This window comes from Triticum aestivum, chromosome 1A (assembly GCF_018294505.1).
Source record: "Triticum aestivum cultivar Chinese Spring chromosome 1A, IWGSC CS RefSeq v2.1, whole genome shotgun sequence".
NCBI classification, from domain to species: domain Eukaryota; kingdom Viridiplantae; phylum Streptophyta; class Magnoliopsida; order Poales; family Poaceae; genus Triticum; species Triticum aestivum.
Window position 1 is genome coordinate 317,664,456 of NC_057794.1, and position 72,089 is coordinate 317,736,544.

A 72,089-nucleotide genomic window follows, 5' to 3' on the forward strand; every position below is an offset into this window, starting at 1 on the left:
CATCTGCTCGCAATCATAGGATTTTTCTGCCTGATGTGGATATCTCTACTGAAGCCATCTATCCTGAGCCTGCAAAGGAACCTCTAAGTCTTCAGAATGCAGAGCATCAGAGTTTCTCACAGAACATTGAAGGAGTTGAAGCAGTCACTCGGGTGTATCCTTTGGCTAGCACTACACGTACACCACACCCTGCGTCTACTGAAGCCACTGACAGTAAAAATGCTCCAAGACCCAAGAAGCGCACTCGTGTTCTCAACGACCGAGAGCTTCTTGTGGCTCTTCATCAGAAACAGGATAGGCATCATGACTGGCTGAAGCGTCAGATGAAAAGCCTCTTGGTGGAAGTTAATCGCATTCGCAATCTTGCCACCAAGAATGCTTTCGTTGCCCATGAAACCTGTCGCCGTACATGGAAAGGGCTAACGATGATGTGTTCTGAAGATGATCTCCAAGAGGATGGCTTCACTGAGCGATTCAAGTTTGACTCCACACCTCCTCGAAGAGCTGTGCTGCTAGGAACTCCAGCCCTTGAAGACTCTGAGTTCTCTTCATCTGCTGCAATAGTGACTACCAGAGTTATCGAGGATGAAGATGATGCTACTTCACCACCACCTCCTTCAGCACGCGTCAACTCTGCTCCAAGCTCTTCAGCACCGCCAAACACCACCAACGACCCTGCTACTTCACCTACTCCGCATGGGAACGAGTAGATGCTCTATGTCTCCAAACCTTTTTGGTCCTTACTGACAAAAGGGGGAGAAGCATATGAGGTTGATAGTCTTCAAGCGGGTCCATATGGGCGGGTGCTTTATATTTTGCTTCGTGCTTACAACTCTCGTTTTGCTACATTTGGTTCTTTGAGTTGTAACACTTAAACTCGATGGTCGTCTGCTACTTATCTGCCACTTTGTTTTGCGATGATAAATTCCGCATGTGCGACGATAAATTCCTCACTTAGATCATTCTGCAGACGTCCATTTTCCATTATACATGTCATTATCTTCATATACTTTCACATGCATAGTGGATTGTCATCATAAGTTGAAGTGGATCTCCACAAGTACAACCTGCCATGTGCATTTGCATTCCAAAAGAAAATTACCTATATGCACATCTTCAGGGGGAGCCCTTGCAACTTATGAAGACAATTCCTTATCCTTTACAATTTCACAGATTATATTCCCCTTTGAAAACTTCAACTAGTTTGTCATCAATCACCAAAAAGGGGGAGATTGTAAGTGCATCTAGTGCCACCCCTAGTTGGTTTTGGAGCATTGACGACAAACCTAGTTGAGGGACTAATGTGTTTGTGAGAATTGCAGGATAACACCGGTAGAAGTCCCTCATTGATTCGGTTTTCCTACAAGAGATGGCCCCTAAAAATGTATGAAGACATTGAAGTCAAAGGTGGTATATGAAGATATTCACATTGAAGACTATGACAAGAGAAGACACCACATGAAGCCTATGGAGCTCGTAGACTTAGATCTTTCGTAGTTCTTTTTCTTTTGTGTTGAGTCATAGGAACCACCGTACTGTTAAGTGGGGTCCAAGAGAACCAGTCAGACTGACTGAAGTGATGCCTAACCAAAAACCTATGTCTTCGAGTGAAGACTATGAGAGCGAATCTTGTCCAGAGTCGGACAAGTCAGCTTTGCTTGTAGCCCAAGTAAAGTTGCCGTGTGAGTTTGAAATCTGACCGTTGGAACACGTGTCAGTACCTTAGTGACCCAGGGTCATTTCGGACAAATAAGGTCGGGTTGCCAAGTGGCTATAAATAGCCCACCCCCCACAACCATAAACAGTTGGCTGCTCAGATTGAGAGAACGGCTTTTGTCGTTTGAGAGCAACCCACCTCGAAGCCTTTGAGAGAGAATTCCTTGCGAGGATAAAGCCCTAACCACCCAGAGCCAGAGAGAATTGGGTATCACTTAAGTCTTCTTGTCTGTGTGATCTGAAGACTTATTACACTTGAGGACTGTGCATCCTCCAGCCGGTTAGGCATCGCGTTCTGAGCATCCAAGAGACATTGTGGATTGCCGGTGAACAAAGTCTGTGAAGGTTTGGGAGTCTACCTTGAAGACTTACCAGAGTGATTGGGCGAGGTTTGTGTAACCTTAGCTCAAGGGGAATACGGTGAGGACTGGGTGTCCTGAGCTGCGTGTTCAGGACTGGGTGTCCGGGACTGTGTGTCCTAAGGTTTGAATACCTAGCCGCCCCAACTAGACATACAGTTGTCACAGCAACTGGAACTGGTCCAACAAATCATTGTCTTCAATGAGTCACTGGTTTCATCTTCCCTTCCCTTTACTTACTGTTGCTCCTTGTGAAGTCATTGTATGTTTGCACTATCTTTTGTCTTCACTGAGTGACTACATGTTCTGTATGGCTTCATAATATCTTCCTACCTGATCCTTACTACATTGCTGCTATTAAGTCATTGTGCTTTCACTTCATTGAATACTTGACTATGGCTTGTCTAGTGTAGTCTACCTTCCTCTGCATGGTAATAGGTTTATTTCTATCGTTTGTCTTCATAACTTCCATGTTTTGAAGACTTTCATAAAAATCGCCTATTCACCCCCCTCTAGTCGATATATCTTTTGTCCTACCCTCCCATGGCAGCGGGGTCCTTATGGAAACTAAGGGATATTAAGGCCTCCTTTTAATAGAGTACCAGAACAAAGCATTAACACTTAGTGAATACATGAACTCCTCAAACTACGGTCATCACCGGTAAGTATCCCGATTATTGTCACTTTGGGGTTAACGGATCATAACACATAATAGGTGACTATAGACTTGCAAGATAGGATCAAGAACTCTAAAACATAATAGGTTCAGATCTGAAATCATGGCACTCGGGCCCTAGTGACAAGCATTAAGCATAGCAAAGTCATAGCAACATCAATCTCAGAACATAGTGGATACTAGGGATCAAACCCTAACAAAACTAACTCGATTACATGATAGATCCCATCCAACCCATCACCGTACAGCAAGCCTACGATGGAATTACTCATGCACGGGGGTGAGCATCATGAAATTGGTGATGGAGGATGGTTGATGATGATGATGGCGACGGATTCCCCTCTCCGGAGCCCCGAACGGACTCTAGATCAGCCCTCCCGAGAGGTTTTAGGGCTTGGCGGCGGCTCCGTATCGTAAAACATGATGAATTCTTCTCTTTGATTTTTTCTCCCCGAAACACAATATATAGAGTTGGAGTTGGAGACGGAGGAGCTCCAAGGGGCCCACAAGGTAGGGGGCGCGCCCTAGGTGGGCCGGCGCGCCCCCACCCTCGTGGACAGGTGGAGGGCCCCCTGGCCTTCATCTTTTGCAGGTATTTTTTATACTTTCCAAAAAGTTGTCGTGAAGTTTCAGGTCATTCCGAGAACTTTTGTTTCTGCACATAAATAACACCATGGTAATTCTGCTGAAAATAGCGTCAGTCCGGGTTAGTTCCATTCAAATCATGCAAGTTAGAGTCCAAAACAAGGGCAAAAGTGTTTGGAAAAGTAGATACGACGGAGACGTATCAACTCCCCCAAGCTTAAACCTTTGCTTGTCCTCAAGCAATTCAGTTGACAAACTGAAAGTGATAAAGAAAAACTTTTACAAACTCTGTTTGCTCTTGTTGTTGTAAATATGTAAAGCCAGCATTCAAGTTTTCAGCAAAGACTATAACTAACGACATTCGCAATAATGCTTAGGTCGCAAGTTTACTCATATCAATGGCATAATCAACTAGTGAGCAATAATAATAAATCTCGGATGACAACACTTCCTCAAAACAATCATAATATGATATAACAAGAAGGTATCTCGCTAGCCCTTTCTGAGACCGCAAAACATAAATGCAGAGCACCTTTAAAGACCAAGGACTGACTAGACATTGTAATTCATGGTAAAAGAGATCCAATCAAGTCATACTCAATGTAAACTAACAGTAATGGATGCAAATGATAGCGGTGCTCTCCAACTAGTGCTTTTTAATAAGAGGATGACGACTCAACATGAAAGTAAATAGATAGGCCCTTCGCAGAGGGAAGCAGGGATTTGTAGAGGTGCTAGAGCTTGGTTTTGAAATAGAGGTGAATAATATTTTGAGCGGTATACTTTCATTGTCAACATAACAACCAAGAGATGGCGATATCTTCCATGCTACACACATTATAGGCGGTTCCCAAACAGAATGGTAAAGTTTATACTCCCCCTTCCACCAACAAGCATCAATCCATGGCTTGCTCGAAACAACGAGTGCCTCCAACTAACAAGAGTCCTAGGGGGAGTTTTGTTTCAATTATTTTGATTTGATTTGCATAAAGCATGGGACTGGGCATCCCGGTGACCAACCACTTTCTCGTGAGTGAGGAGCGGAGTCCACTCCTCTTGAGAATAACCCGCCTAACATGGAAGATACGGACAACCCTAGTTGATACATGAGCTATTCGAGCATATGAAACAGGATATTTATTTGAAGGTTTAGAGTTTGGCACATAAAAATTTACTTGGAACAACAGGTACATACCATATATAGGTAGGTATGGTGGACTCATATGGAATAACTTTGGGGTTTATGGAGTTGGTTGCATAAGCAGTATTCCCGCTTATTACAGGTGAAGGCTAGCAATAGACTGGGAAGCGACTAGCTAGAGAGCGACAACAGTCATGAACATGCATTAAAATTAATCAACACCGAATGCAAGCATGAGTAGGATATAATCCACCATGAACATAAATATCGTGAAGGCTATGTTGATTTTTTTTCAACTACATGTGTGAACATGCGCCAAGTCAAGTCACTTAAATCATTCAGAGGAGGATACCACCCTATCATACCACATCATAACCATTTCAATAGCATGTTGGCACGCAAGGTAAACCATTATAACTCATAGCTAATCAAGCATGGCACAAGAAACTATGATCTCTAGTTGTCATTGCAAAAGTGTTTATTCATAATAGGCTGGATCAGGAACAAGAGAGGTCAAGTTCATAGCAGCTTTTCTCATCTCAATAAGTTCATCATATAATCATCATTATTGCCTTTCACTTGCATGACCGAACGATGTGGATAATAATAATTGTGCATGTGCATTGGACTAAGCTGGAATCTGCAAGCATTCAATGAACAGGAGAAGACAAGGCAATATGGGCTCTTTTGTCAGATCAACAATTATGCATATAAGAGCCACTTCAACAATTTAATCATGGTCTTCTCCTATCGACCCCCAAAGAAAAGAAAAGAAACTATTTACACGGGAGAGCTCCTAACAAGTAAAAGAAGAACATGAAATTTTTTTGGGTTTTCTTTTTAATCACTACTACAAGCATGGAAAGTAAACTAATTAAAAGCTACAACCATTTTTTTCTTAAGGTTTATTAAACACACAAAAAGAAAGCATAAAAAGGAAAGTAAACTAGCATGGATGATACAATGAAAAGGTATGAGCACCGACGTCTAGCAATGAGTGTGTGAACATAAATGTAATGTCGGTGGGAAATACATACTCCCCCAAGCTTAGGCTTTTGGCCTAAGTTGGTCTATGGCCATGGCTGGCCTGGCAGATATCCATAATAATAGTTGGGGTCGTACTGCGAAGAAGAAGACTCCGATTGCCACTGGTTGGCAATCATCTCCGGATCCCACTGGTAATTAGACTGTCGTGAAGGATCAACTTGTGGTTCTCGCTCTGGCTCCATGGCTGGTGCAAGGTTCCGGTAGGCGTGAATAGCCTCTAATGGAACAAGGTGCTGGCCTGCAGATAAATCAAACAAAGAAGGAGCAGGCAGGGTAATAGTCTCAGGATGATGTTTATCGAAGAACAATTTGTATTTAAGCTCTCCTTCCCTATTCTTAACAATAAAATCATGTGCCACCATACTTTTATAATCTAAATAATCACGAGGCAGGACTTTTTCTTCCTTCTCATAATGCCTAATAGGTATGTTAAAATGTGCAGCTAGGCGTGAAGCATAGATGCCTCCAAAGATGGGGCCCTTTGTATGGTTCAGACTTAACCATTTAGCAATAATGCCACCCATACTAACAAAGTTATCACCGAATAAACCGTGGAGCAAAATAATAATATCAAGGACACTAAGGTTTCCACAGTTTCCGTGACCAATTAAACAACGACTAGCAAATAATGCAAAATAGCGTAAAATAGGAAAATGTATGCTAGTGATTCGTGCATCGGAAACCTTCCTTGTTTCCCCTACAGTGATAGTATCAATAAACCCATCCACATCCTAGCGATGTGGTTCCTCTGTCTTGCCCTCGAAAGGGACTAAACAAACCCGACAAAAATCATAAAGTGACATCTCCTTATGCTCATCATATAAATGAAACTCCACCGTAGGTGGTGAGCTCCTAGAATGGAAATGAAAGGTTTGCACAAAGATATTTGTGAGTAAGAGGTACTGATCGCGTTGGTCGTGGAGGAAAGCGGTGAGGTCTGCATTCTCAGCCAATTCATAAAATTCTTCATAAATCCTGGCTGCTCTCAAGAAATCATCGGAAGGCCATTCACACGACCGAACCTCTGCGGTGCGAGGTAGATTATACTTAGGCTTCTGTGCCTTTTCCTTCGAGCTTTGGCTCGATGAGCCCCTCAAAAGTCTCTTCATCATTTTCTAAAAAATTCTGAATTTTTTTGTAACTTCAAAATAAAAGTAAACCAAACTCAATAATATTGATAGCAACTACTCCTACAAGTGCCTAGAGCCTATATCAGGCATCAAAACTACTTTTGACCATATAAATTTGACATGCAAGCTCAAGAACAGGGTCACCTAAGCAGCAAAAATTTGCAATGAATAAAGCACTAGAACAAAAACTAATTGGACCAATGGAGGAGTCACATACCAAGGAACAATCTCCCCAAGCAGTTTTGTGAGAGGTGCTTTGAGCAAGGAGATTGAAAATTGTCGGTGTTTTGGGAATGGGGGTCCCCAGACTTGCCTGCCTGCGGCCTGCGGCGTAGCTCGAGTGGGGGCCCAGTGCGGCCCAGCTTCATCAGCTCAAACTCAAGACCCTCACGAGGGGCCAAGCCCTGCGGGGCGGACGACAGGAAGCTTCCTCAGGAGCAGCCTCATCAGGCAGGCTCGCGAGGAGGCGGAGAGATCAAGGCAGGGGCACCTCGTGAGGAGCCTGTGACGCAAGCCATGACGATCGAGATCAGGCGGGCGCCATGCGGGCACCGGCCTGTGTAGTGTCCTTGTTTCCCCTTTGGTGCAAAGGGAACAAGCACAGTCCAAGGCATCGGGCAAAGGTTACCGTTCCGGTGCGACGAGACCAAGACCAGTAGAGCGGCAGGTCGGAGGTCATCGTGGAGCCCAAGACGGCATCATCACCAGTGCTTTTGGCAGCCGAAGACCACCTTTGGTCAGGATAACTTGTACTAGATGTTCCCCTTCAAAATGGCCAATTGTTGGCGCCCTTCCCGCTTGCATTTCGGGAAGAGGACCAGGGCCTCCATAAGTAGGACTAGCCACCATAGAGGGAGGGGGATCCAGACCAAGTAGAACATACCACACCAGCTCAAGAACACCTCTCGTGAGGCCGTTCTTCCCCCTGTATTGTTCATCATCAGCCCCTGAGGCAATCCACCACACCACACACTAGAGTAGGGTGTTACACCACATCGGTGGCCCGAACCAGTATAAACCTTGTGTCCTTTGTGTGTTCTTCTTTCCAGCCTAGATTTCTTGCGAGCCATAGTAGCGCGAGTCGGTAGGGGAAAGATCTCCGTGCGCACCCTAGAGTTCGAACCTTAAGGGTCTGCCGGAACTCGAAATCCAACATTTGGCGCGCCAGGTAGGGGTGCGCCGGAGTTCTCCCTCTCGACAACCATCTCTTCACCAACATCGCGTTTCGCCCTCATGGCGTACAACGCGCCTCCCGCTCCGGCAACCGATGCCAGCACTGGGACTGGGGGGCTCTGAGCCTTGGCCCCCACCTTGCGACAGGTGTAGTGGCCGCACAAGTTCGAGCCTGAGATGCCGCCGCACTACAACGGCGCGACAGATCCACTGGTTTTCCTGCTGGCATATGAGGAGGCCGTCCTCAAAGCCGGGGGCGACGACCGGGTGTTGGCCAACTGGTTTCCCATGGCCCTCGCCGGTGACCCGCGCGCGTGGCTCCTCCACCTACCGACGGCTTCTGGGACCTCTTGGGAGGAGTTGCGCGACCTCTTCCTCGCCAGTTATGCCGCACCAGTGCCGCCCGTCGTCGCAGCTCTCCTGGGTGGCTCACAGGCACCACCCTCGAGCCACCACGTCAAGCCGTTCACCCGCCGGATCAGCACCACCTCCAAGCATCGAGAAGCCCCCTGGGCTGGGTGGCGCCCGAGGCCGATCTAACCTTCGACTTGGATGATCACCCCTTCAACCCCATCGGTTCGTGCATGCTCTCGATGCTATGAACCCCCACCGTCTGCCAGGTAGCCATCACCAGGACCCTCATCGACGGCGGTGCCGGCCTCAACATGCTCTCGGTGGATGCCTTCAGCCTCCTCCACGTGCCGCTAGACCGGCTTTTGCCTAGCAGGCCTTTCTCGGGTGTCGGAGTCGATCCGCCTCCCAGTGACCTTCGGCACCCACAACAACTTCCGCACAGAGCTGATCGACTTTGACATCACCCCCATCAGCCTCCCCTACAACTCCATCCTCGGCTATCCGGCCTTGGCCCGGTTCATGGCAGCAACTCACCCGACGTACAACCTCATGAAGATGCCCAGGAGCAGCGGTGTCCTTATCATGCCAGGAGACACAAGGGATGCTCTGCAGGCGCTCAAGCTTGCTGTCAGGGTGCCCGCGGTGGCGCAGCCCACCAGCACCAACGCCCTTGAGCCCAAGGGGGGTGCGCCGGCTAAAAAGAAGCAACTGTTCACCCAAGACAAGGCGGAAACCAAGCAAGTACCGGTCGACGAGGACGGGTCCACTGACGCTACCTTCACCATAGGAGCCAACCTCGAGCCCGAGCAGGAGAAGGCCCTGGTGAGGTTCCTGCGTGCGAACAAGAAGGTGTTCGCATGGGAACCTGATCAGTTAGCAGGGGTCCCGAGGGGTGTGATTGAGCATCACCTTAACGTGTGCCCCAACGTGCGCCCCGTGAAGCAGAAGGCGAGGCGATAGTCCATTGAGAAAAAGGCTTTCATCATTTAGGAGACCCGAAAGCTAGAAGCGACAGGAGTTATCCGCGAGGTCCATTACCCTGATTGGCTGGCTAATCCGGTCGTTGTGCCGAAAAAGGGAGGAAAGGAACACATGTGTGTCGACTTCACCATCCTCAACAAATCCTGCCCACAGGATCCATTTCCGCTCCCCCGCATTGACCAGATAGTCGACTCTACCGTAGAGTGTGACCTATTGTGCTTCCTAGATGCCTTCTCAGGCTATCACTAGATCAAGATGGCGGTAGAATACAAGAAAAAACGGCTTTCCTAACCCCATGTGGAGTGTACTGCTACACGTGCATGCCATTTGGGTTGCGCAATGCAGGCGCAACCTTTCAGCGGCTGATGCACATTGCCTTAGGCCGGCAGCTCGGGAGGAACGCTGAAGCTTATGTCGACGACATTGTGGTGAAGTCCCGGGCAAAAACCCTGATACAAGACCTGGAAGAAACCTTTGCGAGCCTCAATGAAGTGGACCTATGGCTCAACCCAAAGAAGTGCGCGTTTGGGGTCCCCTCAGGCAAGCTCCTAGGTTTTCTCGTGTCCCACAGGGGCATCGAGGCCAACCAGGAGAAGGTCAAAGCAGTTGAAGACATGAGCCCGCCAAGGACCCGCAGAGAGATGCAAAAGCTCAACGGGCGTGTAACCGCTCTAGGGCGCTTCATCTCCAAGCTGGGGGAACGAGCACTGCCCTTCTTCAAGTTGATGAAGAAGAAGGGCCCCTTCGAATGGACTGAAGAGGCCGACAAGGCATTCCAAGATCTCAAGAGGTACTTGTAACGCCCTCGATGCGGCTATATCTCCCACGTGTCGAAGCACGACTTAGAGGCATAACCGCATTGAAAGCAATGTCGCAAGTGAGGTGATCTTCACACAACCCATGTAATACATAAGGGAAAGAGATACATAGTTGGCTTACAATCGCCACTTCACACAATTACATGAATAAAGCATTACAACATCCAAATACAATCAAGGTCCGACTACGGAACCAAAATAAAAGAAGAACCCCAAATGCGACAAGGTCCCCGATCGACCCCAACTGGGCTCCACTACTGATCAACTAGAACGAAACAACACAAAGGACAAGATCTTCATCGAGCTCCTCCTGAGCTTGGTTGCGTCATCGGCACGGACTCATCGGCACCTGCAAACTGGTTTTGGAAGTATCTGTGAGCCACGGGGACTCAGCAATCTCGCACCCTCACGATCAAATCTATTTAAGCTTAAAGGTAAGGCAAAGGTATGAGGTGGAGCTGCAGCAAGCGACTATCATATATGGTGGCTAACATACGAAAATGAGAGCGAGAAGAGAAGGCAAAAGCACGGTCGAACAACTATGATCAAGAAGTGATCCTAGAACAACCTACGTCAAGCATTACTCCACCACCTTGTTCACTTTCCGGACCCCGCCGAGAAGAGACCATCATGGTAACACACGTGGTTGATGTATTTTAATTAAGGTCAACTTCAGGTTTTCTACAACCGTACATTAACAAATTCCCATCTGCCCATAACCGCGGGCACGACTTTCAAAAGTTCAAAACCCTGCAGGGGTGTCCCAACTTAGTCCATCACAAGCTCTCACGGTCAACGAAGGATATTCCTTCTCCCAAGACATTCCGATCAGACTCGGCATCCAGGTTACAAGACATTTCGACAATGGTAAAACAAGTCCAGCAACACCGCTCGAATGTGCCGACAAATCCCGATAGGAGATGCACATATCTCGTTCTCAGGGCACACTCAGACGAGACATCCTACGAGTAAAACCAACCCACAAGTTGCCCCGAGGTGGCCCCGCAGTCTACTCGGTCGGACCAACACTCAGAGGAGCACTAGCTTGGGGGGGGGGGTTAAAATAAAGATGACCCACGGGAGCGCGACTCCCAAGGGAAAAAGAGGCTAGGTGGCGAATGGTAAAACCAATGCTGGGCATTGCTGGAGGAGTTTTATTCAAGGCGAACTGTCAAGGGGTCCCCATTATAACCCAACCGCGTAAGGAATGCAAAATCCGGGAACATAACACCGATATGACGGAAACTAGGGCGGCAAGAGTGGAACAAAACACCAGGCATAAGGCCGAGCCTTCCACCCTTTACCAAGTATATAGATGCATTAATTAAATAAGAGATATTGTGATATCCCAACAAAATATCCATGTTCCAACATGGAACAAACTCCAATCTTCACCTGCAACTAACAATGCTATAAGAGGGGCTGAGCAAAGCGGTAACATAGCCAAACAACGGTTTTGCTAGGCCAAGGTGGGTTAGATGCTTGGTTCAACAATATAGGAGGCATGATAAGCAAGTGGTAGGTATCGCGGCATAGGCATAGCAAAAGAGCGAGCAACTAGCAAGCAAAGATAGAAGTGATTTCGAGGGTATGGCCATCTTGCCTGAAATCCCGGAAGGAAGAAGAACGAGTCCATGAAGAAGACAAACAGACGTACATGAACGGGTCCTCACAAACGCGACATTATCGGAACCAACCCGAAGAAGCAAACACCGGAAATAAGCACACAACATAGTAAACAACCAACACATGAACATGGTATGATATGCGGGATGCGGTATGCGATGCATATGCATGATTTGGAAAAGAATGATTGAATCTGGCCTCAACTTGGAAATCCAAGAGTGCCACTAGAAAGGTGAGATGATTTCGGTTGAAATCGATATAAAGATCACCGGGATCGGATGCACGGTTTGGAAATGGCAAGCAAAACAAATATGGCACCGGTCTGCGATAAACAGCAAGTAGCCATCTAAATGCATCAAGTTAAATATGCTACAGCACTCAAACATGGCAACAACATACATGGCAGGGATCCACTCATGAAGCTTGACAAAAGATGAACACTAAGCTATGGCTGATTCATCCATTAACAGGTTCAAACAAACATGGCAAAAGAGCAAATGATAACAGGTTTCAGACTTGGTGAAATTAACACAAGTCTGGAACTTATCATCAGGAAGCATACTTTAGAGCATGAAAACTACAAGCTACAGGAACTTAACATGGCAAAACAAGGCATGGCATGAAGCTACTCAAAGCACTTAACAAAAGTCCCTTAGTGACCATGAGCCAAAAGGGATTAGAAAATACAATTGCAAGCATGTGAACATGGAAAAAACATAAACAGATCTCAGACTTAGTGAAAAACTGGAGCATGCAAATCAGTTAACAAGTAGGCATGTTTACGAGCTCGATGCACTCACTACAGAGCATGGCATGAAAAACTAAGCATACACCACCACGAATACATAGCATAGAAGCTAGGCATGGAAAGAACTACAACATAGCATGTACGGATCAACAACAACATCCTCGGCAAAACAGCTAACAAGTAGACAATCTGCCCAGATTCATGAAATAGCAAAAGTAGAGCTCGATTGACTCAAGCTAGGGTGCTCCATAATTGCAAACAAAGACATGTATGGATAGAGAACCACAAGATTAACAAATAATCCTTACTGATCATCCTCAAAAGAGGCACGGATCACTAGGAAACAACATGAACATATGGCATATTGATAAAAACAGATCAAGGACTTAGAGAAATCCTAAGTCCCTGAAATCAGCCTTAACGAATGCACTACTTTGCAAGCTTGTGCTAGTCATCACACATATCCCAAAAATACATGGCAAGCACCTCTATAAAGATGGCATGGCATATAACAAAACACATGTAGAGCTCAGGGTCATAGCATGCACACATTAAACATGGCAAAAATGACAAAAGTCTATTTGCTGAAATAGATCTGACAAATTCACCACATATCCCTCTTCCACCAGCATTTCGGGCATCAAGATGAGCTCAAATGAAAATGATGCAATGAGATGAAATGATGTACTCGTCGAGACGAACATTTTGACATAAAATGCGTGCCAAACAGAGTTACGAGCAGGAAGTTACGCTAGGTCAAACCAGTGCACATAAGATGAAAATTCTGAGACTTGGTGCGAAACTGGATCCAGGTCGGGGGTAGCTCGTTCTCTGCTACAGGATGGCGCCGGCGGAAGTCAACGGCGATGGCGTGGAGGCGTGGAACTCCGGCGAGCATCGGGAAGGCCGTGAATGGGTAGATCGGGCGCGGGGCAACCCATTCCCGGTGAAGCGGCGGCTTGGGGCGGCGTGAGCGCGTAGATCGGGGCGGCCATGGTGTTCCTGCGAGGTGCATGGAGAGAGAGCTCGTGAGGGAGAGTGAGAGCAGAGGAGAGAAAGGGAAGGGAGAGGCACGGGGCCGGCCTGCTGGAGGTCTCCGGCAAGATCCCGGCATAGCTCCGGCGAGCGACGACGGAGAAGACGACCGACGACGGGCTAGATCGGGAGGCGAAGCAGGCGCGCTCGGGCGCGCGTGATCGGGCCCTGGACGGCCCGGGACGGGCTCCCCGCGGGCCGCACGGGCCGGCGGAGGAGGAGAGGGCTGCAGGGCGCGTGGTACACTGTGAGTGGTTGCGGGCGGCGGCACGGCGCGGACATGTCCGGTGGCGCGATGAGGAGGGAGACTAGGGTTTGTACCGCGAATTTCGGGAGGGGAGCACATATTTATAGGTAGAGGGAGCTAGGAGAGTCCAAATGAGGTGTGGTTTTCGGCCACGCGATCATGATCGAACGCTCTAGATGATGGAGAGGGTTTTCGTGGGTTTTGGGCCAAATTGGAGGGGTGTTGGGCTGCAACACACACGAGGCCTTTTAGGTCCCTCGGTTAACCGTTGGAGCATCAAACAAAGTCCAAATGGTACGAAACTTGACAGGCGGTCTACCGGTAGTAAACCAAGGCCGCTTGGAAAGTCTCGGTCCAATCCGGAAATGTTTAACACCCGCACACGAAAAGAGGTAGAAAGGAACACCGGATGATATAGGAGCGCCGGATTGCAAAACGGACAACGGGGAAAATGCTCGGATGCATGAGACGAACGTGTATGCAAATGAAATGCACATGGTGACATGATATGCAAAGCATGACACGCAAGCAAATGACAACGCAACAACAGCGAATAACTGGAGGACACCTGGCACATCGGTCTCGGGGCATTACAACACTCCACCACTACGAGAGGATCTCGTGCCGAGATCTAGAATGGCACCGGAGGAAAAACGGAAGAGAAAGAGAAGAGGTAAAACTAACTAGCTTCTTTGACAAACTAGTGAAACCAAAGAACCTTGAAAAGGTTGAACAAATTGAAAGAAATAAAACAACGGAGAAGAACAAAGTTGAAAACACTTCGTTAGAAAAGAGAGACAAGGAAGAACAACTTCAAACAACACTCCAGTTGGAAAGATATGCAAGGCTTGATAAAATGAAAGAACTTGAGCAGCGGGCACACACTCCGGTTAAAAGGATAAGCACGAAAAGAACACGATCCAAGATGATGAGAGAAAAGAGCAACATCACAATGGCTTCGAAACAAACGTAAGAATAGAATGGAATGATCGAAGGGAAACAAGATATTGAGAGAGCATGCTTACAACAAAAGCTAGGACGGAGTTGTTGGAAAACCACCAACGAAAAGAATAAGGTTGATATGGTCTTATGGAATACATCTCCAATTACGAGGTGACAACCTGCCACTCACGGGAAAAAGAATTGGATTGATAAGAATAAGGAGACGAGAAACTTAATTCACCGGGAGGATAAATGAAGAACTTGGATCATTTATAAGCACCATAAATAGCAACAATCCTTAGGGAAAGCTTTAGGTGAAATATAACCCAAGATAACTCCAACGAAGAGGTTGATGGATTTAAAATATCTCATTCTTAACAACATGTGAATCATGAAAGATGAACTCAAATTATCAAGAATGACATAATACCACCTACGATGATATGGAAAAAAGAATTACACTACGGATAGCAAGATGAAGAATGCTTGAGCTCCTTAGAAAAGAATCTCGATGAAAAACTTCAAGAAGGAATTAAATCCTTGATGAACCATCATGTAGAACCTCCATGAAGAACTCCGGTAACAAAAGGATAACAAAAAGAAAGAGAAGTTGGAAATACAAGGTGAAACCTTGTAATGATTTAGATGGATCTCCGTGGTGATATAATTGCGAGAGGTAGGAACTCCGGGAAAAAGATAAGATGAACAATTGAGATCAAGAATTTTGATGAACCTCCGGAATAGGGAATTAATCATTTGGATGAAACAAGAATAAGAATTGCATTATGCTTACCTTCACCAATTAAATTGATAACCACCAATGGATTTGGCACACTACTTATTCACGTAGAAAGGATTAAGAGAGATATAGCGCAAACTTGAGAAGGTCTTCAACGAATCACCGGTCGGGATTGGAAAGAACGAATGAATTGATATGATTACGAAGGAAGAGACATCTTGAACGAACCACCGTAAGAATTGAAAATGATTGAAGAAAAGATAAAGAAAACACTGGGAAGAATTTGAGAACGAATGACGATACTTGAGAGTATTTAGATACAAGTGAACGAAAAGATCCCGAACTGATTTGAGGATATTTGCACGAAACACCGGTAAGATTTAGAGAAAAAGAGCTGAAAGCTGAGAATGAATAATTCTGAGAAGATGGCCTCCGGAGTAAAGAATTGGAAACAACTCATGAAAAGCTCCAGATAGGTGAAAAGAATACTCACAATCAAAACAATTATGAGAGGATGGCATTAAGCTAGAACCACAGATCTTTGATAGAACGAAACAAGATTCAAGGGAAAACTCTTCTTCGGTCTTCAAATGCAGAGAATGACGACGAGGAACACCACCAAATAGTTGAGATACTCCGGGATGAAAATTAGTAAGGTTGAACCAACGATGAAAAGAATTTGAAAGATCTTGGAGGAAGACATATGACTAATGACAATTCATTCTTACGTCAAACTTGGAAAAAGAATTTGAGAAGCTCCGGAAAAATAAGAAGAGTCAGGTAAGATCATGGGAAAAGACCTGTGGGTTAGGGCCCACTCAAAAGAAACACCGTTGATGATTTAAAAGAGAGAATGCACCGGTTGAATTAAATGGCTTGAATGAGGTAACATCCTTGAAAGATCTTGAATGAATGTAGAGTGGAAACACGAATCTTCGGGATATCTTGAGCACTCTGGAACAATAGAATAGCGAGTGTGGAATGATTATGAGGTTCACCGGCATGAGAGGGTATTTGAAACGAGGAAAAGGATATGATCCACAAAGCTTGAATTGTTCCCACAGGAGAAGAAAGAGAATGAATAATGATGAACTTGAGGTTCCGTTAGGATCTTCATGAGAATCACCGGATAAGAATATTGACGGAAAAGAATGGAGAGACTTCACATGAATAAAATGGATACTTGATTCAGAAAATCTGAGTTTCTTGAAGGAAAAGGGTGGGTGGGCGGGAAAAACAAAGGCAACTTGGATATGGATGAAACAAACACCGTTGAGAAGAAGTGATAATTGATCTTGCGGAAGTTGAAATGGTCGGATCCACTAGAAGAGAAGCACACCGGTTGAAAAGGATTGACATGGCAGTCTCGATTATCCATAAGGATTGGTCTTCACATTGGAGTATGAGAACACCGCTTAGGAAAAAGGTATGGAATCGACATTTGACTTCAAAGCAACTCGAATACCACAACGCAAAACAAAACAAGGGATTGGCTTGCAAAATAAGCCGGAACAAACATATGATAGAGATTTCATCCGAAGTTTTCATGGTGGGGCCTACACGGGCTCGATCATACAACACCATCATGTATAAGGCAGTGCACATAACATACGAAGCATCCCCGAGTCGGCATAGCCAAGGACTCTTTAAGACACAACGAGATCACTTTAAAACCAACCATGGATAGGCGGACCACTAGACGTCGAACCCCAATTTCATATCATACATCTGTCGGAAAGATATCCTAAGAGCTACTTGAATTCCCACTTATAAACTCCCAAAATTTTCCGGTTATGCAATCGGGTGTTGGGGATACATGGGAAGCATAATATCTCACCCAAAACTAGCAAATCCTACATCCAGCTGTATCCATCCTTCAACACATAACCAAGAAAACCTTCGGAAATCGTCTACCTCAACCTTCGAAAAGCATCCGTTATACGAGTTATGGTAATACTCCCGAACTCCCGCCCAGTACTGGGTGGCGTCGAGGTTATCTCACCAACAACTGCATAAAAGAGATTTTCAATGTCGGTGAAACTAAACTCAGGTATTCCAGAACTGCAACGATAAAATTGTGACGACAACACCTCGGAGCTCAACTCCCCGGGACACTGCCACAACCCCTAAATGACAGGAGGCACCAAGAACAATGTTCTCGTCACAAAACCATCGGAACAATTCCAAAATACCCGCGTGATCCTAAATTTTTTTAGTGAAATTTGAGAAGAGAAGAGTCAAAACTCTACGTCAGGATGCCTCACCAGAGCGACAAAGGGACTGAGGAGTAAAAAGAAGTCCTAACTCTCCGATATATATAATCCTAAATTACTCAAAACATTTCTAGACTCAATAACGCTAGCAATTCGATCAAGCAGGGGGCTCCTAAGGTCAGGGAAGGCTCTGATTACCAACTTGTAACGCCCTCGATGCGGCTATATCTCCCATGTGTCGAAGCACGACTTAGAGGCATAACCGCAATGAAAGCAATGTCGCAAGTGAGGTGATCTTCACACAACCCATGTAATACATAAGGGAAAGAGATACATAGTTGGCTTACAATTGCCACTTCACATAATTACATGAATAAAGCATTACATCATCCAAATACAATCAAGGTCCGACTACGGAACCAAAATAAAAGAAGAACCCCAAATGCGACAAGGTCCCCGATCAACCCCAACTGGGCTCCACTACTGATCAACTAGAACGAAACAACACAAAGGACAAGATCTTCATCGAGCTCCTCCTGAGCTTGGTTGCGTCATCGGCACGGACTCATCGGCACCTGCAAACTGGTTTTGGAAGTATCTGTGAGCCATGGGGACTCAACAATCTCGCACCCTCGTGATCAAATCTATTTAAGCTTAAAGGGTAAGGCAAAGGTATGAGGTGGAGCTGCAGCAAGAGACTAGCATATATGGTGGCTAACATACACAAATGAGAGCGAGAAGAGAAGGCAAAAGCACGGGCGAACAACTATGATCAAGAAGTGATCCTAGAACAACCTACGTCAAGCATTACTCCAACACCGTATTCACTTCTCGGACCCCGCCGAGAAGAGACCATCACGGTAACACACGCGGTTGATGTATTTTAATTAAGGTCAACTTCAGGTTTTCTACAACCCGACATTAACAAATTCCCATCTGCCCATAACCGCGGGCACGGCTTTCGAAAGTTCAAAACCCTGCAGGGGTGTCCCAACTTAGCCCATCACAAGCTCTCACGGTCAACGAAGGATATTCCTTCTCCCAAGACATTCCGATCAGACTCAGCATCCAGGTTACAAGACATTTCGACAATGGTAAAACAAGTCCAGCAACACCGCCCGAATGTGCCGACAAATCCCGATAGGAGCTGCACATATCTCGTTCTCAGGGCACACTCAGATGAGACATCCTACGAGTAAAACCAACCCTCAAGTTGCCCCGAGGTGGCCCCGCAGTCTACTCGGTCGGACCAACACTCAGAGGAGCACTGGCCCGGGGGGGGGGGGTTAAAATAAAGATGACCCACAGGAGCGCGACTCCCAAGGGAAAAAGAGGCTAGGTGGTGAATGGTAAAACCAATGTTGGGCATTGCTGGAGGAGTTTTATTCAAGGCGAACTATCAAGGGGTTCCCATTATAACCCAACCGCGTAAGGAATGCAAAATCCAGGAACATAACACCGATATGGCGGAAACTAGGGCGGCAAGAGTGGAACAAAACACCAGGCATAAGGCCGAGCCTTCCACCCTTTACCAAGTATATAGATGCATTAATTAAATAAGAGATATTGTGATATGCCAACAAAATATCCATGTTCCAACATGGAACAAACTCCAATCTTCACCTGCAACTAACAATGCTATAAGAGGGGCTGAGCAAAGCGGTAACATAGCCAAACAACGGTTTTGCTAGGCCAAGGTGGGTTAGAGGCTTGGTTTAGCTATATAGGAGGCATGATAAGCAAGTGGTAGGTATCGCGGCATAGGCATAGCAAAAGAGCGAGCAACTAGCAAGCAAAGATAGAAGTGATTTCGAGGGTATGGCCATCTTGCCTGAAATCCCACAAGGAAGAAGAACGAGTCCATGAAGAAGACAAACAGACGTACACGAACGGGTCCTCACAAACGCGACATTATCGGAACCAACCCGAAGAAGCAAACACCGGAAAGAAGCACACAACATAGTAAACAACCAACACATGAACATGGTATGATATGCGGGATGCGGTATGCGATGCATATGCATGATTTGGAAAGGAATGATTGAACCTGGCCTCAACTTGGAAATCCAAGAGTGCCACTGGAAAGGTGAGATGATTTCGGTTGAAATCGATATAAAGATCACCGAGATCGGATGCACGGTTTGGAAATGGCAAGCAAAACAAATATGGCACCGGTCTGCGATAAACAGCAAGTAGCCATCTAAATGCATCAAGTTAAATATGCTACATCACTCAAACATGGCAACGACATACATGGCAGGGATCCACTCATGAAGCTTGACAAAAAATGAACACTGAGCTACGGCTGATGCATCCATTAACAGGTTGAAACAAGCATGGCAAAAGAGCAAATGATAACAGGTTTCAGACTTAGTGAAATTAACACAAGTCTGGAATTTATCATCAGGAAGCACACTTTAGAGCATGCAAACTACATGCTACAGGAACTTAACATGGCAAAACAAGGCATGGAATGAAGCTACTCAAAGCACTTAACAAAAGTCCCTTAGTGACCATGAGCCAAAAGGGATCAGAAAATACAATTGCAAGCATGTGAACATGGCAAAAACATAAACAGATCTCAGACTTAGTGAAAAACTGGAGCATGCAAATCAGTTAACAAGTAGACAATCTGCCCAGATTCACGAAATAGCAAAAGTAGAGCTCGATTGACTCAAGCTAGGGTGCTCCATAATTGCAAACAAAGACATGGATGGATAGAGAACCATAAGATTAACAAATAATCCTTACTGATCATCCTCAAAAGAGGCACGGATCACTAGGAAACAACATGAACATATGGCATATTGATAAAAACAGATCAAGGACTTAGAGAAATCCTAAGTCCCTGAAATCAGCCTTAACGAATGCACTACTTTGCAAGCTTGTGCTAGTCATCACACATATCCCAAAAATACATGGCAAGCACCTCTGTAAAGATGGCATGGCATATAACAAAACACATGTAGAGCTCAGGGTCATAGCATGCACACATTAAACATGGCAAAAATGACAAAAGTCTATGTGCTGAAACATATATGACAAATTCACCACATAGCCTGTCAGGGGGTGCTGATTCCACCAACACCTATGGGGACAGGGCCCCTTTCGGTTCGGTGGGAGGCAGAGAGCGCACAAAGAGCGGATCGAGGCGGTGCACGCGGGGGGGGGGGGGGATTTTACCCAGCTTCGGGCCGCACGGGTGCGTAAAACCCTACTGCTGCTTGTTTGTGTGTATTGAATCTTTGCTCAGGAGCGATCGACGCTACCAGACTGAGCGTGGGAGTGTTTCTGGTATCTCCAATGAGCCGAACTGGCCGACCCTTAGGAGCGCCACCATTTGCCACGATGGGCTTCTCTTCATCTCCGCTTGCCACCACGTACCCCTAGCTGCACGGCCTCCTGCCACGTGTGCTTGGGAGAGTCCCAGAGCGACACGTTAGCAGGTGTGCTGGAGCACGGGCACGAAGTGGGGGTTTCCCGCGGCAAGCTCCTTGCCGCGGCCGTCGTCTTGTCGCGTCCGGAAGCTTGTCGCTCGCCGGATCTTGCCGGGACGCAGGGCGCGTCGCGGCAAGCTTTCTTGGTATGCCTTGAGTAGCCTTCCCGGCAAGCTCCTCTTGCCGGGGTCTTGTCTCTTCCCAGCAAGATCCTCTTGCCGGGGCCTTGTTTGGCTTTCCCGGCAAGCTCCTCCTGCTGGGGCATTGGTTTGAGTACTTTGTTCTTGAATGGTCTTCAAGGGATCCATGGAGGGTCTTGGCGGTCACCCGGCAAGCCTTGCCGCGGGGTGCTGCAACTGCCCGTGCACGAGTTCGGGATACTAGGGTACCCCTACTCTAGTACACCGACAGGAGCCCCCGGGCCTGGGCCATACACGGTGCCGAGCGTTGTTGGGCCAGGCCCAAAACAGTGCACGGGCACGCGCGGCCTAGGTCACGCCGAATCTAACTCCGTATCCACCGCGCCCCCCGCAACGGCCCGCGTCAATCGCGGCGTCGTGGGAGAGATCGTGGGTGGTTGTTTACTTGGAAGGTCGAAACGTCCGCCTCGTCCCCCTTATAAGAAGGGGAAACAGGGGTATTTCCCCTATCTTCGCCATTTGCTGCTGCAATCTCAGAAACCTCCGCCGCCCTCTTCCGCTTCCAAAGTCGAAAGAGAGCAGCGCTCCGCTCCCTCGCCACCACTAGCGCCGTCGATCTCCCCCCATCGCCTCCGCCATGCCTCCGAAGTCCGGGAAGGGGAAGGCCACGAAGGCCGCGGCCGGGAAAGCTGTGAAGTCGACCGAAGCGCAGCAGCTTGAGGCGCTGCGGAAGGACCGGGCCACTTTCCCCCCCGAGCTCTCTGCGGAGGAGCTGAGGGAGTGGTACTATCTCTTCTGGTTGACGGAGACGCGGGCGCATCCGCGCACGAAGGTACTCTCCGTCGTCGCCTCGCAAGCAGCTCCAGTTGGCGGATATCCTTTCTTAGCCGTGTTCTTCTACTGCGGGCTCTGCCCGCCATTCTCTGATTTCTTTTGCGACGTCATGAACACCTATGGACTCCACCTCCTTGACCTACCTCCTGAAAAGAGGGGCAGGAAAGGGATTACGGGCATCTTATCTTTTTAATTTGTAAGCCTTCGGGCCTTAGCTGTATCTAGAACTTGTAATCCTCTCTTTCATGTTTTTCATCCTCTATGGACTGTACCTGAGTGGGGATGTTTTTTAATGAAAAGAGGATGCTTGTCGGGTTATTTGTCTCGTGAGCTAAACCCACGCCAAGGAGCGAATCCTTGGTATCCCTCGGACAGACATTTCATCTCCCGGCAACAGGCCCTGTCGCCTTCCCATGTCGCTCAACCTTTCTCACGCTTTTAACGGAGGCAGGAACGAGGTGGGTGCGGTCTCCTCGTTTCATCCCTTTGCTGCCGCGACTACGACCAAACTTGGCCCCGAGAACGAGCCCCAGGGCCTAGAGTCGAGGGAGCATGACATTTTTCGGGAAGAAACGTGGTTTCGCGTTCCCCAATCCATAATAGGATGCATGATGAGGGATGAAAGACTTATCTGGTATTGCAGCCCCCGGCAACTCTGGTTTGCCGTGGACGATTCTTGGCACTCACAGCCCCCAGCGATACTGGCTTGCCGGGAAGGCTTTCATCTTCAGCAGAGAACTCTGACGTTCTCGATGCCGGCTTCCGGCAAGCTTGTTGCCAGGAAGGCTTTTATCTTCGGCAGAGAACTTTGACGTTCTCGATGCCGGCTTCCGGCAAGCTTGTTGCCAGGAAGGCTTTCTTCTTCGGCAGAGAACTTTGACGTTCTCGATGCCGGCTTCCGGCAAGCTTGTTGCCAGGAAGGCTTTCATCTTCAGCAGAGAACTTTGACGTTCTCGATGCCGGCTTCCAGCAAGCTTGTTGCCAGGAAGGCTTTCATCTTCAGCAGAGAACTTTGACGTTCTCGATGCCGGCTTCCGGCAAGCTTGTTGCCAGGAAGGCTTTCATCTTCAGCAGAGAATTTTGACGTTCTCGATGCCGGCTTCCGGCAAGCTTGTTGCCAGGAAGGCTTTTATCTTCGGCAGAGAATTTTGACGTTCTCGATGCCGGCTTCCGGCAAGCTTGTTGCCAGGAAGGCTTTTGGTGAAGAACTTCGTTGTTCTTGACACCGGCTCCCGGCAAGATCGTCGCCGGAAAGGCTTATGGCGAAGAACTTCGTCGTTCTTGACACCGGCTCCCGGCAAGATCGTTTCCGGAAAGGCTTATGGCGAAGAACTTCGTCGTTCTTGACGCCGGCTCCCGGCGAGATCGTTGCCGGAAAGGCTTACGGTGAAGAACTTCGTCGTTCTTGACGCCGGCTCCCGGCAAGATCATTGCCGGAAAGGCTTATGGCGAAGAACTTCGTTGTTCTTGACGCCGGCTTCCGGCAAGATCATTGCCGGAAAGGCTTATGGCGAAGAACTTCGTCGTTCTTGACGCCAAAAAGATTGGCCCTAAGGGCGTTGCCAGCCCCCGGGCCATAACTGCGTTCAAACATAGCAAGTGATTAGCATCCGAAGTGCACTTAACTCGTTTGCGAATTTTGACTTCTGCTACATATTCCCTATGCCTACTGGAATGCTTTCCGGTGCGTGTGATCCAACCAGTAGCGCTTGAGGGAACGGGCCCTTAGCGGCTATTCGAGAACATCGCTTCCCGGAAAGGTTTACCTTCTTGGTTGTGTGCAACCGCACAAGTTGCCGAGTGGACTCGAGGCAACATGGAGCGCAACTAGCCCCGAGAAGGCTCCTCGGCATACAGGTCTATGCAGAAATCTCAAATAAATAGCACATGCTATCTTCCTGTTCAACCCCTCTTTGTACGTCCACCCTACGCTTTCTAGGGAAACTTGCCGATGCAGGCACCCTTGCCGCGAGTGCCGAGTGCGGAACTTCAGCAGCCTGCTGGTGGGGTCGCTACCGATAAGCAATATTGTCGCAACTAGTTGCAGCTCGCTTAAGTTGTTGAGCGGACTCGAAACAAAGTAAGGGCGCTAGCGGCTCACTTAATTTGCTGAGCGGACTCGAAGCAAAGTAAGGGTGCTAGCAGCTCACTTAAGTTGTTGAGCGGACTCGAAACAGAGTAAGGGCGCAACTAGCTACGAGTTGATTCCTCCGCGCACATGTTTTCCGTACAAAGAGCAAGATCTCCGAGGCAGATAACCTTATACAGAAAGGAAATATCTAAAGTCTCGCATGACTTAGCTTTTTCTGTTGCCGCACCGGCGTCGTTCTTTCGCTCGCCCGCTCCTTAGGAGCCATGACGATGAAGAACAGCCGCCGCCGAAGCCCCCTACCTGGCGCGCCAGAGATGTCGGGGGGGGTGCTGATTCCACCAACACCTATGGGGACAGGGCCCCTTTCGGTTCGGTGGGAGGCGGAGAGCGCACAAAGAGCGGATCGAGGCGGTGCACGCGGGGGGGGGGGGGATCTTACCCAGCTTCGGGCCGCACGGATGCGTAAAACCCTACTACTGCTTGTTTGTGTGTATTGAATCTTTGCTCAGGAGCGATCGACGCTACCAGACTGAGCGTGGGAGTGTTTCTGGTATCTCCAATGAGCCGAACTGGCCGACCCCCCTCTACGTTGCGCTTGGGCCTCCTTTTATACTTTCAAGGGGTTACCCACAAGTGGCAACGTAGACTAGAAGGGTAAAAATGGAAAAGGATGCGGTAGGTGCAGCTACCGCTACTGTGGATACAGTGCACCCTACCTAACTCTGACGGCAGGGGACAAGAGCGTTAAATGCCTGTCTGAGTCTCCTAAACAGTGCAAAAGGTGACCGTTAGGAGCGCCACCATTTGCCACGATGGGCTTCTCTTCATCTCCGCTTGCCACCACGTACCCCTAGCTGCACGGCCTCCTGCCATGTGTGCTTGGGAGAGTCCCAGAGCGACACGTTAGCAGGTGTGCTGGAGCGTGGGCACGAAGTGGGGGTTTCCCGCGGCAAGCTCCTTGCCGCGGCCGTCGTCTTGTCGCGTCCGGAAGCTTGTCGCTCGCCGGATCTTGCCGGGACGCAGGGCGCGTCGCGGCAAGCTTTCTTGGTATGCCTTGAGTAGCCTTCCCGGCAAGCTCCTCTTGCCGGGGTCTTGTCTCTTCTCGGCAAGATCCTCTTGCCGGGGCCTTGTTTGGCCTTCCCGGCAAGCTCCTCTTGCCGGGGCCTTGGTTTGAGTACTTTGTTCTTGAATGGTCTTCAAGGGATCCACGGAGGGTCTTGGCGGTCACCCGGCAAGCCTTGCCGCGGGGTGCTGCAACTGCCCGTGCACGAGCTCGGGATACTAGGGTACCCCTACTCTAGTACACCGACATAGCCCTCTTCCAACAGCATTTCGGGCATCAAAATGAGCTCAAATGAAAATGATGCAATAAGATGAAATGATGTACTCGACGAGACGAACATTTTGACATAAAATGCATGCAAAACGGAGTTACGAGCAGGAAGTTATGCTAGGTCAAACCAGTGCACATAAGATGAAAATTCTGGGACTTAGTGAAAAACTACCAGCGCGAAACTGGATCCATGTCGGGGGTAGCTCGTTCTCTGCTACAAGATGGCGCCGGCGGAAGTCAACAGCAATGGCGTGGAGGCATGGAACTCTGGCGAGCATCGGGAAGGCCGTGAATGGGTAGATCGGGCGTGGGGCAACCCATTCCCGGCGAAGGGGCGGCTTGGGGCGGCGCGAGCGCGTAGATCGGGGCGGCCATGGTATTCCTGCGAGGTTCATGGAGAGAGAGCTCGTGAGGGAGAGCGAGAGCAGAGGAGAGAAAGGGAAGGGAGAGGCACGGGGCCGGCCTGCTGGAGGTCTACGGCGAGATCCCGGCGGAGCTCCGGCGAGCGACGGCGGAGAAGACGACCGGCGACGGGCTGGATCGGGAGGCGAAGCAGGCGCGCTCGGGCGCGCAAGATCGGGCCCTGGACGGCCCGGGATGGGCTCCCCGTGGGCCGTGCAGGCCGGCGGCGGAGCAGAGGGCTGCAGGGCGCGTGGCACGCTGTGTGTGGCTGCGGGCGGCGGCGCAGACGCGTCCGGCGCGGCGCGGACATGTCCGGTGGCGCGATGAGGAGGGAGACTAGGGTTTGTACCGCGAATTTCGCGAGGGGAGCACATATTTATAGGTAGAGGGAGCTAGGAGAGTCCAAATGAGGTGCGGTTTTCGGCCACGCGATCGTGATCGAATGGTCTAGATGATGGAGAGGGTTTTAGTTGGTTTTGGGCCAAATTGGAGGGGTGTTGGGCTGCAACACACACGAGGCCTTTTAGGTCCCTCGATTAACCGTTGGAGCATCAAACGAAGTCCAAATGGTATGAAACTTGACAGGCGGTCTACTGGTAGTAAACCAAGGCCGCTTGGCAAGTCTCGGTCCAATCTGGAAATGTTTAACACCCGCACACGAAAAGAGGTAGAAAGGAACACCGGATGACATAGGAGCGCCGGATTGCAAAACGGACAACGGGGAAAATGCTCGGATGCATGAGACGAACATGTATGCAAATGAAATGCACATGGTGACATGATATGCAAAGCATGACACGCAAGCAAATGACAACACAACAACATCGAATAACTGGAGGACACTTGACACATCGGTCTCGGGGCGTTATAGTACCTTACCAGCCCACCAGTGATGGTAGCTCCGCGTCCACGGGAGCCCCTGGTGCTCTACCTTGCGGCCACCCCCTACTCCGCTAGCGCAGCCCTGGTGGCGGTCCGGGAGGAGCGCCGGACCAAGGCCGCAGCCACCGTCCGGGCTGAAGCAAAGCAAAGCCAAGAGGGCCTCGCGAGGACCACGACCGCAGCCGGAGGGGAACAGTCGCAACAGGAGAACGCATCCGAGGCGGAAGAGGCCTCTTCAAGCGACCAAGCACTGGGGCTCCACCATCTCAGGAGTCGCCTCGACCTCTGGAGGATGCATGCTGTGCCAGCACCCTCAACCTCGTCGAGCATCCCGTGTATTTCGTCAGCACGGTGCTACGGGACGCAAGGGTGCGGTACCCCATGCCTCAAAAACTGCTCCTCGCGCTATTAGTGGCCTCAGGCAAGCTGCGGCACTATTTCCAAGGCCATCCCATCAAAGTCGTCTCAGCATACCCCTTGGAAAGGGTACTCAGGAGCCCCAACTCAGCTGGAAGAGTCGCTGAATGGAACATCGAACTACAGGCATTTCAGCTAGAATTCAGTACGACCAGAGTCATCAAGGGAGCCGCACTTGCAGATTTCGTGGCAGAATGGGCAGAAGCACCGGGTCTCAAGGCAGGCGAGGATCGATCACTTTCCCCGGGAAGTAAGGCACCAGACGGATGGGTCATGTACTTCCATGGGGCATTCTCCCAACATGGCGCGGGAGCTAGTGCAGTGCTCGTATCCCCCACCCAGGACAAACTCTACTACGCCGCGCAACTCTGTTTCCAGCACGGAGAAAAGGTCTCCAACAACATAGCAGAGTACGAAGGCCTGATAGCAGGCTTGAAAGCCGCAATCGCCTTAGGGGTAAAGCGCCTCATCGTCAAGGGCGATTCACAGCTCCTCGTCAACTTCTCCAACAAGATATATGAACCAAAGGATGAGCACATGGAAGCCTACCTTGCTGAGGTTCGCAAGATGGAGAAGCAGTTCTGGGGGCTGGAGTTGCAGCATATGCCTCGCGCCACCAATCTAGGCGGCTACCTCAGGAGCCTAGCGTCTTCGAGGAGCGGCTCTTCAAACCCTCGGCGGCACTGTCACTATCAAGCATGGCGCAACCAAGGGAGGAGCTCCCTCAGCCGCCTACCTCGGGAGCTCCGGCTTGCGGCCCAGCTTCAGGGGCATGCCTGCTCCTGGCGTTAGAGCCTCAGAAAGGGTGTTGGATCGCAGAGCTCAAGAACTACTTGATGCAAGGGACCCTGCCGGAGAGCGAGGAGGAGGCAGAGTGTGTAGCGCGGCAGGCCACGGCTTACTGCATCAAGGATGGGGAGCTCTACCGGAAGCGACCAAATGACGTGTCCCTTTGTTGCATCTCCAGAGAGCAAGGGAAGGAGCTGCTGGCGGACATACATGGCAGAGACTGTGGGCACCACTCATCGTCACGAACCCTCGTCGGCAAGGCGTTCCGCAGTGGATTCTACTAGCCCACAGCACTCAACGACGCCGTTGAGCTGGTAAAGGCTTGCGAGGCCTGCCAGTTCCATGCTAGGCAGATCCATCAGCCGGCGGGGGGTCTACAGACTATACCCCTCTCGTGGCCGTTCGTAGTTTGGGGGCTAGACATTCTGGGCCTGTTCCCTCGGGCGCCAGGGGGCTATCGCTACCTCTACGTCGCTGTGGACAAGTTCACCAAGTGGGCTGAGGTTGAAGCTGTCCGCACCATCCCAGCAGGCTCCATAGTCAAGTTCATCAAGGGTCTCGTGAGCCGGTTTGGGGTGCCTAACCGCATCATCACCGATAATGGTTCACAATTCACCAGTAATCTCTTCAAAACGTACTGTGCTAACCTTGGAACGCAGATATGCTACGCCTCGGTGGCGCACCCCCGGAGCAACGGCTAGGCCGAGCGAGCCAACGCGGAGGTCCTAAGGGGCCTCCAAGCCAGGACCTTCAAGAAGAAGATGGAGGCTTGCGGCAGGGGCTGGTACAATGAGCTCTAGTCCATGCTGTGGTCTATCCGCACAACCGCAGCCAAGCCGACTGGCAAGACCCCGTTCTTCCTTGTCTACGGAGCAGAGGCTGTCCTCCCTCACTAGGTCAGGCATCGCTCCGCGCGGGTCCTGGCGTTCGACGAGACGCAGCAGGACGCCATGCAGGGGACGGATCTTATGCTGGGGGAGGAACGCCATCGAGAAGCCGTGCTACGAGCGGCAAGGTATCAAGAGGCACTGCGGCGATACCACTGCCGCAACATCCGCCCCAGAACTCTTGAGGTAGGGAACCTCGTGCTCAGACGGGTTCTCTCCAGGGAGGGGCCGCACAAGCTCTCTCCCATGTGGGAGGGCCCATTCAAGGTTGTTCATGTTTCCAGGCCTGGCTCCGCGTGCTTGGAGACCCCAGAGGGGGTACCCATCCAGAACGCGTGGAACATTCAACATCTCTGGAGGTTCTATCCCTGAGCAAGGCCTAGCACCTATGGAAAGGCCCGGTGCCTGTGAAGCTGCCACATTTTGGGAAAGGCCTGGTGCCTGTGAAGAAGGCCAATGCCTGTGAAGCTGCCGCATTTTGGGAAAGGCCCGGTGCCTGTGAAGCTGTCGCATTTTGGGAAAGGCCCGGTGCCTGTGAAGAAGGCCAATGCCTGTGAAGCTGCCGCATTTTTGGAAAGGCCCGGTGCCTGTGAAGAAGGCCAATGCCTATGAAGCTCGCTGCCCGTACACTCTCACGTAATAATGAGTGGGGCTGTACACACCCCGAAGTCTCTGGAGTGCTGCCCTCGGGCCTCGGGGGCTCCCGCCCATGCCCAGTGGCAGCACTTAGCTCCGTGCTGGTGAGGAGACGTCGAAGACTAGAATAGGTGCTGGACGAGGCTTTTTCATTCGCTTTCTATAGTTGGCTTGTTCGTTCCTGTTTGAAGTTTTACTGGAGCTGTTGCCGTCCCAGGCTTCTGACTCTTTGTCTTTTTCACTCGCTTGCATCGTTTTCTCTCACAAATGTCGCGAGGGAGGTTCGCGGGCGCCCTCGCGAGTGTTTTCTGCCCCAATCATTTGAAGCTTTCCTATCCGGGTCCGCTGCGGGAGCACTCCTACCAATCCGTGCCCCACGGGCATCACGACACGAGCGCAGGACCTGGGTCGGTTGCCCTTGCAACCAGACCAAAGGCTACTCCTCCTGCTAATCCTTGCAGGACATGAAGCGCGTGGCGAGGCCGTAGCCTCAGGAGACAAGGATCGCGTCAAGCCCCACTGAGCTAAATAATTCCCGCACATGGGCACGCGGCGCGGAAACATAACGCATAAATAGCGGAAGAAGCACAATGATTAACAGCAACAATTCTAACACGCCCCCGTAGGGCCCTATACTACCTTCTTTTTCTGTGCAGGGAAAGAAGAAAAACAAAATGGGAACGACTTGCTCGGCACCAACTTGCGGCAAAAGCTCGAGCTGCCTCTGGGGGTTCAAGCAGATCCCTCCTCTCGCTTCACCGGGGCGCGACGGCGGGCTGACCCACTACCTTCACCTAGGCGGGCGCGACGGCGCGGAGGCTGGTCGCGGCCACCGCTGGAGGAGCTACTGCCTGAGAAAGAGTCGCCGAAGCTTGGCGAGCCCCGAGCGCCGCCGCCTACACGCCTGCCGCCGTCTTCATCCTGGTCAGCACTGGGGCTGGGCAGGCGACTGCGGTCATCGTCTTTGGGGCAGCACCCAGCACGGCGACCGTCTTCCCCGAACACCCTCACGTAGAGGGTGGCGTCGCCATCGAATTTCAAGTGCAGGGTGCACCACCGGCTCAGGCCACGCGCACGGGCAAACGTTTGCCAGCCGCGGGTCAGGACCGCATCCCCAGAAGCGGAGACCTCCAGCGAAGCCCAGGAGGCCCTGCTGCAGCAACTATCTGCCTGAAGCCAGAGGCCGCCCCGAGCGCCGGCCGGTAGTTCACCTACGAAGGAATGGGGGAGCCAGAGCCAGGTGCTGGTCGGGTCCGCCGACCACACAACGAAGTTTGGCAGCACCTCCGCCGAGCGAAAGCGCAGCCTGGGGGGCTCGTGGCCACGGCGTGCCTCCCATCGGCAACCGGGCGCTCGCCACCGTGCAGGGAACCGCCTCCATGGCCACGGGAAGGCACTACGGGGACCGCGGGGTGCTTGCGAGGGCGGCCCCGGGCGCGCTTGGTCGGTGGGGAGTCTGGCCCTGCCGGACGAGCTTTTCCTTTCTCCACGGGCGAGAATCTCTTTGGCGGAGCCATGGGAATGGCGAGTAGCCAAGAAGAAGAAAAGGAGTAGCAGGAAGGGATACACTAACGAGGCTCGCACGGTCCCGTACTTATAGCTGGAGAAGGCCAACCACCGACCACCACGATCGCAGGTAATCATGACCCATTTCTCTGCATGCAGGGACTTGCCAAGTCGTGCAGTTGCCGAGGAATCATGGGGAAGCGCATACGCCCACGACCAATCTGTCGCCACACGGCGCCCAAGACCGCAGGCTATTGGGGGCCCGCGGCGCTTCGCGCTTGCCCCTTCGCTTCTCTGCTAGGCCCAGCCTGGGCGCGCCTCGGGCCCAGGGGCTACTGTCGGCGTTCTGGGAACGAGGTCCCCAGACTTGCCTGCCTGTGGCGTAGCTCGAGTGGGGGCCTAGTGCGGCCCAGCTTCATCAGCTCAAACTCAGGACCCTCGCGAGGGGCCAAGCCCTGCGGGGCGGACGACAGGAAGCTTCCTCAGGAGCATCCTCATCAGGCAGGCTCGCGAGGAGGCGGAGAGATCAAGGCAGGGGCACCTCGCGAGGAGCCCGTGACGCAAGCCATGACGATCGAGATCAGGCGGGCGCCAGGCGGGCACTGGCCTGTGTAGTGTCCTTGTTTCCCCTTTGGTGCAAAGGGAACAAGCACAGTCCAAGGCATCGGGCAAAGGTTACCGTTCCGGTGCAACGAGACCAAGACCAGTAGAGCGGCAGGACGGAGGTCATCGTGGATCCCAAGACGGTGTCATCACCAGTGCTTTTGGCCGCCGAAGACCACCTTTGGTCAGGATAACTTGTACTAGATGTTCCCCTTCAAAATGGCCAATTGTTGGCACCCTTCCCGCTCGCATTTCGGGAAGAGGACCAGGGCCTCTATAAGTAGGACTAGCCACCATAGAGGGAGGGGGATCGAGACCAAGTATAACATACCACACCAGCTCAAGAACACCTCTCGCGAGGCCGTTCTTCCCCCTGTATTGTTCATCATCAGCCCCTGAGGCAATCCACCACACCACACACTGGAGTACGGTATTACACCACATATGTGGCCCAAACCAGTATAAACCTCGTGTCCTTTGTGTGTTCTTCTTTCCAGCCTAGATTTCTTGCGAGCCATAGTAGCGCGAGTCGGTAGGGGAAAGATATCCGTGCGCACCCCAGAGTTCGAACCTTAAGGGTCTGCCGGAACCCAAAATCTGACAAAAATGGTAGCAAAATGAGCTTGGACTCGGGTTTGAGCTGGATATTCATGTTTGGGGGAGGAAGGAGTGTGTGGGTGAAAGGATAAGTGGAGGAGGGCCACTGTGGGCCCACGAGGCAAGGGGCGCGCCCTCCACCCACGTGGGCAGGTGGTTGACCCCCCTGCTGTGTTCTCAGTGCCAAATATTCTCAAATATTCCAGAAAAAATCATATTTAAATTTCAGGGCATTTGGAGAACTTTTATTTTTAGGGTATTTTTACATTGCACGGATAATCAGATAACAGACATAAAAATACTATTTTTATTTTATTTAATATAAATAACAGAAAGTAAAAGTGTGGTACAGAAGGTTGTTTCTTCTAATTTCATCCTTCTCAAGATCATCAAAATGAATCCACTAACAAGGTTGATCAACTCTTGTTAACGAACTTATTCCGAATAACATGGAACCGGAGAAATTTCGAATAACACTATGTTACCTCAACGGGGATATGCACATCCCCAATAATAAGAACATCATATTTCTTCTTGATAGTAGGAAGAGGAAATTCAAAACCTCCAAATATAATCGATGGAATTTTTCCAATAGAGTTGATACTATGAACTTGAGGCTGTTTCCTCGGAAAGTGTATCGTGTGCTCATTACCATTAACATGAAAAGTGACATTGCCTTTAGTGCAATCAATAACAGCCCCTGCAGTATTCAAAAAGGGTCTTCCAAGAATAATAGACATACTATCGTCCTCGGGAATATCAAGAATAACAAAGTCCGTTAAAATAGTAATGTTTGCAACTACAACAGGCCCATCCTCACAAATACCGACAGGTATAGCAGTTGATTTATCAGCCATTTGCAAAGATATTTCAGTAGGTGTCAACTTATTCAAAGCAAGTCTACGATATAAAGAGAGAGGCATAACACTAACACCGGCTCCAAGATCACATAAAGCAGTTTTAACATAATTTATTTTAATGGAGCATGGTATAGTTGGTACACCGGGATCTCCAAGTTTCTTTGGTATTCCACCCTTAAAAGTACAATTAGTAAGCATGGTGGAAATTTCGGCTTTGGTATCTTTCTCTTATTAGTGACAATTTCTTTCATATACTTAGCATAAGGATTCATTTTGAGCATATCAGTTAATCGCATACGCAAAAATATAGGTCTAATCATTTCAGCAAAGCGCTCAAAATCCTCATCATCCTTTTTCTTGGATGGTTTGGGAGGAAAAGACATAGGTTTCTGAATGCATGGTTCTCTTTCTTTACCATGTTTCCTAGCAACAAAGTCTTGCTTATCATAACGTTGATTCTTTGATTGTGGGTTATCAAGATCAACAGCAGGTTCAATTTCTATGTCATTATCATTACTAGGTTGAGCATCATCATGAACATTATCATTAACCTTATTACTAGTTTTGGGTTCATTACCAGATTGTGTTTCAGCATCAGAAATAGAAATATCATTTGGATTCTTAGGTGTTTCAATAACAGGTTCACTAGAAGCATGCAAAGTCCTATCGTTTTTCTTTTTCTTCCTTTTAGAAGGACTAGGTGCATCTATATTATTTCTCTGAGAATCTTGCTCAATTCTCTTAGGATGGCCTTCAGGATACAAAGGTTCTTGAGTCATTCTACCACCTCTAGTCATAACTCTAATAGCATTATCATTATTCTTACTATTTAATTCATTGAGCAAATCATTTTGAGCTTTAAGTACTTGTTCTACTTGAGTGGTAACCATAGAAGCATGTTTACTAATAAGTTTAAGTTCACCTTTGACATTAGCCATATAATCACCCAAGTGTTCAAGCATATTTGAATTGTATTTCAATTGTCTACCAAAATAAGCATTAAAATCTTCTTGCTTAATAATGAAATTGTCGAACTCATCTAAGCATTGTCTAGCAGACTTATAACAAGACCATGAGTTTACCTTTACTACCTGTGTCGGGTTATCAAGACCATGAGTTTGTTCAATATTTAAAGGATTAAGATCATATGTTTCTTAAATAGGCGGTAAATTAAGACCATGTATTTCTTCAATAGGTGGTAAATTCTTAACATCTTCAGCTTTAATACCTTTTTCTTTCATAGGTTTCTTTGCCTCTTGCATATCTTCAGGACTGAGAAATAGAATACCCCTCTTCTTCGGAGTTGGTTTAGGAATAGGCTCAGGAATTGGCTCCGGAGGTATCCAATTATTTTCATTTGTCAACATATTATTCAATAGAATTTCAGCTTCATCCGGTGTTCTTTCCCTGAAAACAGAACCAACACAACTATCCAGGTAATCTCTAGAAGCATTGGTTAGTCCATTATAAAAGATATCAAGTATTTTATTTTTTTAAGAGGATGATCAGGCAAAGCATTAAGTAATTGGAGAAGCCTCTGACGAAGCTATGTACCTAGGGTAGGGTCATGGATCTATCCAAGATGCCCTCCCCAAGGACATCTCGAAAAGAACCAGAAGCAGTCGGAGAGAAATCATCATCCACTCGACCATGAAGTTATGTTCCACTCAACAGCCTTGAAGGCACTCGACCATGCGAACAACCATTCGACCGTTAGAAGATGTGAAGACACTCACTCCTCAACGATCGAGATTTAAGTCAGAGCTTTATGGTCATTTATAGCACTTTACTCCGGACGTTACCAGTAACGCTCCTCCTTTATGAACACTGAACCCTGTGTAACGGAGGGGAGCTGGGGTCCTGGCGCACTCTTTATAAGACACCCCTCTCCTCTGGGACAAGGGTTCGCACCTTTTGTAATTCACACACGTATATCCAGTCGACTGCCTCCGGGCTCCGAGACGTAGGGCTGTTACTTCCTCCGAGAAGGGCCTGAACTCGTAAAACTCGCGTGTAGAGCTCCTCCATAGCTAGGATCTTGCCTCTACATTCCTACCCCCTATTCTACTGTCAGGCCTAGAACCACGACAGTTGGCGCCCACCGTGGGGCAAGGTGTCTTAGCGACTTGTTGGAGAAGTTGCAATTTTTCTGATCCCCTTCATCATGGTTCCAGGCGGAGGTTTGGCTGAGGGCCGCGATATCCGTCTCGGCGTGCTCGTGTTTATCGCCGACGACTCCGCTTGGCTTCAGGAGGCTCCACTCGACGTCGACGCACTCCCTGCCCGCGAGGCGACACACTTCCGCGCATGCGTCCATGGCGTCCTCCTGCGACAGCCGTCAACTCAGTACCAGTCGGCTCCAGCAGCTTTCCCCCTCCCTGCGGCCCGCCGGAGCAAATGTTCTAGTCGGTCGAGGCTTCAACGGTGAGGCATGCGGTGGCCCGCCAGTCTGCCACCCCTCAAGTCGCGGCAATCGAGCCCGATGAAACTCTATATGGCTTGTTCGATCTGTCGACTGGCTCCGTAGAGACTGCATCCGAGTGCGACAGCAGCGACCCAGTGGCAGAAGTTTTGATGGTCAATAGACCACGCGGTCCTCCTGGCTTCGCCCATGAAGACGGAGGTGATGGGGACGGTGATCCATCGCGCGTTCATGAAGAGTACCGCCCCGAACCCCTCTCTTCATAGCAGAGAGAGGAACTTCGTCGCCGGAACATGGATGCACTGCATACTCCTATAGTTGGAGAAACTCCTGAGGCCCAGGCCTTGGAGCAGGCGCGCTTAGCCAACTTGGCTGAGCGCACTCGACTGGAGAACCTCCAGCGCGCACTCGACGATCGCGCTCGGGAGCATGCTCCCGAATCCAGTCAACGCCAACTTTTTCCACCTCCGACTCAGGTATATCGAACCCCGATCCAGAATCTAGCAGCTGCTGCCCGGATAGCGGAGTCAATCCAACCTTCCCAGTCAGAAGCTGGCCAAGGTCTGGAACAGATCCGAGCTTTGCTCTGGGCGGCAGGAGAACAGAATACAGCCATATCTCAATCGCGGAATAGGATCCATAGCAGATCCATGGTTGCAGACACAGTTCAGTCGGCCCATAGCCCAAGATCGCTCCCGAGGCGTGAAGGACGTGGAGGTCGACGAGATCAGTACAGAAACCGTGAGAAGTATGATCGCCAAGTCGATTGCGATGATCGTCGTCGAGTGCCCACGCCTCCCCCAAGGAGTGGGTTGTACGTGCCTCGACAACATGAAGACAGGCGCCCTCACAGTGTTGGGCGAGGGATTCCAGTCGACCCCAGGGAGCCAGGCTTTGATGCGAGATCTATTCTCATTCAGGGCTTGGTTGACAGAAACATAGCTCACCGATAGGGCCATGACAGGGATCCGCAAACCAGCAGCAGGGTGCATGTCTCAGGTCTAGAGTGCTTCAGCAGAGCCATCAGGGCTGCAGTGATTCCCCCCAACTTCAGGTTGGCGACTGGAGTCAGTAAGTTCACTGGTGAGTCCAAGCCTGATACTTGGCTTGAAGACTACCGAGTGGCTGTCCAGATTGGTGGCAGCAATGATGAAGCGGCCATGAAACACCTTCCTCTGATGTTGGAGGGCTCGGCTAGAGCATGGCTAAATCAGTTGGCACCTAGCAGCATTTATACTTGGGAAGATCTCGCCCGAGTGTTTGTCAGAACATTCGAGAGCACTTGCAAACGGCCGCCAGGTTTGAAAAAATTACAGTGTTGTGTTTAGAAACCGAATGAAACTTTGAGGGATTATATCCAGAGATGGATCACCCTGCACCACACGGTGGAGGATGTGTCTGATCATCGGGCAATTTGTGCCTTTAAGGAAGGTGTCAGGTATCGGGAGTTGAATCTGAAATTCGGTCGGACAGGAAATATGACTCTGACTCGGATGATGGAGATTGCCACCAAGTATGCCAATGGTGAAGAAGAAGAACGAATCCGGAGTGGCAAGCACAAAGCAGTCGCCCATGAAGCCGAAGGAGGAAACTCCGGACGAAAACAGAAGCGCAAGGCCGAGCCAGCTGCTCCTGATGAACCTTAGCCGTGGTTCAAGGAAAGTTCAAGGGGAAGCCCAAAGGGCCGTGGAACCCCAAGAAAGTAAAAGATCAAGATGGAAATGACGTGCTGGATTTGCCGTGCCACATCCACACCAAAAAAGATGAAGAGGGTAATTTCATTTATCCGAAACACACCACTCGGCAGTGTCGACTACTAATCCAACAAATTCGAGAGAAACAACCCAAGGAAAAGGAGAAGGAAACAGACAAGGCGGAGGGTGAGGAAGAAGATGATGATGGTTATCCCCACATGAATTCCAGTCTGATGATTTTTGCTGACGTTGAGAGCAAGAGTCGACTGAAAGTCATCAACAGAGAAGTGAACATGGTCACTCCGGTGACATCCAGTTATTTGGAGTGGCCATAGACTGCCATCACATTCGACCTGTCTGATCATCCAGCGCACATAGCTACCCCTGGGAGGCCAGCACTTGTCGGTGTACAAAAAGAGGGGTACACTTTTTGTACCCCTATAACTGTGCACGGGCAGTCCGAGCCACGGGCACCACCAAACTGAGCAAGGCAAGGGAGGTGAGCCAAGGTAAGGCCGAAGCTTAGGAGAAGCAGAACGACGCCAAGACCAAGACCACAAAGAGCAAAGGGGACGAAGCGGACTCCCCCCCCCGGCAAGATCCTTGCCGGGAGGCGGTTTTAGCAAACCCGGCAAGACCCTTGCCGTGGCAGGTCGCCCCACACCTACGGAGTGAGTCACCCTTGAGTCCACTGCCCCCCATGGGGAAAGGATTCGGGAGACATCCCCGTGGTGGCATGCAGATCTTTGTGAAGACATTCAAGATCAGATACACCCTTCAGAAGATGATGATCCTTGGCAGGATCCCAGCCAAGGAGGACCACAAGGCCCCCGGCAAGAGCCTTGCCGGGGATGACAGCAGGCGCCACGGCAAGACCCTTGCCGGGGCCCCGGCAAGGCCCTTGCCAAAAACACCTATTGGGCCACCATCAGGCCCACGCCAGTCAAACCTCCACGGCCGTTCGCATGCAGCTGCCGACCCAACCAGCTGGGCAGGCACCTGCGTGGCGGCATGCAGATCTTCGTGGAGACCCACCACTGCGCCACCTCAGTTGCCTGCCTGCCTACATGGCACCGCGGACGCCGCTGGCCAGGGCGTGTGGCGACGCGAGAGGGAGCGGCGACGGACGAGACAGGGCTCTCCCCCATCCCCGATAAAACAAGGACACCTGGGCAAGACACATTAAATGTGCCTTGTCATGTAATGCCAGGGATAACCTCACATCACTGTTCCCTTTCCACCTCCTGCGTGCCACTGTGGCGACCCCTTTCCTATAAAAGGAGGCCCGAGGCGACCAGGAGGAGGATTCAGCTTTTTGGAGCTCCTCATGCCCCATAGCTAGCTCAAGAACACAAATATACAATCCACCAAAGTAGGAGTAGGGTTTTACGCATCCCCGCGGCCCGAACCTGGATAAACAAACCGTGTGCTATCTGTTTGATCCGCTCTTCTCACGACCCCGCGCCCCGCAACCGTAGTAGGGATTCTTGTGATCCCATAGGTGTCGTTCCCACCGACATCTTTGGCGCGCCAGGTAGGGGGCGCAGTTGTGAGAATCGGCTCTAGTAGTTATCCCTTCACTCCTTCATCTTCGTGACCCTTGAAGAAGAAAGGAGGCCAGAAGATCGACACTCAAGCGATCGCAAACAGAAGCTAAGTTGCGCTGAACCCTTATTTGTGCTACCCTTCTTATTTGAGGTTATTCCCCCCGGAGATATTTGCTTTGTATGATAAACCTGCATGCCAGGGGGCTCTACCACAATCGGCAACGCCATTGCCCTGTTTTGAGTCCGCTCAACAGCTCAAGCGGCTGCGTCGAGAATGGCAGAGTAGCCTTCCGCGATCTGCAATGCCCCCGATTCTGACTCGAGTCAAGCTCGACAGTTCGAGCGGCCGCATTCAGAACAGAAAGGTGGCTCGTCCGGCAGCACGAGTACCCGGCTGGCCATGGGGATCCGTCCCCAAAACGCCGCTAGGGGCTTCCACGCCGGCAAGCCTTCCCAATCAACGTAGGGAACGCATACAAAGAGGAATCGAACAGGGAAATAACATGCATGAAAATTAAGAGTACTTCAAAGTTATATTACATCACATTATAGCTGCGGTTCTAACTAAAGATAAAATTTGTCTTGGTCGGGAACCCACAGCGGCGAAGAAGAACGGGATGCCTAATCCCGGCGCTGGCCTTCCACCCTCTTGATTTCGTCGATGCAGTCGGTGATGGGCTTGATGCGCTCCTTGAGCACCGTGAGGTCAGCACCATCCGGCAAGCTCTTCATCGCGGCCGTGAAGTCAAGATCGGGATTCCAGTATGCCGTCTTGGTGAGGACCTTGGTCACGACCCTCCGGCAAAGTCACCGGGCCTCCTCGGCCAGCGTGGCCGTCCTGTTGGAGTGAAGATACGCCAAGGCTCTGAGGACGCCCTCGAAGAACAGGGTCAACTTGGTGTTGACGGTCCCGCTGCACTCAAGGGCGTACCTCACGTGTGGCATCCCCATGGTGGGCAACTGCGAGGTGACCCTGCCGGCGACCTCCTCCAGGCGGCTGATCCATCTGTTCTCGCTCGCCACATAATCCTGGTGGGAGGCGGCCTCGTTCGCCCGCAGCTGCTTCTCCTCCTCCGGGCTCCTGCTCAAGGTCTCCTCCCGAGCCCTGCTCTCCGACAACATCTTCTCAAGATCCTCCATCTTCAGCTTGAGGTCTCTGACGGAGTTTTGCGCTTCGGAGCGCTCCCCAGCCCTGCTGATGACCGCTCCTTGCGCCTCCACCAAGGCGCTGTTGAGCATGCTCTTCTCGTTGGACAGCTTGAGGGCCTGCTCCTTCAGCTCGTCTTGCGCCACCTCCAGCTCCCTTACCTTGCCGGCATGGGCCAGAGCCTGGGCATCGAGTGCGTCCTTGTGCCTCTGCTCCAGCTCGCGAGTCCGCCACGCGACAAGGGCCTCGATCTCCTCATCCTTGCCACGGAGCGCTGCGGCAAGCTTCGCCTCACGCACGGTGAGGTCCTCTTCCTAGGAACTCAAGGTGGCTTGATGCTGGTTCCGGGCGGCCTCGATCACGGCAGCCAAGTTCGCCGCCTTTTCCTGGGCCTTCTCGATGTCGGCCATCTTCATGGTGAGCTCCACATCGCGCTTGGCCAATTTCTCCTGGAAGGCCCTCTGCTCCTCTTCATGGTGGAACCAGGTCTGCGTCTCGGCAACGCGCGCCTTGAAGTCCACCTCCGCGTTGTCCACCGTTGCCATCCTGGACTTGACCTTGTCCAGGCGAGCACGGTAGAGCACTTGGAGCTTCCAGAAATTGGCCCCCATGGCACGGAAAAGCTGCTCTTCTGGAGAACCGTCGCCACCAACGCCCGGCTCATCAACCACCTCGAGCCCGATGGCGGCAAGCACCTCGCCGTCGAAAACTTCCCCTTCGGCGAGCCCCCGGCTTGACGCCCCTGGTAGGTGGATGAAGAGATCGTTTCCCACCTTTAGATACCTGCCAGGGCCCGAGGTTGAGGAGGAGGGAGGCTGGTCACGCACCACCTCTTCCTCGGCAGAGGCCTTGCCGGCCCCACCGGCAGGTCCACCGCTGGTGCCCTCGGCAGAAGCCTCGCCGGTCACCTTGGCGGCCCCCGCCGCGGTGTCCTCGGCAGCATCCTTGGCGGCCTCCTCAGCAATGTTCCCAGCAACGGTATCCACGTCCTCCGTACTTGTTGAAGGAGGGCCTGGGCAGCAACGGGAGCAATGAAGCCAAGAAAAGAATAAGGGAAAAACAGAGACGAAGGACAGGCGACTCACTAGTGCCAGGCTGTGAAGCAGAAGTCCCCTCTCCGCCAGCATTTGGCGCCGTGGCAGAGCCACCAGCACCCAAGTTCCCCTCTTCCTCCATGGGTGTGGGCTCCGTGCCTGATGCCCTTGCCGGGGACGCCCCCCGCGGCAGCGTAGTCGATGGGGGTGGTGTGTTAGGAGTAGCCCTCTGTGGCTCCTCCTGCTGTCGCTTCTCTCCTGCAAACCCGGCAAGGTCAGCATCATAGCATCGAGCACCTACCATGTGTCGAGTAAGAAGAGGGTGACGAACTTACGCTGGGGGCTGCGTCGGGGGCTGCTGTCCGGGCTGCTCAGCACCACCAGTGGTGTCTTTGAAGCCCCAGCCGGGGGCTGGCTGCTCGCCGAGGTCCTCGCCCTCTTCACCCTCTGGGCCAACGTCTCTGTCTCCCTACGGAAGCAAAAATGGATCAAGACAAGCGACCCAATTCAAGGAAATGGAAATGACAGTAAGGAACGGAGAACTTACTCGTCATCCGTCTCCTCCTCTTCCACCAGTTTCCTTTTCCTCTCCGGGCTGAGAGGCCCGAGATCAAAAGGGAGCTCTGCATCATCATCCGAGTCGATGCCTTCCGGAGGAGGCGAAGGAGGCGGCGGGGTTTGTGCGCGGCCAGATGAGGAAGGGGCTGTTGTCTTCTTCTTCTCAGCGGCCTTCATCAGCCTCTTGGCTGCCGTGGCCCTCGTGTGGCGCCCAGACCCCTCCAGGGTCAATTGAGGCCGCGCAGCCCTGCCGGGCCGGACCGGCTCACCGGAGCCAGCCCGCCGCGGGACTCGCCCTCTTCCCCTGGTTGGCGTCGAGCCTGCCGCCGCGTCCTCCTCCTCCCCCGATGACTCGTCGGCCGCATCTTCGACGAGCGGAGATCCAGTGTTGGCGTTGCTGACCTCCCCGGAGGCCGCCGCCCACCGGGAGAGCTCCTCTTCCTCCGCCGCCGTTGCGGCCATGTCCTCCATGCCCCCGGCGCTACCGGCCTCCATGGCAAGCTGTGCCTCCCTCGCCCTAGTGGCGATGTAGTCCAGCTCTGCCTGGGTGGAGTCCATGATAAGCCACCGCTCGGCGTCGACATTGACGTACACCTCGATCAGGGTGTCAAAGAATTGTTGCACATCCTCGACCTTCGGCTCCTTCCAGCTCGGGACAGGGCCGTGCACATGACAGTCTGGCATCATGGCGATGATCTCGGACCGACGCGAATTGTTGCACAACGGGACCACCCCCGCCGGCAGCTTGAAAAATGGCCCCTTGAGGGCCTTGCCAACCTTTGCGGCAGCCCTCGCGGCCTTGCCGGTCCGCTCGACCTTGCCATCGCGACACACATCAAGCTGGAAAAGCCGCTGGCAGAAGTGGGCATGCGCCAGCACTATGAAGTTGTGATCGAGGCCGGAGCAGAGTCGCATAATGTTAGCCGGGTTCGTAAAGAGCCAAGCTGGCCTCCCCTTGCTGTGCAACGGGGCGATCCGGCGGCGAATGAAGTCCGCCCCGATCATCTCAAGGGTGAGTCCAGCCTGGGTGAGCCGGAGAATCTTGGTGGTGGTGACGGTGAGCCTCCCATCGGTGGCGTCGACATCGCTCCAACCGCTGCCGCGGACCGGCGGCACTCGGCGGACCTTGCAGATTCCGGCGGGTTTTCATCTTCGATCCAGCACCACCGACCACGCCATTCCTCCCACCTCTCCTTCACAGCACCGTCCGGGTACGCCCCCTTGGATCTTGGGATCCAGGTGACGCAACCGGAGACGGCTCCTCCCAGCTGGATTCGAGGGAAGAAGTAATGGCGGAAGAGCATCGTGTTGGGCTGCACCCCGGCAAAGCCTTCGCAAAGATGCGCGAAGAAAGCCATGCACGCCACCGCATTCGGAGTAAAATCCAAGAGCCGAAAGCCGAAGGTGCGCATAACATCGCAGAAGAAATCGGAGAAAGGAGGGCATAACCCGCAAGAAAAGTAATCAATGAAGAAGGGGTACCGATTTGAGGCAGGATCAGCGCAAGCAGCAGGAATGATGCGCGTCGCCGGGTGTCCCGAATCCTCTCCCCCAGTCTTCACTCCCCATAGGGGCTTGAAGGAGGCCCGGAGCTCTTGAACATCAACAGTCGAGGGGAAGAAGAAGGCGGACTTCGTCCGGTCCCCCGACAGCGCGCTCTCCGGCGGCTCCACCGTCCTGGCGCCCTTAGCCACCCCCTTGCCCTTGGCGAATTTGGGAGCCATGGCGACCAAGAAGTTCAGAGGGCTGAGGAAGGGGGATGGAAAAGCAGCGGCGGCGGGCGACAGCGAAACCTTAGGAAGGAAGGAAGAAAGGGAAGAACGACTCTGAGATCGGAAAAGGCACGAGGCAAGAGGAGAAAGTGAGCAGGGCGCCCACGGTTATTCCTTCTTATGGGGGAAAAACGCGGGCCGCCTCCTTTCACATTAACTGTGATGTGACGCATGCCCGCGGGAAGCAACCCCACGCATGCCACCCACGTCACACACGCCTCCCCACGCCGCGCCACATGCGGGAAGCATGGGAAGCGCAGCGCGCGAAGAGACTTACCGCGGTAAAAACCGCCCCACCTGCCCGCGCACCGTTTTTGGGCCTAGCCCAACGACGCGATTGCGCTTACGTGTGGCCCAGGCCCGCGGGCTCCTGTCGGTGTACAAAAAGAGGGGTACACTTTTTGTACCCCTATAACAGTGCACGGGCAGTCTGAGCCATGGGCACCACCACACTGAGCAAGGCAAGGGAGGTGAGCCAAGGTAAGGCCGAAGCTCAGGAGAAGCAGAACGACACCAAGACCAAGACCACAAAGAGCAAAGGGGACGAAGCGGACCCCCCGGCAAGATCCTTGCCGGGAGGCGGTTTTAGCAAACCCGGCAAGATCCTTGCCATGTCAGCTCGTCCCACACCTACGGAGTGAGTCACCCTTGAGTCCACTGCCCCCATGGGGCAAGGATTTGGGAGACATCCCCGTGGTGGCATGCAGATCTTTGTAAAGACATTCAAGATCAGATACACCCTTCAGAAGATGATGATCCTTGGCGGGATCCTAGCCAAGGAGGACCACAAGGCCCCCGGCAAGAGCCTTGCCGGGGATGATAGCAGGCGCCACGGCAAGACCCTTGCCGGGGCCCCGGCAAGGCCCTTGCCAAAAACACCCGTTGGACCACCATCAGGCCCACGCCAGTCAAAACCTCCACCGCCGTTCGCATGCAGCTGCCGACCCAACCAGCTGGGCAGGCACCTGCATGGTGGCATGCAGATCTTCGTGGAGACCCACCACTGCGCCACCTCAGCTGCCTGCCTGCCTACATGGCACCGCGGGCGCCGCTGGCTAGGGTGTGTGTCGACGCAAGAGGGAGCGGCGACGGACGAGACATGGCTCTCCCCCGTCCCCGATAAAGCAAGGACACCTAGGCAAGACGCATTAAATGCACCTTGTCATGTAATGCGAGGGATAACCTCACATCACTGTTCCGTTTCCACCTCCTGTGTGCCACTGTGGCGACCCCTTTCCTTTAAAAGGAGGTCCGAGGCGACCAGGAAGAGGATTCGGCTTTTTGGAGCTCCTCACGCCCCATAGCTAGCTCAAGAACACATATATACAATCCACCAAAGCAGGAGTAGGGTTTTACGCATCCCCGCGACCCGAACCTGGATAAACAAATTGTGTGTATCTGTTTGATCCGCTCTTCTCACGACACCGCGCCCCGCAACCGTAGTAGGGATTCTTGTGATCACATAGGTGTCGTTCCCACCGATAGCACTGGTGGTCGACCCGGTGGTCGAAGGCACCCGACTGACAAAGGTCCTGATGGATGGTGGCAGTGGCCTGAACATACTGTATGCAGAGACATCGAAAGGAATGGGCATTCCGATGTCCAGGCTCAGTGAAAGCAATATGAGTTTCCATGGGGTCATTCCAGGCAAGAAGGCTGCATCACTCGGCTAGATTGCTCTCGACATGGTTTTCGGTGATTCCAAGAATTACCGCAAAGAAAAGTTGACATTCGAAGTTGTAGATTTCCAGAGTGCCTATCATGCCATTCTGGGCAGGCCAGCTTATGCACATTTTATGGCTCGACCATGTTTCGTGTACCTCAAATTGAAGATGCCTGGTCCCAAAGGGTGATCACTATCACTGGTAATTGGAAGAAGGCAGAAGAGTGCTTCCAGAAGGGTTCAAAGATCGCCGATGCACAAATGGCTGTGGCAGAATTGCTAGAATACCAGAAAAATGCAGATCCGAGTGATTTGTTGCGGGCCAAGAAGCCAGCCACATATTCGGCATTCCAGTCGTCTGGTGAAACGAAGTCGATTCACATTCACCCGACAGACCCCAATGCTGCTCCGACTCACATTTCAACCACACTCGACTCCAAATAGGAAGAAGCGCTTATCCAGTTCCTCCGTGAGAACTGGGGCATCTTTGCACGGAAACTTTCGGACATGCCGGGTGTTCCCAGGGGACTGGCTGAGCATCATTTGCAAGTTGACCCAAAAGCAAAACCAATCAAAGAACATCTTCGACGGTCTGTTGTACAGAAGGGAAAGGCAATCGGTGAAGAGGTGTCTTGACTTTTGGTAGCCGAGTTTATCCGAGAGATTTACCACTCCGAGTGGTTAGCCAATGCTGTCATGGTCCCAAAGAAGGATGACTCACTTCGCATGTGCATTGACTTCAAGCATATCAATCGGGCCTGCCTGAAAGATCATTTTCCTCTCCCCCGCATCGACTAGATAGTCGATTCAACTGCGGGGTGCGAGCATTTGTCCTTTTTGGACGCCTACTCTGAGTATCACCAGATCCGTCTGTACGGACCCGATGAGATAAAGACAACTTTCATCACCCCGTTTGGGTGCTTCTGTTATGTCACAATGCCATTCAGTCTGAAGAACGCTGGAGCCACATTCACGCGGATGATTCAGAAGTGCCTGCTCACTCAGATCAGTCGGAATGTGGAAGCATACATGGCTGACATTGTGGTCAAGTCACGTAAAGGTTCTGACCTATTGACTAACCTTGCTGAAACCTTTGCCAACCTCAGAAGGTATGATATCAAGCTCAATCCATCAAAGTGCACGTTTGGAGTTCCGGGCGGAAAATTACTCGGTTTTCTCATTTCCGAACGAGGGATCGATGCTAACCTAGAGAAAGTGGGTGCTATACTCCGAATGAAACGCCATGTGTGTGTGCATGATGTCCAGAAGCTTACTGGTTGCTTGGCCGCCCTAAGTCGATTCATTTCTCGCCTCGGTGAAAAGGCACTGCCTCTTTACCGACTGATGAAGAAATCAGATAAGTTCGAGTGGACTCCTGAAGCCGATGCAGCATTTGCAGAGCTAAAAGCCCTCCTTTCCACCCAGCCGGTGCTTGCTACCCCAATCAGCAAAGAGCCTTTACTGCTTTATATAGCAGCCACTGGACAAGTCGTCAGTACAGTACTTACGGTCGAGCGGGAAGAAGAGGGAAAAGCCTACAAAGTTCAGCACCCAATTTATTATATTTCTGAAGTTCTGACTCCGTCAAAGCAGAGATATCCGCACTATCAGAAGCTCGTTTATGGAATTTACATGACCACGAAGAAGGTTGCACACTATTTCTCTGATCACTCTATTACAGTCGTCAGCGATGCTCCATTGTTAGAGATTCTGCACAACAGAGATGCAACTGGACGAGTGGCAAAATGGGCGATTGAACTCCTTCCCTTGGATGTCAAGTTTGAGGCAAAGAAAGCTATCAAGTCCCAAGCAATAGCAGATTTCCTCGTCGAGTGGATCGAACAGCAACTGCTGACTCAAGTTCACTCGGAGCATTGGACCATGTTCTTTGATGGATCCAAAATGCTGAATGGTTCTGGTGCTGGGGTAGTACTGGTATCCCCCCGAGGAGACAAGCTCAGATATGTCCTCCAGATTCACTTTGATTCCTCCAACAATGAAGCAGAATATGAAGCACTCATGTATGGGTTGCGCATGGCCATCTCACTCAGCGTCCATCGCCTTATGGTCTACGGCGACTCAGATTTGGTAGTCAATCAAGTGATGAAGGAGTGGGACGTCAGAAGCCCAGCCATGACTGGTTACTGCAACGCGGTGAGGAAGTTGGAAAAGAAGTTTGAGGGGTTAGAGCTTCATCACATACCCCGACTGAAAAATCAAGCAGCCGATGACTTGGCAAAGATAGGTTCCAAGAGAGAAGCCATTCCCAGCAATGTGTTTTTGGAGCATATTCACACGCCGACAGTTCAGGAAGATCCTTTTACTGAAGAGCCCCCGCAGCCTAAGAGCGCCATAGATCCGACTGAAGCCGAGGTCCCGGTCGTGGTCGGCCTAATCATGGAGGTTCTGGTCATTACTCCCGACTGGACAATGTCGTACATTGCGTACATCCTTAGGAAGGAACTCCTAGAGGACGAAGAAGAGGCTCGACAGATCATCCGTCGATCCAAGGCCTTTACTATGATCAGAGGGCAATTGTTCAGGGAAAGCATGACTGGAGTCGGTAAGAAATGCATAATGCCAGAAGAAGGTCGAATGATCCTCAATGACATCCACTCGGGGACCTGTGGTCACCATGTGTCCTCTCGGGCCATTGTGGCTAAAGCATACTGAGTCGGGTTCTATTGGCCATGAGCAAATGAAATGGCGAAAGATATAGTCGACAGATGTGAAGGCTGCCAGTTTTACTCCGATATGTCTCACAAGCCGGCGTCAGCCCTGAAGACCACCCCCCTCATCTGGCTCTTTGCTGTTTGGGGACTGGATATGGTTGGACCACTGAGAACTGGTAGGAGCGGCTTCACTCATGTGCTCGTTGCAGTCGACAAGTTTACCAAATGGATCGAAGCTAAACCTATCAAGAATCTTGAAGCCAGCACCGCTGTCAGTTTTATCAGAGAATTGACGTTCAGATATGGAGTCCCTCACAGTATCATCACGGACAACGGATCGAATTTCGATTCTGACGAGTTTAGAGCTTTCTTCGCTTCTCAAGGCACACGAGTCGACTATGCTTCAGTCGCTCACCCGTAGTCGAATGGACAAGCAGAAAGAGCCAATGGCCTAATTCTCAAAGGATTGAAACCCCGACTGATGCATGATCTCAAACACGCAGCAGGCGCTTGGGTCGATGAACTTCCGTCAGTTCTGTGGGGTTTGAGGACAACTCCCAACCGGTCGACTGGACGAACTCCTTTCTTTTTGTTCTATGGAGCCGAAGCTGTTCTAGCGAGTGACCTGTTCAACAACGCACCCCGAGTCGAGCTTTTCTCCAAAGAAGAAGCAGAGCAGGCCCGTCAAGATTCAGTCGATCTCCTAGAGGAGGAAAGGGAGATGGCCTTGATCCGGTCGACCATCTATCAGCAAGACTTGCATCGATTCCACGCCAGAAGCGTGAGAAGTCGAGCCTTCCAAGAAGGAGACCTGGTTCTTCGAGTGGGTCAACAGAAACCACACAAGCTTGCCCCAGCTTGGGAAGGCTGCTTCATTGTCACCAAAGTTCTCCACAATGGAGTATACCATCTTTACAGTGCTGAGCATCAGAAGGACGGGCCACGAGCCTGGAACGCGGAGCTGCTCCGCCCCTTTTATACTTAAGCACTCGTTCGAATAAAATGTAATAAGAAGTACCTTTGTAATTTGTTCGTCAAAGACAAGAGCTTTTCAGTCTTCTCGCTTGATTGTTGTTGCTTTTATTTACCTCTGAAATCCCCAAGTGGGTGGGCTTAGCCGCGAATCTGTTTCACCTAAGTTCGAAAGAAAATCCTACCGAGTGGTGAGCAACCCTCCCACTCGGGGGCTTAGCTGTAGTCCAGTACTCGCCAAAGTTCTCTCACTCAAAGACTTAGCTGCAGTACGGTACTTGCCTAAGTTTGAAAAAAATCCTACTGAGTGGAGAGCAATCCTCCCACTCGGGGGCTTAGCTGCAGTCCAGTACTCGCCTAAGTTCTCTCACTCGGAGACTTAGCTGCAGTCCGGTACTCGCCTAAGTTTGAAAAAATCCTACCGAGTGGAGAGCAATCCTCCCACTTGGGGGCTTAGCTGCAGTCTAGTACTCGTCTAAGTTCTCCCACTCGGAGACTTAGCTGCAATCCGACACTCGCCTAAGTTTGAAAAATCCTACCGAGTGGAGAGCAATTCTCCCACTCGGGAGCTTAACCGCAGTCTAGTACTCGCCTAAGCTCTCCCACTCGGAGGCTTAGCTGCAGTCCAGTACTCGCCTAAGTTTAAAAAAATCCTACCAAGTGGAGAGCAACCCTCCCACTCGGGGGCTTAGCTACAGTCCAGTACTCGCCTAAGTTCTCCCACTCAGAGACTTAGCTGCAGTCCGATACTCGCCTAAGTTTGAAAAAATCCTACCGAGTGGAGAGCAATCCTCCCACTCGGAGGCTTAGCTGCAGCCCAGTACTCGCCTAAGTTTTAAAAAAATCCTACCGAGTGGAGAGCAACCCTCCCACTCGGGGGCTTAGCTGCAGTCCAGTACTCGCCTAAGTTCTCCCACTCGGAGACTTAGCTGCAGTCCGATACTTGCCTAAGTTTGAAAACATCCTACCGAGTGGAGAGCAATCCTCCCACTCGGGGGCTTAGCTGCAGTCTAGTACTCGCCTAAGCTCTCCCACTCGGAGACTTAGCTGCAGTCCGATACTCGCCTAAGTTTGAAAAAATCCTACCGAGTGGAGAGCAATCCTCCCACTCGGGGGCTTAGCTGCAGTCTAGTACTCGCCTAAGCTCTCCCACTTGGAGGCTTAGTTGCAGTCCAGTACTTGCGTCAGTTTAAAAAATCCTACCGAGTGGAGAGCAACCCTCCCACTCGGAGGTTCGGAGCTACACCACAAGTACAACGTGCGCTCCATCCCTATCCGCAAAGACGACGAGGTGCAGATCGACTGCAACCTTCTCCTTCGGAGCTACGCCACAAGTACAATGTGCACTTCATCCCTATCAGCAAGGGCGACAAAGCGTAGGTCGACTGGGGTCACCCCCTCAGAGCTGCATCTCCAGCACAAAGACTATTCCGAGCAGAGAACAAAGTGCACTTGAAGGCAAAACGCAAGCATATTCAGAAATAAACCAAATTCGGATAAATCCTAAGGTTCCAAGCAGCAAGCCAAAAGTATTCGAACATCAAGACCGAAGGAGTTTAATGATTATAGCAATCACTCGGCATTTCGAGGCAAATTTAAAGCAGATTTAAGTCTCATAAGTTTGTTCACTTGACAGGAGGAGGGCTGGCAGGCTCGACAAATTCGTCCAGGTCGATCCCATCCGCGATCCGAGTGGCAGCAGCGATGAAAGTCTCCATGAAGGACTAGAAGTCATGCTTTTTGGTGTTAGCGACCTTGATCGGCGCCAGCTTGTCTTCACGAGCTTCCTTGCAGTGGACTCGCACCAAGGACAGCGCCACGTCAGCTCCACACCGGGCGGAAGACTTCTTCCATTCCTGCACTCGGTCAGGGATCTCGTTGAGTCGAGCCATCAGGGATTCCAGGTCATTTTGAAGCATCACCCTTGTCCAGGGCACTGAGTTGACTCGTGAGACTGCCTCCTTCAAGCGTGTGAGGTAGCTTGTGACGCTGGCGACACGAGACTCTAGTCGGAGCACGTTCATTGTAGTTTTGTCGCAAACTAGAGAAGCGATAGGATCCAGACCCGTCTCGACCTTTCTAGTTTCCTCGTCAAAGTCTTGGCAGAATTCTGCAGCCGAAAATCAGTGAGTCGACTGGATAGGGTCCGTTCGCAAACATCAACACAATCGGTTTAAAAGAAATACCTTCCAGCATAAGATAAAGCTTCTTGGCGAGAGTTCTCAAATAAGCCCCCTTGTCATTCCTCTTGTGGACCACAGACTCCAGCTTTTCGTTCAGGGTAATTTTGTCCTTCTTCAGATGAGTCACCTCTCGGTTAGACTCGTTGAGACAGGACTTCAGCTTGGTCACCTCCCCTTCCAGTGCTTCGACTGAAGCCATCTTCTAGTCTGCGAGGGCAGTTTTATCTTGGATTCCTTCTGTGCAGCAGCGAGGTCCGAGTCCTTGTTCTCCAGAGCCAACTTCATTTTCTCTACAAAAGAAGCAATCGGATAAGTCAGGAGCTCGAAGAAATGTTTTAAAAAAATAGTCGACAGGCAGTTACCTTCCATACCAGCAGCTTCATCTTGAGCTTTCTTCAGATTCTGCTGAGCCATCTCCAAGTCGAGGTTGAGTTGCCTCTGCTTCTCCTCAAGTTCAGCAAACTTGGAAATGAGAGTACAAGACTTCTGCAGAAGGCAAAAGACGTGTTAATCGACAAGATCAAAGGTTGTTCACTTCCGAGTGGATAAAACTTAAAGAGGTTCACTTAGAACCCAGTCGACTACGGTCTCGGGGGCTACACTCAGCGGGTGCACTTGGCGTGCCCCCACTGATTTAGACCCAACTCGACCGGTCCGCTCGGGTCAAGTAAAAAAACAAACTGTTCAGACCCCAGTCGACCGCCAGCAGTTGACTGCGGTCTCGGGGACTACACCCAATGGGTGCACTTGGCGTGCCCCCACCGGTTCCGATCTCATTCGACCGGTCCGCCCAGGTTGAGTGGAAGAAAAGAAAGGAAAGCAGAACTCAGACCCCAGTCGACTGCCAGCAGTCGACTGCGGTCTCGGGGACTACACCCAGTGGGTGCACTTGGCGTGCCCCCACCGGTTCAGATCCTACTCGCAGAGACCGAGTGGAAGAACGCAACTACCAAAGACAACAAAACACCCAGTGGGTGCACTGATTCAACGCAAACAACAGGAGATTGTATAGAAGAAAATTTTTCGGGTAGCATATCCTGATAGAACAAGGACAGTCGGAAAGTCTACTTACCTGGACATTGGCCCGGAGAGTAGCGCTGGCGTCGTTGGCAGCCTGGCTATTCTCATGCACCGTCTTCATCTGCTCCATCATCATGTCAGCCTGTCGGATGGCTTCCGCAGCCGCTTCCGACTAGTTGTCCAGAACGGGGTAGCTGGTGAAAAAGAGAGCAGACGACCCAGGTGCAGCAGCTTGGACCTCCGAGGCATGAGACATGATGACCGAAGGAATCACTGGAACAGTCGACGGTGTGGGGCGCTCACTCGACAAGGGCACAGCGAAGGTTACAGAGGCCCCACCCGCGTCTTCGGATTGATAGACGGTGGGTGTTGTCGTTGGTCCCTGCTGAGACGCCTTACCAGCCGTCGCCTTTTTATTCTTCCTGGGCCTAGGAGCCACATCTTCATCGTCATCTGGGAGATCGATGACGTTAGGCGGAGCTACGAAGAAGATCAGTCAACTCTAAAGCAAACCGCCAGAATTCAATCGACCGAGTAGTCAAGAGCAAGATCATAAGAGTTTTTACCTGGGTTAGAGGTGACCGCATCTTCCATCTCCTCGTCTCGGTACTGGAGAGAAGAGGTTCCTGATGTAGTAGCACTGCAAAGCCCGCACCCAGTCGGTTATGTTCTGTTGCTCGAGTCGACGAAAAGAATAGGTCAGATGTTTACCCGGAGATGGTAGGGATGGTCAATTTGATCCTGGGCAGAGCTTTTGGCAATTTGGAGGAGGTGGCTTTCGGTGCTCTTGGCGCTGGAGGCGGCACAACCTTGGGCTGCTTCGGAGCCTTCTCAATTGGCGCTGGGGAGGACGTCCTGGGACGCTTCGAAGGCTGCCCATTCGGCGCAGTCACGAGGTCCGGAGTGCTCGCCGGGTTGTGAGCGTGTTTGGATCTCCTCTCCCTATGAGGATGCGAGTCGACCTCTTCGTCGTCAGTCGATTCGTCGCTCTCCTCGTCCCCCTCAGCATCCGAGCGCCCCTCGCCGCTATCGCCCCCGCTCGCCCCTTCCTCGGCGTCTTGCTCCTGCACTCCATTGGGCAACGAGTACATGTCAATGAGGGCCTGAAAAGACAATGATCAAAAGAAATTCAGTCGACCATCAACAAGGTGTCACACAGTGAATCGGAATGATAATTGGTAAAAAAATAATCATACCTGCTTTAGCTAGCGTGAGTGGTCGAATGGAATCACCCTCCTAGACCCCCAGGGGTTGTCTTTGTTGCTGGTGATTCCCATCGGCCACTTCTCCAAGATGTCCTCACTGACGTCCTCCGGGTGGATCCGAGTGGAGTCCTCGAGTCCAGAGTACATCCACATCAGATGGTCATGGGCCTGAAGCGGTTGGATGCGTCGACCGAGAAAGACCTCCAACAGGTTCAATCCAGTCACCCCGTTGCCGACGAGTTAGACGACCCGCTCGACCAGCACCTTGACCTGCGCCTTCTCTTCTGGGACCACCTTTAGGGAGGAGGGCTTCTCCACTTGAGCCAGAGAAAAGGGAGGAAGTTCAGTCGACTGACCCGGGGTCAGCTGGTCCTTACAGTAAAACCAAGTCGACTGCCAGCCCCGGACCGAGTCAGGAAGGATCATTGCTGGGAAGGTGCTCATGTTCCTCATCTGGATCCCCAGGCCCCCGCACATCTAGATCACGTGCGTCCTCTCATCACTCGGATTGGCCTTTTTGACCGACTGGGAGCGCCAGGTGAAGATGTGTTTGAAAAGACCCCAGTGCGGTCGATAGCCCAAGAAATTTTCACACATTGACACGAAAGTAGCCAGATAGACTATGGTGTTTGGGGTGAAGTGGTGGAGCTGAGCCCCAAAGAAGTTAAAAAAGCCCTGAAGGAAAGGATGGGGAGGCAGAGAAAATCCGCGATCGACGTGGGTGGCGAGGAGAACACACTCACCCTCCCTTGGCTGTGGCTCGGTCTCGTTCCCTGGGAGCCGCGCTGATTTGTGGGGGATCAGTCCCCCCTCCACCAGGTCGTCGAGGTCATCCTGGCTGATCGTCGAGCGGATTCAGTCGCCCTGGATCCAGCCCGGTGGCAGGCCAGATCTCGATGAGGAGACGCCCCGGCTGGTCCGCTTGCCCTTCGCCTTCGCGGTCGCCTTCTTCGCGCGCTCCAGCGCCACTGTCTTCTCTTTTCCCATGGAGGCGGATCGAGTTCGAGCGAGGGTTCGGTGACGAGAGCAGAAGCAAGCGTGCTGGAGAGGTCGAAGGAAGAAGAAAAGAGAATGGGAGCGCACGGGGCAGAGACCCGGTCCGGTGCCTTTTATAAGGTCGTTCCCCGAGTGACTGACTGGTAGGCCCAGATGATCTAAACAAATCCCGCAACAGTCGCGCGCGTAGTACGTGGTGAAAAAGGTGGCGCGGGGATCGAGGAGACTTGCCTAATCCATCCCGATTATCACGACCCCGCCCGTCTAGCGTGCTTCCCGAAATTCGAATCCCGCGAAATCCACGGAGAGCAGAGAAACTTGTCAGACTGAAAGCATCATCTACACTATCATTCGGAATTCTACCGTGAAAATTCACTCAACAAAAACCAAGAATGGACCAAGGCGACTGAAGAAGAAGTTGACGTTGTCTCCTCAATTCATGGCTCCAGAACAAGTTATACTCACAGCATGAAGAATGAGTCGGAAGTGTTCTCAACTCCTTCCCCACTCAAACCCTGATCCATTCGGGGGCTAATGACGAAGCTATGTACCTAGGGTAGGGTCATGGATCTGTCCAAGATGCCCCCCAAGGACATCTCTAAAAGAACCAGAAGCAGTCAAAGAGAAATCATCATCCACTCGACCATGAAGTTGTGTTCCACTCGACAGCCTTGAAGGCACTCGACCATGCGAACAACCATTCGACCGTCAGAAGATGAGAAGACACTCACTCCACAACGGTCGAGATTTAAGTCATAGCTTTATGGTCATTTATAGCACTTTACTCCGGACATTACCAGTAACGCTCCTCCTTTATGAACATTGAATGTTGTGTAACGAAGGGGAGCTGGGGTCCTGGCGCACTCTATATAAGCCACCCCTCTCCTCTGGGACAAGGGTTCACACCTTCTGTAATTCACACGCGTATATCCAGTCGACTGCCTCCGGGCTCCGAGACGTAGGGCTGTTACTTCCTCCGAGAAGGGCTCGAACTCGTAAAACTCACGTGTACAACTCCTCCATAGCTAGGATCTTGCCTCTACATTCCTACCCCCCCTATTCTACTGTCAGGCCTAGAACCACGACAGCCTCCCCCAAGCTTGTGGGAGACTCTCTTCTTCAATTTGCGCAAAATAGTATATATCCCTTAAAGCAGCTTGTTTCTTATGCGCAGGGAAATATTTAGCAGAGAAGTAATAAATCATATCCTGGGGACTACGCACACAACTAGGATCAAGAGAATTAAACCATATCTTAGCATCACCCTTTAATGAGAACAGAAATATTTTAAGGATATAAAAGTAGCGAGTTCTCTCATCCTTAGTGAACAGGGCAGCTATATCATTTAATTTAGTAACATGTGCAAAAACAGTTTCAGATTCATAGCCATGAAAAGGATCAGATTCAACCATAGTAATTATATCAGGATCAACAGAGAATTCATAATCCTTATCGGTAACATAGATAGGTGAAGTAGCAAAAGCAGGGTCATGTTTCATTCTAGCATTTAGAGATTGTTGATTCCATTTAGCTAATAACCTCTTGACTTCGTATCTATCTTTGCAAGCTAAAATAGCTAACGAAGCTTCTTTATCAAAAACATAACCCTTAGGAATAACAGGCAAGTCTTCATCGTCATTTTCATCAGTATTACCAGATTCAATATTTTCAATCTCTCTAGCCCTAGCAAGTTGTTCGTCAAGAAATTCACCAAGTGGCACAGTAGTATCAAGCATAGATGTAGTTTCATCATAAGTATCATGCATAGCAGAAGTGGCATCATCAATAACATGTGACATATCAGAATGAATAGCAGAAGCAGGTTTAGATGTCACAAGCTTACTCAAAACAGAAGGTGAATCAAGTGCAGAGCTAGATGGCAGTTCCTTACCTCCCCTCGTAGTTGAGGGATAAATCTTGGTTCTTGGATCTTTCAAGTTCTTCATAATGATAAGCAGATATAAATCCCAAGTGACTCAAAGAATAGAGCTATGCTCCCTAACAACGGCGCCAGAAAATAGTCCTGATAACCCACAAGTATAGGGGATCGCAACAGTTTTCGAGGGTAGAGTATTCAACCCAAATTTATTGATTTGACACAAGGGGAGCCAAAGAAATTCTCAAGTATTAGTAGCTGAGTTGTCAATTCAACCACACCTGGAAACTTAGTATCTGCAACAAAGTGTTTAGTAGCAAAGTAATATGATAGTAGTGGCAATGATAATAAAAGGTAATGATAGCAAATTAATGTTTTTGGTATTTTGTAGTGATGATAGCAATAGCAACGGAAAAGTAAATAAGCGAAGAACGATATATGGAAAGCTCATAGGCAATGGATTGGTGATGGAGGATTATGCCAGATGTGGTTCATCATGTAATAGTCATAACCTAGGGTGACACAGAACTAGCTCCAGTTCATCAATGTAATGCAGGCACGCATTCTGAATATAGTCATACGTGCTTATGGAAAAGAACTTGCATGGCATCTTTTGTCCTACCCTCCCGTGGCAGCGGGGTCCTTATGGAAACTAAGGGATATTAAGGCCTCCTTTTAATAGAGTACCGTAACAAAGCATTAACACATAGTGAATACATGAAATCCTCAAACTACGGTCATCACCGGTAAGTATCCCGATTATTGTCACTTCGGGGTTAACGGATCATAACATGTAGCGACCCGACCTCAGACGATCAAGCCTCTGTGTATCTGTGCCATCCCTGGATCGGTATGCTGGCACACACAGTACATCAATGTATATATCAAAGTGCAATCACATGTATAAATACCGTAAAACTGATATATACCTCATAAGTCTCAACGGAAACAAACAATCGGGTGTGGAGTCCCATCAACGCCATCGGCCAGTTGAGTGTAGACCGTAACCCTGTATCGTAACTCTTACTCGTCGAGGAATTATCTGCAACATGAGACGTTGTAGCCGTGTAGGTCAGTACATTGAATGTACCCGCAAGATCACAATAAGAGAAAGCAGATTGATAAAACTATTCTATATGCAATATGGCTTTGTGGCTCTGGGTCTGAGTTTTGTTTGTGTAAAAGCTAGTTTTATTTTCCCTACAACAAAGGAATATCAGGAGTTTGTACTATGGAGTTTTCTATCATGACATGGTTCCGCCAACCGATGTCTCATACCCAAATCATCATAAGTAGCCCACAATTAAATTATCAGTCCGATGTTGAGAGTTCCGAGATAGATCCAAGTCCAGAGGCTCAAATTATCCATAACCGGGGACACGGCTAATCGGTTAGGTTTTAACCCTCTGCAGATGTTTGTACACTTTACCCGCAAGATTCGATCCCTCTTTTTACGTTCTCGCACTTCAGGTTGTTTGAGAACAAGACGACTGAAACATGGTCTTCCGAAGAGTTCCCCAGACCACTGTCTAGTGCTCATCCAATCCTACCGTAGTTCTACATCTACTAGCACCGTCCCAGCCAGAGTCACAACTAAGGTCAACCAAGCCAGAGCCCATAGTGACTTGCGGTTGCACAGGTAAGCTTCCGAGCATGAAGTATTCTTCCGTCTCTTTGAGTCTGGGTGAAGCTTTCCGCAAGATGTCATGGCGCTTCTCCATGCATCCCGGCCAACCACTGGTTTCTCCAGGGTGCCCGTCAATCGTCCTTCACCCAGTAGTGTGTATTGAATTCTTGTCTCGAGTCTCAAAATCTCGAGGTCTTAAAGTCTTGAGGCCTTAAAAATGCAGTCCTTGCAGATGCCATCATGGAGTTGTCGTCATTGGCGTAGAGTCCTCCATTCTCACACCCCTCTCGTGCACTCATACCAAACCTCGTCTACTATAGCGTAGCATTAAAACTATATAACGCCCTGGGCTTGGTAACAGGGACATGGATTTCTACCTCATGCATTCTACTCAACTACAAGATTAAATAACACTACTGGAGGGATTGTTGAAAGTGTGATACTACATGCCAATAAAACATAGGTATGGAAAACATGGTCAAAGTGAAGTTGCCTGGTATTACTTGATGAAGATAATAACGCTCTCGGAATCTTTGATAAACTATTCGTCACTCCGAGAAAATCTATATAGTAAAACATTATACTCACATAAGCAATAATCTTAGCAAACAATACTAGCATTCAAAATAACAATCAAAAAGCCATAAATAAAACAATAATGAAGTCAAAGAAAACCAAATAGAATTCCAAAGAAAACTTCACGAAAACAAGGGAGAAACCAACTCACACAATAACAGTCAATACATTCTTATTAAAACTAAATTACTCTAATAACTTTTATACAACATGGAAAATATAATTCTAATAAAACAACAACAAAATAATTTACTAAAGCATTTACTAGCAAAAAGAACTAGTATAAAAACTATTGTAACTATCTAGTTAACACTAGAACAACTATAACAACTAGAAAACACTAAGACAATAGTAAACAATACTAAAATAATTTATGAAAACTTATTTTTCTTCTAAATAACATAATGAATAACAACATATATTGAAGTGGCAAAAAGAAATACATTAAAACTAATAAAACTATTTGTATCAACTATCACTATGAACTAAATAAACAAATACTAAAACAATAGCAAAACACTAATAAATAACTACAAAATTTATCTACTGTAGTCTAACAGAAACATATGCCAACATGTAAAAATCTTCAAAAAGAATTAACTAAAAATAATTAAAAACACTAATTATATGACTAAAACAACTACATAAGCAAAACAGTACTGTTTTTGCAACAAACCTAATTTAAAATAAACTAAAAATAAATAACTATAGTTACTGGATAAACAAAACAATAAATGAGTAGTAGCAAAAAGAATCAATCAAAAATATATTTCTAAACTCAAGTTAGATCAAATACAAGGATTTAAGAGAAATTGATCAAGTTCAAATTTAAATAGTCAAACCTAAAAACTATTTACCTATTGAGAAACTTTACAAAAATTTGTGATCTAACACAATTCGAATCACTCAATTTGGATATGTATACTAATAGAAATGAATTTTCTAAAATCGCTACTTTTCTAAAAAGAAGAAATTACGAGATTTCTTTGATCTCACCGGAGTAGTCGCCGGAGTTGGGGAAGAAGATTGAATCTGAGGTTGTAGGGGCTCCTAGAGGAAGGAGAGCACGGGACAGTGCAGAGGAGATCTCAGCAACCTCAGGAGAAGCCGAGGAAGTACCAACCGAGCCTCGGGCGTCCATGGAGAAGCCGCCGGAGTTTATGAACTCCGATGAGAAATTATGCGGGATAGGGAGGGGGATAAGCTCCTATAGGAGAGCGCTTTGGGAGAGGGGAAAGAGGGCAACAAGAGGGAGGTATTTATAGGGTGAGGGGGTGTCCAAATTCGTGCAGCCATGGCGAGCAAAAAAAGGCAAGTGCGAATCTCCAGGGAGAAAATCCGGGGCATTAATGGCCTTTTACTTGGAGAAGGAGGTGTAGGGGAAGGAGGTGGATCCATTCAGAGGATTCTTGGGGAAGGGGAAGGAGGGAAGGGAGTGGGGAGCGGGGTGGGGTGCGTGCGTGCGTTCTGCTCCTGTAGGTGCAGGAACGATCGTAGGAGGAAGACGACCTGTTGGGTCGTGGAGGGGGCCGGGCCTAGTGCGGCTGGGCTACGCCCAGTTTTTTTGAAAATAAAGAAGGAAAACTGAAATAAAGAGCAATAAAAAAACTATTATATAGGCATATTATATATCAAAAGTTTTAGAAAAATAATTTCTAAAACATGAACACATTTTCAGAGGCAAATAAAATCTACAAAAATTCAAATAAAGCAAATAGTGCTACTGTTGCATTAAAACCCCACAAAAATCATTTTTAAAATACCAAAATAATTTCAAATTTATTTTCTCCTAATTTTCCATTGAAGGGAATTATTTTACCCTTATTTCCATTTATTTGTTTTTAGGAGAGAAAAAAATTAAAATTAAAATCCAAATAATGCCAAATTGGAAGGGAGTTTCCAAATACTTCCAAATGACTTTAAATTGGATTCTTTGTAACTTCCAACTCATATTTCATATAATTGAAGAAGTCATTTTATCTTCTCTCGTGAAAATCATTGAGTTGCATAAAGTTTCGAATTTGAAATATTTTCGGATGGAATTCAAATATTTTCAAAACCCTTTTCATTTATTTAAATGGAAGAAGTCATATCATCTTCACTCTAGGGTTTTGTGATGAAATGAATTTGAATTCATGGGGATTGAAATGCAAAGTGAAAGTTTTGGGAAAGTCATTTCATTCCCTCTCATTCAACTTTCAAAAAGTATCAAATTTCACTCAATTTCACACAATCAGTCACACAAAAATCAAACAAACAATCATAAATATTTATTTAATATAACATTCCAAAATTTAGAATTTTGGGATGTTACAAACCTACCACACTTAAAATGAATCTCGTCCTCGAGATTCGAAGAGGCTAGCAAGAATAGGTTAGGGTTTGGGGGTCTTCTATCAATGCCATTGATTGGAATGGTCTAGTGTGCTACCACACTTAAAAGCATGGGTATGGTTCCCACAAAACTCATGTACTCCATCCTTTTGGATTGCTGGTGTCAGTGTTCTCATATACTCTGGAATAGCTCTTTCACGGGTGCTCTTCCGGTCGGGCATGACCTTTTTCTCACAACCTTGTGTCCTCTCAATCCTGGTGAGGTTCTTCCAGAGAGTGGGTCTTCGTATATGATATGTCTGTCGTCAATACTAAGAAACTATCGGAGCCTCCTGGCGGTCAACAATTTATGGCTTCTCCTACAGGAAAAATGGCCGGGGTTGAGTCTCATCGTATATCCTATGATTGGCATTGGTTGCCTGTAAAGGGTTCCATCGTCCTACCATTCTATGGTTTTATGGCTTGGGGTATCGACACTCTTCTAAGGTTTTCAGGGCTCTCTGATTTTCCATCAACATATGATAGTTCATGATAGAAGTCTTCGGTATGGGGGCCAATCCATCCCGTACTTGAACCATTACTACACATGCAGACATCGAATCATGTATTCTAACACTTGGGCATACTCACACGCATTGCAGAATTCTCTTGTCGACGAACGGAGTTCGAATAAATCCATTGTTTCTGCAAGCTGAACAAGACATCTATCGTTTCTTCACAACTCTCGGGTTTTCGTATCCTCCTAAAAATCTCGGCTGATTAACTCAGAGTTTTCTTCCAAAACGTCTTCCCTCAGCAAGAGTGTGCTTGCTTCTTATTAACTCATGGGCCTGTGGGTTATGGCCCACTTCAACTCTTGTACAAATTTAACTCATCCTTTCGAGGATTATCATTCTGTATTCCAACATTACATCTCCTTTAAATCCAACAGTACTTCTTCCTTCATACCCTTGTGGTGACGATCATTCAAAACTCCAACTTATTTGGTCCAGCTCCCTTCTATGGGCCGTCATGAATAACACATTTCTTACTTCATTGATCATGTGGCTTTACAGAGTACTACCACACCAAAAAATGCACTAGTTTATCCATAAATCATATTATTTTCATATCAAATCTTTTATTACATCCTTAACCATTTTTCGTAAATCCAAATTCCAAAAAGTACTTTATTACAAATGCTGCCACCCACATGGTTTGGTATGGTCAAGCATTACGTCCAACTTTATTAATTTTTTTCTCCTTGAGGATTCTACAGTCCCACTGGAATTGTGCGACATGCGCCTTGAAATCTTCAATCTTCTGTTTCATCATGGTGGCCTTGAGCTTCATCTCCATCATCTCTGCATGCACTTCTCTTAGGTATTCCTGAGTATAACGGAGTCTTGCTTCAAGTATTTCTCCGATCTGGCGTATGGCTTCCATGGCTGCTTCACGAACAGTGTCGAAGAAAGTTGCTTGTGGTACACGTGAGATGAAAAAGTACTGCCCCATCGTCATTGGGCAAACTCCTTTCATACGGTGGAGGTGTACCTCCACATACCAAAGTTCCACTCCATTCTCCATGAAAGGATAACCCTTGTAGACTGCATCTCCTTCAAGATGAATATGCTTCATCATGTGCTTCAGGATCTTTGGGTAATCCTGATCACTTGTCAGGGTCATGATCGTTTCCGGTCCCGTGAGGAAAGACTCATAAAGGGTCGTCATCTGCAGTTGTAAAACAAAAATGGTGCTCAGAATAAGGTACATATCTCCTTGGGTACACATTCATATCATCCAAACAAAACTTCAAACTCAATTTCCAACATCCAGGTTATGCATCACAACTCATTTTCTTCCATGTTCACCCAGAATATTAATTTCCAAGATAAAACATAACAACTCCTTAAAGCCTTTCATCATATGACATATCAACTTTATTGAGTCATGAATTATTACAATATCTGAGTAATCTATTACATAACTCAACCCCGCATTCTCATGAAAAAGTGTTTTCCATACTACCCTTATTACTGATATCAACATCTCCTCTACTCAGCTCCAGCTTTCTCATGATTTGTACAATCCTTAGCAAAATGTCCTGCTTCCTTGCAACGAAAACAAATAACTTCCAACATGTCTCGAGGCTTCTTGGTGATGGTGCCTGCTCCTTGAGTTCCTTGCTTCCTTTCGAGACAATCATTGGCATAATGCTTGACGTCCTTACATTCAAAACAGGTAATATGACTCTTGTCCCTCTTTGCACAAATTGGGTTGTTCTGAGGGTGTCTTTGTTTTCTCTTCCTGGGTTTCTTCGTTCTGATCAAACGTTCTATTCCCTGTGGATCAAACTCCACTGCTTCTGTCAGGAAGTATCCCGGATACTCTTTTCTTTCCTTGGTGCAATACTGTGAAAAGTGTCCTTCTTCTCCACATGAATAACAGGCATTGGAGTAAAATTGGTTGAGGCTTTCTCCATCAGGGTCCTCAACATTTTCCTTAATCACAGGTTCTTTCATAACTTCTCAGAGGGCTTCTTTCATTCCTTCTTCCTGCTTCTGAATAGTTTGTTGCACCGTGGGGTAAATGTGACACTGAGCTGGGTAGTGGGTGTTTCCTTCACACAAGAAACAAGTCACCTTACTAGTTGGGCATTCCTCAGCTGGGTGTTTCTCCTCACAATGAGGGCATCCATCCTTGTGTTCCTCCTGGGTGTGTTCTATTTCTCCGCAAATCTTGCAGGCACAAGGTTTATTTCTTGGGGTATCATGGTGCTTCCGGATAAGACAGGATCTTGTCAGAGTCTTCTTGAATTCTTCCCAAGTCCTTTCTCCATTCCATCCCTGTATAGCTTGATGCATCTTCCACCATGTTGTAGCACTTCCTTCAAAGTACTAAAGAGCGTACAATACTTCATTCTTCCTTGAAACCATATTGCTCCCAAAGTGATTCTTCATGTTCTGAATCCATAGCTCTGCCTCCGGCTGGGTTTTCGGTCCAGAGAATACCAGTCCAACTTCATTCATCATCTACTGGGTCCAAGGGTTTTAGGGTGAGATAAGGGAGAGGTGGGAAGGGATACACACAATACAAATAATAGTTTTAAAGAAACGAGTTTTATTTTGTGGCTATCGGAAAAACATCAAACAAATGATAGCTCACAAATCGTCGCATCTAACGTAAGTGTATAACAGGGGTTTGGTCCTCTAATGGTCGAATAATTCTTTTGATTCTTCAGGTTGTTGGAGTCTTCAACTGGTGTAGCTTCAACTCTTCTAATGCATGGTGAAAGCCTCTTTACTCTGAAATGGTCATCGATTGTCCGATATCTTGTCCTTCTTCGAGCGGCTTCAGTTGATCCTCTGTGTGGTCAAAAGGGAAAGGGGTATATTCTAACTATTTGAGGTAAGAGAGGATATTTGATAAAATCAGAAAAGGTGAGAACTAATGGATTCTTTTGAAAATAAGGTTTTAGGGATTTCCCGTCCAAGGAGATTTCCAGTTTCTAGGGTCACATCCTACAGTCAACATGTGCTCTGATACCATATCTGTAGCGACCCGACCTCAGACAATCAAGCCTCTGCGTATCTGTGCCATCCCTGGATCGGTATGCTGGCACACACAGTACATCAATGTATATATCAAAGTGCAATCACATGTATAAATACCATAAAACTAATATATATACCTCATAAGTCTCAGCAGAAACAAACTATCGGGTGTGGAGTCCCATCAACGTCATCGGCAAGTTGAGTGTAGACCATAACCCTGTATCGTAACTCTTACTCGTCGAGGAATTATCTGCAACATGAGACGTTGCAGCCGTGTAGGTCAGTACATTGAATGTACCCGCAAGATCACAATAAGAGAAAGCAGATTGATAAAACTATTCTATATGCAATATGGCTTTGTGGCTCTCGGTCTGAGTTTTGTTTGCATAAAAGCTAGTTTTATTTTCCCTACAACAAAGGAATATCAGGAGTTTGTACTATGGAGTTTTCTATCATGACATGGTTCTGCCAACCGATGTCTCATACCCAAATCATCATAAGTAGCCCACAATTAAATTATCAGTCCGGTGTTGAGAGTTCCGAGATAGGTCCAAGTCCAGAGGCTCAAATTGTCCATAACCGGGGACACGGCTAATCCGTTAGGTTTTAACCCTCTGTAGAGGTTTGTACACTTTACCCGCAAGATTCGATCCCTCTTTTTACGTTCTCGCACTTCAGGTTGTTTGAGAACAAGACGACCGAAACATGGTCTTCCGAAGAGTTCCCCTGACCACTGTCCGGTGCTCATCCAATCCTACCGTAGTTCTACATCTGCTAGCACCGTCCCAGCCAGAGTCACAACTAAGGTCAACCAAGCCAGAGCCCATAGTGACTTGCAATTGCACAGGTAAGCTTTCGGGCATGAAGTATTCTTCCGTCTCTTTGAGTCTGAGTGAAGCTTTCCGCAAGATGTCATGGCACTTCTCCATGCATCCCGACCAACCAGTAGTTTCTCCAGGGTGTCCGTCAACCATCCTTCACCCAGTGTGTGTATTGAATTCTTGTCTCAAGTCTCGAAATCTCGAGGTCTTGAAGTCTTGAGGCCTTAAAAATGTAGTCCTTGCAGATGCCATCATGGAGTTGTCGTCATTGGCGTAGAGTCCTCCATTCTCACACCCCTCTTGTGCACTCATACCAAACCTCATCTACTATAGCATAGCATTAAAACTATATAACGTCCTGGGCTTGGTAACATGGAGATGGGTTTCTACCTCATGCATTCTACTCAACTACAAAATTAAATAACACTACTAGAGGGATTGTTGAAAGTGTGCTACTACATGCAAATAAAACAATGGTATGGAAAACATGGTCAAAGTGAAATTGCCTGGTATTACTTGATGAAGATAATAACGCTCTCGAAATCTTTGATAAACTATTTGTCACTCCAAGAAAATCTATATAGTCAAACATTATACTCACATAAGCAATAATCTTAGCAAACAATACTAGCAATCAAAATAACAATCAAAAAGCCATAAATAAAACAATAATGAAGTCAAAGAAAACCAAATATAATTCCAAAGAAAACTTCACGAAAACAAGGGAGAAACCAACTCACACAATAACAGTCAATACTTTCTTATTAAAACTAAATTACTCTAATAACTTTTATACATCATGGAAAATATAATTCTAATAAAACAACAACAAAATAATTTACTAAAGAATTTACTAGCAAAAACAACTAGTATAAAAACTATTATAACTATCTAGTTAACACTAGAACAACTATAACAACTAGAAAACACTAAGACAATAGTAAACAGTACTACAATAATTTATGAAAACTTATTTTACTTCTAAATAACATAACCAATTACAACATATATTGAGGTGGCAAAAAGAAATACATTAAAACTAATAAAACTATTTGTATCAACTATCACTATGAACAAAACAAACAAATACTAAAACAGTAGATGTCGGTGTCAAAACCGGCGGATCTCGGGTAGGGGGTCCCAAACTGTGCGTCTAAGGCGGATGGTAACAGGAGGCAGGTCACACGATGTTTTACCCAGGTTCGGGCCCTCTTGATGGAGGTAAAACCCTACGTCCTACTTGATTATTCTTGATAATATGAGTAGTAGAAGAGTAGATCTACCACGAGATCGGAGAGGCTAAACCCTAAAAGCTAGCCTATGGTATGATTGTATGTTGTCCTACGGACTAAAACCCTCCGGTTTATATAGACACCAAAGGAGGCTAAGGTTACACAAGGTCGGTTACAAAGGAGGGGATATCCATATCCGTATTGCCTTGCTTGCCTTCCACGCCAAGTAGAGTCCCATCCGGACATGGGACGAAGTCTTCAATCTCGTATCTTCATAGTCCAACAGTCCGGCCAAAGGATATAGTCCGGCTGTCCGGAGACCCCCTAATCCAGGACTCCCTCAATAGCCCCTGAACCAGGCTTCAATGACGATGAGTCTGGCGTGCAGTGTTGTCTTCGGCATTGCAAGGCGGCTTCCTCCTCCGAATACACCACGGAAGAGTTTGAATACAAGGATAGTGTTCGACCCTGCAAAATAAGCTCCACATACCACCGTACAGAGAATAATATTTCCACAAATCTAATCTGCTGACACATTTTGGTAGCATGACATCATGCCACGGCCTGGTAATTATTTGAACTGTTTTTCTTTAACCAGCCCCGCACATAATGTGAGGCGGTTTCTTAACACGTCTTGTCAAAGCAGAGATCGTGTTCCCCTTATCATGGGATTCTCATCAATACAAACGTGGGTAACCCAACCGCGCCTGTTGGTATGACTCCTAGATCTTAGGCAAGTCTCGAATGGCCACTAGGAGGACGCCTGATATTCATCCCCTTTATAAAGGGACAAGGCTTTTTCTTCCCCCCCCCCCCCGTGCTCAATCGAATCCTTCCCCCGCCTCGAGTACTAACACCCAAAGCCCAGGTCAGGTGCTTCGGACCTTCAATCATGTCCGGATCCGGCCTTCAAGGCCGGTGGATGCCTTCCTCCATCACGGAGGAGGACATCAAGAAGTTGAGGGAGGCCAGATATCTGACCGCCAAAATTTCGCATAGGCTGCCCGCCCGAGGGCAGGTCGTCCCTACTCCCGAACCCAACGAGAGCGTTGTGTTCGTCTCCCACTTCCTCCGAGGACTAGGCCTCGCTCTGGATCCCTTTGTTAGGGGTCTTATGTTCTATTACGGGCTAGATTTTCACGATCTGGCCCTGGATTCCCTTCTTCACATCTCGTCATTTATTGTCGTTTGTGAGGCCTTCCTCCGCATTACCCCTCACTTCGGCCTGTGGCTCAAGACCTTCGATGTGAAGCCGAAGATGGTCAAGGGGCAGTACGCAGTGTGCGGAGGTGCTCTAATAAGCAAAATTGTTGACGCTCCATGGCCAAAGGGTTCCCTTCTAGAGGTGTCTGGATTGTGGGAACGGGAGTGGTTTTACGTCACAGCTCCCCGAAGTGCCAAGTGGGTAGCTACCGCCACCTTTCGCTCGGGCCCTCCACCACAACTGATGTCATCGATCAGCAGGGGGCTGAGCTAGGGTCCAGCCAAGGACGTGCCAATACTGTAGAGCCGTATCCGAGATCTATTCGAGGGAGATTTCAGTCTGGTTATGGTAATGCAAGTTATGCTGGTTCATCGAGTCTAGCCTTGCAAACGCCGGCCCTCCGAATGTGGGAATTCAACCCGGAAGGACCGCGCACTATTCAGAATTTCCTCGGCATGACGCACAAGGAGATGTACAAATCGTTCTTCGGACCCCAAATAGAGTGTCCAGACACTACCAAGGACATGGGCCTGAGCTGCAACCGCCCCGCTGCCCAAGTAAGTAATCCCATGGCTGAACACACTGTCCTTTTATTTATCATGACATCATTCTGAAGAATCGCTCTTTGACCAGGACTGGATAACAAAGGCAAAGATGATCTGGTGTTCGGCCCCCTTCCTAAAGTCTTGGACAATCCGGTGCTGGAAAAGATCTTCGAGCCAGCACCTTATCTAGTGCCCTCAAAGGAAGACGAAGGGGGGAATAAAGAGGGCGAAAGCGGGCCTCCATCGCTACCTATTCCAATCGAGGGAATGAGCGCGGGAGGATAGCCAAGGGGAAGAATCTAACATTCTCTCTCCCCGGGGAAGGAAGATGTCTACCTCCGAAGATCCGGAAACTAAGGTTTCCAAACGGGAGAAGGAATCTCCGCCAGAGGGACCTGCCCCGGAGGGTACTCTTGCCGCACAATGTCCGCGCAGGGATCAGCCCTCTACCGAGCTGTAAGTAAAAGGGTATTCAATAACGAAAATATCTTGCTCTATTTCTGACAAAAATAATCGAAGCATTTATCTTGCAGTTCGGATCTCAGCCCTTCTCAGCAGAGCTCATCTTCGGGGGATCTTCTTCCGTAGATGATGGAGAGCGAAACACCTCCCCCTGCCACACCGCCTTACGAAGCGGGCGACCCCGAGGTGTCATCGCGGAGGGCTTCTCCTGATCCGGCAAGGCCAGAAGGTAATCATATGGCCACCCGGAGTCCTCAGTATCCGGCTCTCGAAGAGAGCAATCAAAAGAGTCCGGCACCGTCTGGTGTGCGTTCGGACGTACGGAGGGGTCTGCTGGAGAAAGCGGCTATCTCAGAAGAGCACCGCACATTGATGGGTACGGTGATTGAAAGGATTTCGTTCGCCAAAAGCGGGCTGCATGAAGCCTTTATGAGTCTACTGACAGGTTTTGAGGTACGTGAAATGATGTACATTTTTGAAAGTACCGCACATTTTTAGATGTGCCCTGTGTAGATAGTAGCCCCTGAGACTCTGGTTGTTGTTGAAAACTGTGGTAAATAGAGGATCATAGTCCCAGGTAATAACCAGACTGCCTTTATGTGCTGGTGGTGGAGGCTCCGGTGGCTAGCCGGTCTGATGGGTATGCCGAACTAAAGCAACAGCTGGATGCGGCAGATGCCGACATCGTGCTTGTCAACAAGCGGCTTGACGAGGCGCAGGGTCAGTGATTTTTCTGGCGATTGTCACATAATAAGAGCAGCTTGATGCCAGTATCTTTAATATGTTGTGACTGTATATGGAGCGGCCACTGTGGAGACCCTTCGGGCGGAGCATGCACGAGCCAAGGAGCAAGCAAGGAGTAGCAATGCGACCGCTTTACAGGCGGCCGGAGAGTTAAGGGCCGAACAGGCCGCACATTGCGAGAGCAAAGAAAACATTGCCAAGATGGCCATGGAGTTAAAAGATGCTGCTGACCATTATCAGCTTCTTGAAGAGGAAAACCGGGCGAAAGCGACGGACCTGGAGAAGGCCCGGGTGGCTGCCAAGGAAGCCCGGTCCAAAATTAGAGCGACGAAGGAGGAGCTGAATCAAGCTGCAGATATCGTGTCTGGGAAGCCCTTCTTGTTGCCGACTAAGTTCGGAGATCCGAAGTATGCTCCTCTGGACCGGCTATGGAGTTCTGCGGACACGTACATGGATTTGGCGGCCAGCGCTGCTAATGTCGCCGAGTGCTACAAGGATCAGAAAGGTCCCGAAGTGGAGAAGCTGTTCTGGTCACAGTTTCACGCTCCAGTCCATCCGTTGCTGCTGAATGAGCGATTGACTGGTTGGGCTGAGCTCCGTAGGTTGTTCGGACTTTCCATGAGGTCCGTTGTGGATCACTTGTGGCCGGGAGCACTACTAGGAAAAGGGCTATAGATGATATGGCCACTAATGGCGCACCAGACATGTGGTGCGCCATTAGTATACTAATGGCGCACCATGTGTTGGTGCGCCATTAGTGTTCAAATACTAATGGCGCACCACATCCACGGTGCGCCATTAGTAACAAAAAAAAATTTCATTTTTTTTCAAAACTAGTAATGGCGCACCAGTGGATAGTGCGCCATTACTAGTTAAACTAGTAATGGCGCACCACATCCACGGTGCGCCACTAGTAAAATTTTTCAAATTTTCTTTTTCAAATATATTTTTATTTATTTTTTCAAAACTAATAATGGCGCACCAGTGGACAGTGCGCCATTACTAAGTTTTTTTCAAAAAAAATCCAGAATTTGTTTTATTCTTTTTCAAAACTAGTAATGGCGCACCATGGGTGTGGTGCGCCATTACTAGTTAAACTAGTAATGGCGCACCACTCCCACGGTGCACCATTACAAAATTTGCCATAAAATTCCACCGAATGCACCCCCCTGTGGACCGCCTTTTCAGTTTAAAAAAATAAAAGAAAATGATGGAAATGTCAAAAAAATAAAAGAAAATAAGTTTCCCATGTGATATGTAGTCTACTTGTTGGGAAAATTTACAAATATGAATTTCGACTTTATTTGCAAAATCTCTCTAGAATTTGTAAAATGGGCATAACTTTTGCATACGAACTCGGATTAAAAAGCTTTATATATGAAAAATCATCTACTCAAAAAGTTACATCCGAATTTAAGGGGGGGACCCCGTTAAACATTTTCAAAATCCTCAAAAACCAGAAGAAAAAAAATTGCAGGGCTTTTAAGATCTAGAGGGAAAAAATGGAAAAAAAAATTCAAACTTACTAGTGGCGCACCGTTTGCTAGGTGCGCCACTAGTAACAGAAAAAAAATTGGTTTCGAAAAAAAAATTGAATTTTTTTCAAAATATGATACATATATGACCGAAAAGTTTGAAATATTTTTTCAAAATTTCATCATACTCATGAACATGAACAAAGTCCTAGACATCAAGAAGGTTTAATAGGATTGATATGATAGATATATCAACAAGTGCCTGTGACGTGAGCTGGTGCTGGGGTTGGATAGAACTGTGAAGTTAAGCATGCTCGGGCTGGAGTAGTGTGAGGATGGGTGACCTTCTGGGAAGTTTGACCACAGAGTGCGATTTGACTTGAGATTAAGCATATTGACCCGAGATTAAGTCATAGTGACCTGAAATTAAGAAAAAATGAAAAAAAATAATTTTTTTTTAAAAAAATTCTGAAGAAAAAAGTTTTAAAAAAATTGTTACTAATGGCGCACTTCTACGTGGTGCGCCATTAGTATACCAGATACTAATGGCGCACCATGGGCTATACTAATGGCGCGTGGTGCTAGTGGCGCACCTGTACTGCGCCAGTAGTAGCGAAAACAGGTGCGCCACTAGCAGCCCTTTTCCTAGTAGTGGAGGGCCAAGGCCGAGTAGCTACTTTAGCTTAGTGCAAAAATTCCTTGAAGCTGTGCCATGCATCGATGACCACAGAGTGCGATTTGACTTGAGATTAAGCATATTGACCCGAGATTAAGTCATAGTGACCTGAGATTAAGAAAAAATGAAAAACAAAATTTTTTAAAAAATTGAAAAAAAAATTTAAATTTTAAAAAAAATCTGAAAAAAAAGTTTTAAAAAAATTGTTACTAATGGCGCACTTCTACGTGGTGCTCCATTAGTATACCAGATACTAATGGCGCACCGTGGGCTATACTAATGGCGCGTGGTGCTAGTGGCGCACCTGTAGTGTGCCAGTAGTAGCGAAAACAGGTGCGCCACTAGCAGCCCTTTTCCTAGTAGTGGAGGGCCAAGGCCGAGTAGCTACTTTAGCTTAGTGCAACAATTCCTTGAAGCTGTGCCACGCATCGATGTTGTAAAGAGATCAGCGTGCATAGAAGGTGTGCGGATCGCCCTTGCCCGTGTCAAAACATACTGGGCGGAGATGAAGGCCACCACTGTTGCGGCACAGGGTTCAGCCATAGGCCGAGTGGCTGCCGAGCACTACTTTGAAGAAGTCCTTGAACGCGCTCGGTCGATAGAGGCGTAGTGCTCGAAGAATGTTATTTTCCAGTGACATGTAGTCCCATTGTACAAACAATGTTTTATTGAATTTATCAAGCCTGTATTTATACTTTTGCCTGAAAGTGCTATGATGCCTCCTGTGCGGCCGTTTAACGCTTTCTTTAGTTTTCTTGCTTGATTTTTATACGATTTTTTGAGCAACTAGCGCAAAATGAATCGAATTGAACCCTATTGTTTTTTAACTATAAATTCCATGGTATCAATACAATAACCTTTGAGAAATTGTGAGAACGAGTTACAGAATCAAATTGCAAATTGCACAATGAAGTTCGATGAGGATAATCTAAGCGAAGTAGTTGATCCCTCCGAGGTAAGGGCGAATCGAGACCAAAAGCTACTAATAAAATAGCATAATCTGAACACACGGAAAGTTCCGATTGAAATAGGATCTAAACAAGGAAGAGCACTTGCCATTCCTTGGTTATTAGAAGCATCCCAAAAGCGTCCGGGTCAAAATATGGCTTTCAAATTAAGTTCCGAAAAATCCTTCCTGAGATTCAAAGAAAAAG